Source organism: Nannobrachium achirus (assembly GCF_963921795.1).
Source record: "Nannobrachium achirus genome assembly, chromosome: 22".
NCBI lineage: Eukaryota > Metazoa > Chordata > Actinopteri > Myctophiformes > Myctophidae > Nannobrachium > Nannobrachium achirus.
The window spans coordinates 52,153,432-52,225,520 of NC_137829.1; the positions used below are offsets into that span (position 1 = coordinate 52,153,432).

At 44.0% G+C, this 72,089-nt stretch overlaps 1 protein-coding gene across 1 annotated transcript; it reads right to left on the bottom strand.

Moving 5' to 3' along the window:
- Window positions 1-9,311: 9,311 nt before the first annotated feature.
- On the bottom strand, window positions 9,312-47,558 carry LOC308307683 (zinc finger protein 654-like; the record flags this gene model as incomplete). The annotated part of the gene is made up of 12 exons (XM_080752949.1): window positions 9,312-10,247; window positions 12,285-13,315; window positions 14,918-15,747; window positions 19,554-20,765; window positions 22,653-22,943; window positions 27,803-27,944; window positions 31,515-31,651; window positions 34,074-34,276; window positions 40,092-40,227; window positions 41,240-41,321; window positions 44,503-44,648; window positions 47,433-47,558. The coding sequence occupies 12 exons, from the start codon at window positions 47,556-47,558 to the stop codon at window positions 10,243-10,245; spliced, it is 4,341 nt and encodes a 1,446-aa protein (XP_080609075.1). The 3' UTR covers window positions 9,312-10,242.
- Window positions 47,559-72,089: the final 24,531 nt, after the last annotated feature.

The following is a 72,089-nucleotide window of genomic DNA, read 5'->3' on the forward strand; positions in this document are numbered from 1 at the left end:
CCTGGTCTGCGAATCGGTCTGCATCTGTTAGGAGAGACTGGCATACATCTTCGACAGATTTCTTTCTTTTTTTTAGCTCATCAAGCTTTTCTTCAACATTCTTTCTCTTTAACTTTTGCTCATCCCTTTCTCTTTTTGCTTTTTCATCATCAAGGTGAACTCTGTACCTGGTGCGTGCAGTAGCACAGTGGTTCAACAGCTCTTTTGTAAGAGGCACTTTGGTCACACCCTCAAACACCCTGACATGGTCACACACAAGTCTCTGTGCAATAACCGTGTCCTCTGACATGTTGCATGTTTCCACCTCTTTGTTGACAGAGAAGCCCCTCTCGACCTCTGCTTGCCCATGGGACAAGAGCAGCAACTTCTTGCAGAGACTCCACAGTTCAGGATAAGAAGTGCTGATGTGTTGATGTAGAAACACATCAACTCTGGAGCCTGGGTCTTGTGGACTGAAGGACTTGAAGTCAGCAGATCTGGCCTCTTTGAAGAGGAAGTTTTCAAACTGCTGTGAAATCTCATCACCTGCAAATGGATAAAGAAAATGTGTAAATATTCAGCCACACAATATCAATAGCAAAATAACCACTCCCTGGAACCCAATTTGAGAACCACCGTTTACTCTATTCTTATTCCTATATTAATTTACCAGCAGATATTCCACCGGGCAGCTGATTATCCTCCACAAACTTCTGGATGAGACACTTCATTTTGCGCAGGCATTCATCTGGCTCCGAGTACATTGTGCTTGGGTCCAAACACATCATGTTGCGAACTATGGTGTACTTCAGTGGACACTTATCCAGGGCCTTCTTGCAGATGCTTGAGAGGGAAATCTCACAGTCTTTCTTGAACTGCAAGACACCCAGCTCGCTTACACTGCTTTGGGCCCCTGACCGTGCCTAACAGAAATAAATGATTTGTCAGATCTTCAGATCTACAGCCTGTAATCAATTGGTTAACATGAACTCCTATCACACTACAGATAAAACATTCCAAAATAGTTGTACATCTTTAAATTTACCACATTGCCTAGAAATTCTTGAGCATGTAAACATTGAATTACTATACTAAAAGGCATGAATATGCTAGATGTCTCACCTTGAGGGCAGCTTCTGCACCCATACCAATGTCGACATCCTTGGGACTGACCCAAAGCTTCTGGTCTGTGACGTCAAGCCTCACAAGCTTGTATGGCGTAACAGCCAGGGCATCTCGCTTAATGAACCTTTTCAGGAGACTCTGAAAAGACAATGGAAATATAAATAATGGTAGAGTATAAAATGTAGGTTTCTGTACAAGGGGGATAAGTATGCTTTTACTGTCAAATTTACATTTTAAATTTATTTTTAGGTAAATAAGTGTACTGTATGTGCCCAACTTAAAAGGAAAAATAAATATGAACTCCTAAACCACAAGTGCTTGTCAACAAAGTTATTAACAAAGTTGGCAAAACAGGGCTACAACTGGAATTACATAATAAGATTCTTAATAATTACCCTGATCAAAGACTCCAGGTCTTTCCAGAGGAAAGGGATCATTGGAACATCGGTCTGATATTTCGTCAGAAAAGGCTGGAATACTCTTGAAATGGCCATGAAGAAATGGAACTTGGCGAGAATAAGGGGATCTGAGCTGGCCTGTGCAATTGTGTCATAGGCTGATGACCCTGGGTTGGGAAGCTTCTTTGTTTTGATATGGTCCACGTACTTTACAATGGATGGCCATATTTCTATTGCTCTTTGAACTGCTGGCAAATTTTCAAGCCACCGATGGCCACAGAAAGGTACAGGGAACGTGGAGGATTCAGTTGCTTTACTGTAGTCTTCTCTTCTTGCTGGTGCACTGTTGAAGAGAGAGTGCAGGGCTCTGAGGACCTTCTCCATCTGCCACACTCCAAAACCACCCTTGAAGGCATTGTGGAGGGTGTGGATGCCACAACTTCCCACGATAATTAAGTGAGCGCCTGCAAACTCCTCGCCATGCTGCACTTGTAGGAGTTCCACAAACTTCCAGTTAACATTGGGTCCATCCATGGACAAGGAGATCATGTTCCTCAGCTTGAGTTCCTTTGTACACTCCTGCAAATGTGGATAAATGCAAATATAACAAACAAATTACAACTGGTGATTGAAAACAAGCAATAACATTTGCACTCCGTTTTTCACCAGGAGCAAGACATGGCACTGAGTATTAATTTAGGTTTGAGTGAAAAGTTAAATGAACACTCAAGATTTTACTGTAAACAGTCATGATTTAGTTATTGTATCACTTTGTTACCTTTTGCATTTTAGTACTTTACTTAAGTACTGTACTTAAGTACAATTTTGCAGTATTTGTATTTTACTTATATATCCAGTATTTGTATTTTACTGGTATATCCAGTTTCCAGTACTTTTACTTCTACTCCTTTAAATCTCAGAGTCAAATATTGTACTTTTACTCCACTACACATATTTGAAAACTTTAGTTATATTGTAAAACATTTTTCCACTATTTCTCTATTTTATACCTAGGCTATTTGAAAATAGCAGATCTACAAGCTCACAACGGCGTCGCGATTGTTGTGAGCTTGTAGATCTATTTTCAAACATTTTGTACTTTTACTTTTGGTACTTTAAGTATATTTTGATGCCAATACTTTCTTACTTTTACTCAAGTAGGATATATTTTGAATTCCACACTTTTACTTGTTACGGAGTATTTCTATATTGCAGTATTGACACTTTTACTCAAGTAAAACATCAAGTACGACGTTGGTGATCGCCGAAAAAAGCGCATCTTTCAGCTCAATGTCAACTCTATCATTTTCAATGTGCAACACCATTGTACGACTAAAAACATTACCTAACGTTGCGCTTACCTTAAAATGCTCCACCATGTCCTCAGCTGTGGAATGGCCCATAAACTCGGACCCAAAGTAGCGAGACTGGACGTGGGTACCAGTTGAGTCTGTAGTCCAGTGTCGTGCATGTAGGTCAAGCTGCTTATTCTTCGTAGCATGGTTCAAACTCTCATCGAACATTATGATGAATGAGTCCTCGTTCAACCTAGAGACGAGCTGCTTTTTCATATAAGGAGCTAGACCAAAACGCACAAGATATGCAGTTTTGTCCCTTCCACACGTAAATGTCTTCACCAACTCAGAGTCTGGAAACATTTCTCCGAACACCGTGTGTATGTCCTCATTTGAGGTATAAGAGTGGTGTTTACTTGCTGTTTGCAAGGCCCAGATTACTTCTGATCTTAAAGTCTGTGTAGGACTGAAGCTTCTGAAAGCCGAGGATGTTGTCTGTTTTGCCACAGGCTCAGTAGTAGTAGTAGTAGTACCATCTCCAACGCACACTGAACTAGTACTAGTAGCAGCAGCAGAAACAAATGACTCGATTGGAAGGGTACTTTTTTTTGTACCTGCGTAGCTCTTGTGCTTCTCTGATTTCAAGTGGGAATCTAGGGACTTCATTCCCATGTTGCCAATTTTGAATGTTTTTCTGCATAATTCGCAACGGACCTCAAACGGGTCCTTGGTTTGTTTTACCCAGTCTTTGTAGCGTTTGTCCTCCAGCCACTTTTCGTTGAATTTGCACTTCCCCATTGTTCGTCCAGCGTCAACACATTTTGTTTTTTTCCCTCTCCGTTTTCTCTGTCGTCTCTGTCTGTACGCCCGTCGCCATGCTGCGTTGTTTTCCCACTCCGTTTTCTCTGTTGTCCCTGTCTGTACGCCCGTCGCCATGCTGCGTTGTTCGTGTTCGTGGCAGAAAGGACCAGGCCGGAAGGAAGCCAAGCCGCTTCTTGTTGGCACGGTGTGGCCGGCCAGCCCATGGGGCAGCCACACAAGTCATACCGCCACCTACCGAAGCAGTATGTCCCACCTGGAATCATTACATTACTATGCTTTTTTTCTCCCATCTTTTTTTTATTGCGTCGCCCGGCCGTCCGAGAACAAAAAAGAAAGAAAAACCGAATGAAACAAACGTCTGTTTGCGACACGTTTATTAATTCTGCCCCATATAAAATTCAATACCAACACTTACACAATTCCATACTTTTTAAGACATTTTAAGGCCTTGAATTTGCTAAACTAAATTCAATACTTTTCAATGCTTTTCCAGATCCGCGGGTACCCTGAATGTGTAACTCAGGGATGTGCTGGCCATTGGGAAAAGTGGGCCAACTCCCGAACGGCCGGTTCATTCCCGGCCGGCCATCTATACTATAATTTTGCGAATGTCTGAGTGAGTGTCTGAGTGTCTGTCACAGCGTTTCTCCTCGGTGGCTGGAGCAATTGATCTGAAATCGCATCACCATAAGCATATGAACACACCTGACATAACTGTGAAGCCCGTTTGTCACTTTCACAAATCGTATGCTGTATATTAGCATTTTTATGGTGTATCTATTATCTATTCTGCATCTAGCTTGAGGCAAAATGTTTAACCAGCTGTGTGTGTGTGTGTGTGTGTGTGTGTGTGTGTGTGTGTGTGTGTGTGTGTGTGTGTGCGCGCAGGCAGGCGGGTGTGTGTGCAGGCGGGTGGGCGGCCTTCGTTCCATTTTGGTGGCTGGGCGGCCAACAAAGTAAATTGTCACTGTCGGGTAGAAACCTCTTATCTCCAAGTTTCAAATGTATAAATTTTTTCGCAAAGCAAAGCCCTGCTTCATCATACAAGGCCATTACACAAAATTAGTGAAAACTGCAGATCTACAAGCACACGCCTCGCGGTGCGAGCACACAACGTTGTGTGCTTGTAGATTGGCTGTTTTCACTAGTTTAAATCATTTTTAAAATGATAAATACAAAACAAACAGTTTTGGACATACAAGGTTTCCACCCGACAACGACAAAATATAACTCAACTATGTACAATAACTGGCCCACTGGCTTGTCACTTGACATGATCCTAAATGGCAAATCTTTGAGTAGCAGCAGCGCTATAGACTAGAGAGAGATCTCTCTCTATAGCGCGCAATGAGGGCCTCTCCAACTCTTTTTCCCGGGCTGAATCAGGGACCCAGCACGTCCCTGGTGTAACTAAATCTACAGGTAGGAAAAAAAAAACTAGGATAAGCAGGCTGCATGTCACATACTGTACAACTGACTGTACAATAATTCCAAATAGTAGGCTTTGTTTGTTTGTTTATTCATTGTTTATTCAAACAAAATTCAGATTTTCTTTAAGAAAAATAGAGGGGGCGGTAAGGGCATCACTTTCAGTACAAATTCATCCTATTAACATTTTGTACAAATAAATAAGCATGTGTGTAAGTGCATAATCTCAAACAAATGTCAAACAGAGCTGTATGTACAGCATGTACTTAACTTATGTGACTAATGCTTCACAGACAGACACAAACAAACTTGAAAATAGTAAAAGTAAAATGAACCATTTATAGTAGGAGGACTTTTGAAATACCGTAGTTGCAGTTACATTGTTACTTCTAAGGGTGAAACAATCGAACAATCGATTGACAGACAATGTATCAAATTACATTTTTATTCATTATGATCAGTTTGGTTATGCATCACGAAAATATTCCTAATGTGTACTATTTACAACTTCACAAAAATGTGAAAACTTGTCTGTGTTCCACTTCCATATCATCACACAGTGAAAAGTTTTACATTTGTCTGCTGGGTGAATACATTAAATAATATCAATATTGGGATCAGAACTTGCTGAGCACTCACCATTATCTTGGACAGTCTTATTTTACTGGTCTCATTCGGGATTACCCGCAGAAATCAACAGAAGTTATTAACTAGAAGCAGTGCTCTTCCGAGCACAGGTCTCCACCAGGTCAGGTATTAATTATTGTGGCCTCCTGGTGGCGCTAAATGTGAAAAGGGTGCCATGTCTTCTTTGGCCTTTAACGGTGACGATCACATGACTGTTCAGATACTGCCAATTTCTTTACAATTGCACGTTCATGATTTGAGGCATTTTGTTCGAAACGGATCAATCCTGCAAAGTTTGGAGGCCAATCTTAGCCAATCAGGATGGAATATTTAATATGGGACAGATCCGTCTTGATCATATGACTGTAGAGATACTGTGTACTGATTTTAGTTAATTTTGGGTAAATTCTGAAGGATCCAAAAATGTGTCTTACATAAGTCGGCCTCCTGGTGGCACTATAAAAGGCTGATGTGAAAAATGCAAGGAAAGGATTTTTCCTTGGCCTCTAGGGAGTGCGCTTACAAAGTTTGCAACTGATCGGTGGAGTTATAGGTAAAACCACCATGAGGCCGATTTCAGTGGCATTTCTTCCTCGGCCTAGTGGGAACGTGTGTGCGCGATTTCATGATAATTGCACTTTGCGTTTGGGATTTGAGGCATTTTGTTCAAAACGGCTCAATCCTACAAACTGTGGAAGCCAATCTTAGCCAACCAGGATGGAATATGCAAAATCGGACAGATCCGCTGTACACCACTCTCTAAGAGTAGTGTACAGAAATGTGTTTTGCAAACATCGGCCCCATGGTGGCGCTAGAACAGGCCTATTTGAAAAATGTGGGGCAGAGGTTCTGAATTGGCATCCAGGGAGTGTGTGCTCATTTTGGCAGCGACCGGGCCAACGGCGACTGAGATTAGGTGGTAACAAACTGCGAGGAAGCACGCACACACACACACATGCACGCACGCACGCACGCACACACACACACACGCACGGACGGACAGACGGAGGGGAAAACATACTCTCCCCCATGCCTTCGGCTGGTGGAGACAATAACTGAAATGAATCATTAGTAGGAGGCCCAGTAACATCAGTGCACAGGAATTAACTCTTAGTTTTGGATCAGTACATAATGGTGGGATATCGCCTACATCTTGAGAGACTTGTGTTTTTTTACTTCTCAGTATTGCTTCCAGGGTCATGACCCTCAAATGACCACGACTTGGTTCTTAGCTGTGGTGTACAAAATAAGTTTGAGATTAATATTTCAGGCGGAGTGCGGGGAGGGGGGGGGGGGGGCTCCCGCTTGGATCAGTGGGGACCATGCCACGGTCTCTCACGTGGAGACAGAAACAAAATCGCTCCTGCGAGTAAACGCCGGTCGATATTACGCCTAGCAGCGCCTTGTTGTTGTCCTCCTGCGAGCCAGCCGCCAAGCGTGGAGAAGAAGGCGGACCGCAATCCAGCTCTCGCCGCCCGCGAGCGCACGCACACACGAGCACGCAGGAATTTCTCGCCTCTTCTCCGCCATAGACTGTAAAAATATATGGACAAAGCGAAGTCATTGGTTTCTAAGCAGTTGGGTCCTTGGCATGGGTGTTGCCATCATAGATTGTAAAAGCACCAGAGGATGCTATTGATCAGTTTAGTTGGCCACGCCCCCCCCCCCAAACTTTATCATCAATTTTAACATAAATGGGACCTTATTTTCACAAAACGCATATCCTCGTGATTGAAAGGCAATTTTTAACTAGCGATAGGAACCATAAAGTATTTATGCAAATGTTAATTAAGGTTAGAAAACGAAAGGGGAAAATGAATTGGGTCCAATGGAGAACAATTCTTTTTGCGATCGACCGGGGGAGAAAACAGCGCAACTAGCGGCCAATCAAAGGAAGTTTTAGTTCCGTATTGGAGTCATTATAAATCGGCGGAACGATGCCCCTGTTCTCCGCGCGGCCAAAATAACCGCCCGGCGCTCCGTCTGAAAGGTGCTTTACACATGACGATAAAAGTCAAGAGTTCAACAGTTCACAGGTTTGATTGATTTGTAAATGTATGAGGAGCAGAGATCACTGAAAAGTTGTTTTGCAACTTGTACTATGGCTGTGGTTACACTTGTCTGTTCAACGCGCGATTTGTGACGTGTCCGCAAATACTGTACTGCAGGGTTCCCCAATTAGTTTTCCCCAAGGGCCGAATCATGTCTAGGGTACCAAGCCGAGGGCCACAACATTGAATCATGTCTAGGGTACCAAGCCGAGGGCCACAACATTGAATTATCTCTAGGGTACCAAGCCGAGGGCCACGACATTGCAGGGGGCGGCGGTGGCGTTCCCGCTACTCCAGCGACAGTTTTCGGCGTTGTCGGGTGAACATCTTGTAACCGTTCGTTTTGAATTTATCATTAATTTTAAAAATGATTTAAACTAGTGAAAACAGCCGATCTACAAGCACACAACGCCTCGCACTTTTCACTACTTTTGTGCGACGGCCCTGTATGATTTGCGAAAGAACATACACATTTGGAGATACGAGATTTCCACCCGACAACGACGATATACTAGTGTTGTTGCTGCTCTTATACCACCATTATTACTGGGGTTGGTGGGGGCCAGACAGCGGGCCGCCTATAACAGTACTTTATATGTTGATACTGCTGTACAGCACTTCGGTTCAGATTAGTTTTTGTTTCTATAAATAGGCAAAACATGACATTGTGATGGGATTTAATGTCCCCATAAAATGGCACTGCAACAGAGAGCCTTGTTTTCTAATTCTCCTCACAACATCTGGTGCGGCTCCTGCTTCTCGTTCAAGTCTATGAGATACATTTCCTATGAGAAGTCACCAATAAAAAGGTAGGGATTAAAATTTAGAATGATATCAAAACGTTGAACAAATCTGAAACATCTACTGTATATTTAGGTCTAAAGGCAATACAATTAAATGCTAAGAAGGCCACTTCAGTATAGGGCGTTGGCTCATCATGGGCATTAATGGACGTAAAAATCAACAGATTAAAGTTAAAAACTACATTTTATTGTTTGTAGTCGATATACTCAGTTATTACGCGGCTTGTTTCAATGCTTGATTCTGATTGGTCAAGCGCTGAAATCAGAGGTCCGATATTCTCCGATAACAGACCGCTCTGCTCTATAACAGACCGCTGCCTAATCAAAGGCTCAGAGCACCTTCTGCAGTCAAGCTGCACTGCGTGAACCTTGTGCTGTATCCAACATGTCAGCCATGAAAACACACAGCGACATTTACAACTAAACGTTGCTCTGAAGAATGTTTTTAAAAATATTTTTAAGCGAGAAATAGACAACGTAGTACCAGAAAATGGACCTTATCTAATCAGCACTTCCTTGTTTTCCAAGGCGACACTTGTGGAACACTTCCAGCCGTCTGTAAACAAGGAAATACTTTGTTTTGTTTTTAGTTTTGAGTCAAATTATTAATTTGATTTAGTAGCCGGGTAATAAGCGGGATAATGAATGGCTCCTTGGGGATTGACGGTACATAACAGCCCTTCGTCTCCCCGTATCTCGCCTCGGGGAGATACCAGGCCGTCGGTCTGTTATGTACCGTCAATCCCCGCGGAGCCATTCATTATCCCTTACTTAACCCTTTCCAAGCCACGGGGAGCCCCTTAATATTAAAACCGGAATATACCGGACATCTGACCAAGGGTGTCTCAGCCGCGCCGTCTTTTACCGTACTGGGTCATTAAAACCGAAATAAATGATTTTTATCCGAAAATCGACGATCGTCTAACCTTCCCTAGTCACCGCTCGTCCATCGATAGCTCATGGCTGCTTTGACATGAAGCAGAAGTGACGTCAGTTCCATTCCTTCTTTAAGCTTCCTTGCTGTCGTCCGTTTACTGTTTATACACCAGTGCTTCTACAGCAGCAGTGCTGCGGGCTATGCGAGCGAAACTTTTTATTTCTACTCTTGAGTCACACGTGGATTATTTGAGCCGACATTTACGTGAACGGATCGCGCACGCGAAACGCACGGGGACATGATGCGTTGGCCGAATCCCCCTCTCTAAGCCAATGCAGATTGAGAATTTCACAGGGAACTGTGGTGAGTAAAACAACGGGGGATCTCGGTATGATAATGGGGGATGAAGACCACGTGAAATAGCGCTGGATGTCTGGTAAAAATGAATGCGGTTCAGTTCATAATATAATAATAGAAATTTTCACGGCTAATCTACCAACAACCATTCTATTTCGGCTGGCAAACTGTTAAGGGATCCCTGAGGAATTGGTCAATTTGGGAGAAGGTCAGGGAGCGGACAAGTCACCGTGAAAAGACAAGCGTAAGCCTGGTCTATGAAAACATCTAAATGGGATTTGCATGAACTCTTCCACTGCTACAGTCTTTCCCAACATGAACTCTTCCACTGCTACAGTCTTTCCCAACATGAACTGATCATTGAGTTGACCTTTAAGAATGGAAATGATAAGACGCTGTTCAACTGGAGGAATATCCTCCGCCAGCGTCTCTCTGACCGTCCTTCAGCTCAGCTGGCAGACGTCCAACGCCTCTTCACCGCTAACCTAGGAATGAAAGTAGGGGAGGGCCAGATGGAAAAATACAATGTCACCATATGTTCCCAAACTGTATCACGATACACGATTTTATCACAATTCTTTTTCACCTTGGTTTTTATGGTTATTTTTCAAGTTACTCGACTAAAACTAGACTCTCTGGGTTCCTTTTGGGAGGTCTAATTTGAACTTTACAAGTATGTAACTCGGACAGTATACAAATGAAACCAAATGGACCCATACGCATACGGGTCCATTTGGTTTCATTTGTATACTGTCAGAGTTAAGTGGAGACCTTTGATATTTTAAAGTTTGAGAACTACTGATTTAGACGAAAATGCAGGTTTAAATTGAATTCTGCAATGAATCTCTGTATTAACGATTCAACAGGATTTCTTACAAGTCTCCCTCAATTGTATCACGATATATACGATACCTCTGAAAAGGCATATCGTGGAGACATTGTATCGTCTCAACGATAATTATCACCATATCGCCCACCCCTACATGAAAGGAAACAAAAGCATGTTGAACTAAGAGTTTGAACCAGGCATACCTATTATATATATATATATATATATATATGTATATATTATACCTATTATTGGCAGGAGCAAAACAAAGATTAGAAAGAATTAGATTTTAAAATGAGAGATCCGTCTTAAGCCCCCTTTCCACTGACATGGCCCAACACCACACCACTCCACACCACACCGCCCACTTGTGCCAGGTTTTCACTCAAAGGACCTAGGTAGGCAGAGTGGTGTGAAAGTGGTACTAAACGTGGTACTAAAAAGTATCCAATCCAGAGTAGGACTGAGCTTGGCCAAACAGGGCCAAATCATTCATAATGACACTCACTGACTTTTCATTTAAACCACCAGGACATAGTTGTAATACATGATAATAGATTATATTGTGTTATAATCACTATTATAATCTATTATAGTGTATTATACATTATCATAGTAATACATTAATACTTTATAGTGTATTATAATCACAGTTATAATCTGTGTATTATAATTAGGATAGTTGTAATACGAATTTATATTGTATTATAATCACAGTTAAAAGGGTACATTTGTTTCTTACTGATAGGGGTACTTTTGTGTAATGGAAAATGTAGATATTTTTATGTGGTGTGGTGTGGTGTGGTGCTAAAGCTGCAGTCGAAAAGGGGCTTTTAAGCGTTAAGAGCTTGTAGATGGGCCGTGCTTAATATAATTCTGGTTATTATTAATGGTTAACTGATAAATAATATTCTTCAGTGCTGCAATGTAATGGAACAGTTCTTCATCACCACGTCCACTAAAGCTATTGTTTGCATTGTTTTATTGTGATGCTCAAGGTTGTGCATGAATTTAACACTACTTGAGATTATAGTATTGGGTTGTTCGAGCTTGTTGTTGTCCATGGGACTATTGTGTTATTGTGCACAGGTGTGTAATGGCGCACAAACCGGTCAGATACATTTCTGATAGCTAATTATTGAATGCTTTAACTATTGAAGAATAGCAGATATACAAGCTCACAGCGCGGCATCGAGTGCCGCACTGCGAGCTTGTAGATCTGCTATTTTTGGAAAAAGTCGTGAAAATGTGTGCAAATCTTTGAATGTGTATTTTCAAAGCGAACGTTTGTAACTCAAATTTTTCTTCTGGGTGGTCCCTGGAAATAAATATTTTGAGATGGGGGTCGTGGCCAAATAAATATAATTTTGGGGGTCTTTCACATGAAAAGGTTTGAGAACCACTGACATAGTGGTCTCTCAAGAACAGACTAACTGAGCTCCATTTAAGTGAAAAACACCTTTTCTTTGAAATCTGGATTCAAAAGACACTTATAGAATCGGGTCAAAATTAGAATTTTCATGATTTCTTTCAAAAATAGCAGATCTACAAGCTTGCTGTGAGCGTGTATATCTGCTATTATTCAATAGTTAAAGCATAAAATAATGATACACAATAATCTTCCATTAATTGTTCAAATATAGCTATAATATTGGCTATACTTTCAAGCCCTAAAGTAAGACAGTATGCTTACTTTCATCGTCTGAATCAAAGCCAAAGAGTGCAGAGCAGGAGTTGAGGTCTTGGTGCTTCTTCATTTCCTCCAGGCTGTTGAAGAAAGACAAACACTTGTTGCAGCGACTTCTGGTCTTGACCTCGGGGGCCTCCTCTTTGAGCTTCTTGACTTCCACCTTCTTGTACCCCCAGTATCTATAATTGTTCTTTGGTGGGTCCTCCTCCACGGTCCTCCTCTTGCGCATGCTGAGCTCCTTCTCGTTCATGTAAGAGGAGGGGGGCGGGCGGACCAAGGGGGTTTTGACAAACAGCGTGTTGACGGGATCTTCCGGTTTGAAGGCTGTGAGCTTCTTCCTCCGCAGCGCCTCCAGACCGTCGATGACAGTGACCGACTCCGGGTCCGACAATTTGATGTCCAAGACGGATTCCGGGGGATTCTTCTGCTTTGGAGCTGCTTGGACAACCTCTGTCTCGGTCGTTTGGTGGTCTCCCTCTCCCTTCACGTGTCCGTTGAGGACGGTCGCTTCGGTGTCGCTGGTTTTGGAAATGTCAACCGTCTCGGGAGAAGTGGGCAAATTGAGCACGCCTTGATCACCACCGGCGGGGTCCGACGCCGTGGCGCCCTGCGCTGGAGGTTCACTTTCATCCGTCTCCGTAAGCATTTCAGATCCATGGATTTCTCTAGATCTGTCCTTCTGTCCCTTCCCACCTTGCATCCAAATCTCCTCGATCTTCACCCTCTGCTTCCACGGAGCCTCGGCGCTCTGCGTCTTGTGCCTGTTGGGTCCCTTCTTTTCCATCTCTTCTCTCTGAGGAGCGGGGATGTAGTGTCTCCACTCGTGATCGTAGAGACTCTGGATGAAGGAGAACTGCTGCTGACAGCCTGCGTAGGAGCACTGTGGTCTGAAGGGCTCGTGGATCTCTATGTGGTCCTTGAGCTCCTGCGAGGTCAAGAAGCGCATGTTGCACTCCACGTGGTAGCAGAAGTGGCGGAGAGGACCGTCGTGGAGCTTCATGTGGTCCTTGTATTGCTGGAAGAACTGCATCAACCTGCCGTCGGGAAAACAAAAACATGTTTTTTTTTTAATAGTCAGTCGACAGGTTTTCTTACAAAACCTTGACAGACGGCCTCATTACATTTAGGCCTAGAATTATTGAATGCTTTAGCAATTGAAAAATAGCAGATCTACAAGCTCACAGCGTGCGCTGCGAGCTTGTAGATCTGCCATTTTTGAAAAATAAAAAAATGGCAATAATGTGTAACCGTTCTAAATGGGTTAAAAGGTTTGTGTACTATTCATACGGACTAACATATTCCATTAAAGTTGGTTGGCAAGCTGAAAGGAACCAAATCCAAAATCCCAAGTACTTCCTCCCAACTAAGGAAGTGACAGGGAATTGTCTGTTGCCAGATGTTGCCAAAGAACTAAGCCCAACAGAAGCAACTGCAAGAAGCAATTTACATTAATAGCAGATCAGCAAGCTCACAATGTGTCACATTGCGACACATTGTGAGCTTGTATATTTGCTATTTAAAAAATATTGAGGAAAAAAAAACTAAAACATTTTGAATATTTTTGAAACATTTTAACAACATAAATCTGTGTGGAGGTCCCTGGCACCACATATTTTCACGGTCTGCGACTGTGGACAAATATGTTAATCCGGGGTCCTCGATATGAAAGGATTTGGGAACCACTGGTTTAAAAAATATTAGAAAGTAAGGCAGCACAATAAGCAACGACACTATTCTTTTAAAAGACACAAATTGCTTATTATGAGTAGACAGGGCAACACAGGTTAATTCAGAGCCCAGAACGCCAACTACTGACACTTTAATGCAAGGACAACAGGAAACCAAATGATGTTTTTCAGCCTCCGCCTCTTTCAGGATATGAACAGGAAGTGGGGGGCGGGGCCAGGAATATTGTGAATACATTTGGCCTCATTGTTTCCTTTCTTTTTTGGGGGGCCATTTTGGATGGAACCAAACTGGGAATGGATAAGAACTGGAATGTGGAATGGCAGTGATATGATAGTTATGATGCAGGGACGTGCTGGCCATTGGGAAAAGCGGGACAACTCCCGAACGGCCGGTTCATTCCCAGCCTGGACCAGGCCGGCCATTAGGAAAAAATTACAAATAAAATGTCTGCCTTCGTTCCATTTTGGGGGCTGGGCGGCCAACAAAGTAAATCGTCACTGTCGGGCAGAAACCTCGCATCTCCAAGTTTCAAATTTGTACATTTCTTCGCAAAGCAAAGCCCTGCTTCACCATACAAGGCCGTCGCACAAAAGTAGTGAAAACAGCAGATCTACAAGCACACAATGCCTCGCGGTGCGAGGCGTTGTGTGCTTGTAGATCGGCTGTTTTCACTAGTTTAAATGATTTTTAAAATGATAAACACAAAACAAACGGTTTTGGACATACAAGGTTTCCACACGACAACGACGAAATATAACTCATGTACAGTAATTGGCCCACTGGCTTGTCACTTGTCATGATCTGAAATGGCAAATCTTTGAGTAGCAGCAGCGCTATAGAGAGAGATCTCTCTCTATAGCGCGCAATGAGGGCCTCTCCAACTCGTTTTCACGGGCTGAATCAGGGGCCCAGCATGTCCCTGTTATGGTCAGAGAAACATCATTTACCTTTGACAGGTCAAGCATCTGCACTTGGACCACTCGAATGTCTTCTTCAGCACCCGGTCCTCGTTGGCATGGCATTTGAGGGCGTGTCTCAGTGCGGGGCCAACCTTGGAGAACACTTTGTCACAGAGCTCCGAGGGGCACAAGTAGTACGTCGTGCAAAAACCACCGTATCCGTTTCCCCCCGCTGGCCTCTCCTTCACCTCCTCTTCTCCTGGCTGCTCGGTCACCGACGCAGCGCGTCTCACCATCACAACGTCCTCCTTGAAGACCACCTGTTCGTCCGTGAAGTCTTCCAGCTCGGCGCCGTTGCCATTTTTGTGATTCTTTTTTAAGTTGAGGCGTAGATTTCTGATGATTCTGCTCTCCCTGCTGAGGCTCGGTTTAGCTTTGACGACGTTGTTCTTCTTGCTCTTCTGCGGCCGAGAGGGTGACGAAGGTCCATTCTCACCTCCGTCCCGGTTCACGTTCTCCGAGACCGCTTCCGCTCCGTTGACCGCGGCGACCTCGAGGTCCTCGCCACCCGGTTTGCCCTTGCCCTTTTTGCCGGGTTTTCCCTTCTTGTTCTTTTTGCCGGACTTGTCCTTGCTGCTGGGTTTCTCCTTGCACATGGTGTCGATGTGATCCATGATGTGTTTCTCTGCGAACGGAAGCGTCCGGAACCATTTCCCACAGAGGATGCATTGGAGCTTGTTCTTCTTCAGGTGGGAGAGGGCGTGTCTCATCACGTTCAGACCCTTGAAGTCTTTCTGGCAGAGGCTGCAGTGGTGCCGCAGGTGGCCGTATCGCTGCGTCTGGAGAATCTTCTCCTTCCATGTCTTCTTGACTTTCACCTGAGAAAGAAAAGAGAAAACATTCTCAACATTGGTGTAAAGTAACTAAGTACTTTTACTTAAGTACTGTACTTAAGTACAATTTTGAGGTATCTGCACTTTACTTGAGTATTTCCAATTTCTAATACTTTTATTTCTACTCCACTACATTTCGAATCCAACTTCGCTACATTTTTTGAAAACCTTAGCTACTAGTTACTTTGCAGTTATACATTATAATATATATTTAAAAAAAACATATTAACCACTTTGTCTTTAGCCTTATTTTATCCCTTGGCTATTTGAAAATAGCCGATCTACAAGCTCACAATGCGTCGCGATGCGACGCGTTGTGAGCTTGTAGATCTGCTATTTCCAAACATTTTGTACTTTTACTTTTGGCACTTTAAGTACATTTTGATGCCAATACTTTCATACTTTTACTCAAGTACATTTTGAATTCTGGACTTTTACTTGTAACGAAGTATTTCTATATTGCTGTATTGATACTTTTACTTAAGTCTAAAATGTGAGTACTTTTTACAACACATTTATAATACAACAACACCAATTCTTATCACCTTTGAATTGAATCCATGGCGAACAGAAGTAACAATTTCTGTACTTAGGCGTGTTGCAGTCGCTTGTTAGCAAAAGAACTTGAGAAAGTCCGGTAAAGGTTACAAATACAATCAAGGTCAAAATGAAGAGTGGAAGGGGCAGAAATGTCCTCACACTTAGAAAATATCAGCGGCCGACGCTGAATTGACCCTCATTAACTGAAATATAGTTTACATTTGCAGATGTATGCACGCATGGTAGCCTAAAGCAGGGGTTTTCAAAGTGGGTGACGGACGGGGCACCCCGGGGTGCCGCGACGGCAGTCCAGGGGTGCCGCGAGATCATTTGATAATATTTGGAATTTATTTGGACACTTGAATTTTTTCAGTGTCCAAAGTACAAAGTTATTTTCAGTCAGTTCTAACCAAAATGGCTATTATCTCAATGTTTTCCTCGCAACATAATCACTAAGATATCGTCACTGTCGGGCAGAAACCTCGTATCTCCAAGTTTTAAATGTGTACGTCTTTTGCCCTGCTTCGTCATACAAGTCTGTCGCACAAAACTAGTGAAAACAGCCAATCTACAAGTACACAGATGCGAGGCGTTGTGTGCTTGTAGATCTGCTGTTTTCACTAGTTTAGTACATTTTATAGATGATAAATACAAAAGGAACGGTTTTGGACAAACAAGGTTTCCACCCGACAACGACCATATGCTATAAATATAAGGTGCTGGGAGTGAAAATTATAATGTAGGGGTGCCTCGGATCGGATTAAAACAATATTCATGGGGTGCCCTGAGACAAGACAGTTTGGGAACCCCTGGCCTAAAGGCTCACCCCAAAACATCCTGGTCCCCATCTGTTCCGCAGACCGCCCGCCCCCAGCGGTTCTTCTGAGGTCAAGGTTAGGAATAAGGTTAGATTTAACCCATTTAGGCCTAGAATTATTGAATGCTTTAACCAGTGAAAAATAGCAGATATACAAGCTCACAGCGCGCGCTGCGAGCTTGTAGATCTGCTATTTTTGAAAAAGTCGTGAAAATGTGTGCAAATCTTTGAATATATGTATTTTCAAAGCGAATGGTTGTAACTCAAATTTTGCTTCGGGGTGGTCACTGGAACTAGATATTTTGAAATGGGGGTCCGTGGCAAAATAAATATCATTTTGGGGGTCCTTCACATGAAAAGGTTTGAGAACTTCTGACATAGTAGTCTCTCAAGAACAGACTAACTGAGCTCCAGTTAAGTGAAAAGGACCTTTTCTTTGACGATGGCTGGCCAGATTGCTGACATAGAAACATAGGTTTTTTCCAAAAACCTTGGAAGGATTCAAAAGACACTTATAGAATCTTGTCGAAACTTTGACCTAAACAAAACTTTTCGGTCAAAAGGCCCGGAAATTTGCACGTCGGAAAGTCCAACTCACCGAACATTTCGGAGAACTATGGACATGCCTTTAGGCATAGTTTTACTGAGGTTACATTTAAAGGGCCAGTTCACCTCTGGGACAACCAGATCTTATTTTATTGTTGTTTGGGACACGATCAACACAGTCCTGAGTTATTTTTTGTGTTCAATCTGTGTTTTTAGATATTTTAGTGTTTCAGCATGAATGATGATGCATTTTGCTATGAGTCATCATGCTGCATCATATGATGCAAAATGCATCATCATTTATGCTGAAATGCTAAAATATCTCAAAACACAGAGACAAAAAATAACTCAGGATTGTGTTGATCGTGTCCCAAACAACAATAAAATAAGATCTGGTTGTCCCAGAGGTGAACTGGCCCTTTAACCCATTTAGGCCTGAACACATTATGACGCAATATTTTATGCTTTAAATATAAAAAATAGCAGATATACAAGCTCACAGCTTGTAGATCTGCTATTTTTGAAAAATCGTGAAAATTAGAATTTTGACCCGATTCTATAAGTCTTCTAAGGTTTTTTGAAAAACGTATGTTTTTTTATGTCAGCAATCTGGCCAGCCATCGCCAAAGAAAAGGTCCTTTTCACTTAACTGGAGCTCAGTTAACCTGTTCTTGAGAGACTACTACGTCAGTGGTGCTCAAACCTTTTCATGTGAAGGACCCCCAAAATGACATTTATTTGGCCACGGACCCCCCATTTCAAAATATCTAGTTCCAGGGACCACCCAGAAGCAAAATTTGAGTTACAAACGTTCGCTTTGAAAATACATACATTCAAAGATTTGCACACATTTTCACAACTTTTTCAAAAATAGCAGATCTAGAAGCTCGCAGCGCGGCACTCGGTGCCGCGCTGTGAGCTGTAGATCTGCTATTTTTCACTGGTTAAAGCATTCAATAATTCTAGGCCTAAGGATACCCGGTGGCAACCAGATTTGACGCGGCGCGATCGTGTTTAGGGGCGAGGGTTCTTGTATCGTGTTTAGGGGCGAGGGTTCGTGTATCCCTCAGCATGATGTCTATTTTTCACACAACTAACAACATAATATTGGACCAGTTTCTAAAAGGGCATTCTTTTAAATTTGCTAGAACATTAGTTACAGTCTCAGTGATGTTGCTGGGTTTTCAGTGTAATGGGTCATAAAGTGGGTCCCAGAAAGAAATGTATGGGTCCCCAATAAAATGTTTTTGAGCGTTGTGAGCTCAGGAGAGCGACGCGATAGAAGAACGTTCAGTGACAGAGACGCTTGGTACGGCGGTTGTAAATCACAGATGATTCGATTCTCTGCTTTGAAAACTAGTCTTTTTTACTTTTTATTACACCACTCAGTCTGATGAGCATGTATGCTCAAAACGTACAGCAGGGGTCTTCAACGTTTTCAGGCCAAGGACCCCTTAGTTGAGAGAGAGATGAAGCAGGGACCCCCACAACCTGTTCATAGATTCCATATAGTTTCATTGTTTGACAGCACAATCATCAGTGTATTTTGGATTCATGTCAATTTGTGTTTTCAGATATTTAACCACTCGAACCGTCAATACTTTATAAAGTCGACCTTTCACTCTGTACTTTTCCCCTCTTCACCAAAGCTCTTTGCCAAAAATAGCCGATCTAGATCGGCTATTTTTGGCTAAAGTTCTCAGAATATGGACGCTAGGATTCAAGTGGTTAATATAAAAAAGGAGAAACAAAAGTTTCCATCACTCAAACATTTGGAGGACCCCCTGTGCTAGTAACTCTGGGGACCCCCTGTTGAAGACCCCGGACGTGGAGTTTTCTTCCTGTAAACATTAGTTACCGAGCGGCCATAACATCATCTTTCACCAACCTGAGGATGCGAGGCCGTTATCGTTTCCACCAGTGGTTTCTCCTCCGGCTGTGGGTCACCGTTGTGTGTGTGCGCCTCGGCTGTGGCCGGCGGGGGTTGGGGGGTCCCATCGTCCGTGTGTTTAGAGTGAAGGGAGTAGTTATGGAACAGTTCTACGGGACAACCTATCGGCTCAAAGGCAGGCTCGCCGAGCTCGGGACCGCCTTCAGGAAGCTCACCACCGGGAGGATGGCCTTCACAACACTTCAAGTTCACCTCTGTGTGAACCACCGGCTGGTCCACTTCTCGTCCTCCAGGAACGCCCTCGTCCACCACATCAGCAACATCGTTCCCGGTGTTTTCTCTTTTCTCCTCGAGTTCTTGGATCTTCTCATGTGCAACATCTCCGAGTGCAAGTTCATTTTCCTTCTGAGATTCATCGTCCCGCCCTCCTCCACGCTCCTCTGTATCATCCATGATCCCACGATCCTCCTCCTCCTCTTCAAGAGACACTTCGTTGTCCGGGTAAGAGAGTTCCAATCTCTGTGACGTCTTCCTTTTCTTCCCCTTCACCTTCACCTTCCCCTTGACCTTCCCCTTGACCCTACCTTTAGTCTCTGAGCGTCCCTGTGGCGGCTCTGACAGGGGAAGAAGCCCCTGCAACCACCTCTTCTTGCGACCTTTCCTCTTCAGAATATTGTTCTTGACGCATCGCGACAGGTACTCCCGCTGGCGGTTGGCGGGGAATTTGCCAGGAGGAGCAGCAGAGATTTCTATCCTGGCGTATTTGCGTCTAAGCGAGTACTGGGAGTCGTTGGCCGCGAACGACGGCCCGTAGAATTTGATCTCCGGGTCGTCGCCGAAGTCCGCCTCGTCGTCAGACGGATGAAGGATTCTCTTCTGCCTCCTCCTCCTCTTCCATTTCCTCCTCTTCACTCCAGCAGCGCCCGAATCAGACAGCTGTCCTCCCGTCCAACGCTCCGCGGACGGAGCAGGCTCCGGAGCAGAGGAGCTCTGACGGTGCAATGAGTTTGTTGTGTGTGTCGAGTGCAAAGGGCACAACTGATCTGCCGTCAGCACCTGCTGGTATTCCTTCTCCTTCTCCGCCTCCATCTCCATCTCACTCAGCACGGCGGCCTTCAGGGCCGCGTCGCTGAACAGCTCCAAGCAGTGGGTTCTGAGGGTCAGGAGGTTCCAGAACTCTGGATCAAAACACAGGCCCTCTTTCAGGATCTGGGGGAGAAATAGGAGTACAAACACTATGTTAACCCATTTAGGGCCTAGAATTATTCAATGCTTTAACCAGTGAAAAATAGCAGATATACAAGCTCACAGCGAGCTTGTAGATCTGCTATTTTTGGAAAAGAACGTGAAAATGTGTGCAAATCTTTGACAAACTTTGCTTCTGGGTGGTCCCTGGAACTAGATATTTTGAGATGGGGGTCTGTGGCCAAATGCATATCATTTTGGGGGTCCTTCACATGAAAAAGGTTTGAGAACCACTGACACAGTAGTCTCTCAAGAACAGACTAACTGAGCTCCAGCACCTTTTCTTTGACGATGGCTGGCCAGATTGCCGACATAGAAACATAGGTTTTCAAAAAATCTTAGGATTCAAAAGACACTCGGGTCAAAAATAGCAGATCTACATGCTCACAACGCCTCGCGTTAGCAAGGCGTTGTGAGCATGTAGATCGGCTATTTTCACAATTTCTGCCTCTAATATTTGACAATTTGGCCCATGTTTAATTTGTCATTTCAGAGGTATTAACAAAATCAATAACCAAAGACAATGCATAGCTATTTCTTTTTTCCAGGACCTTCCAGGACCCTTGATAAATTCCAAAACTTTTCCAGTACTGGAAAAAATATTTTTTCTAATTTCAAAATATTTCCAGGAATTTCATGACCGTGGGAGCCCTCCCTCTCCAACACCTACACCTCCAAGATACCCATGTACCTGGCAAACTACTTCTTAAAGGTCAAGGATGTTCACGATCACAACACCAGAGGCAGCTCCACTAATCATCATCAACGTAGATTTAACACTAAACAAGGCGCTAACTCGTTCTCCTGCTATACCATCAACATGTGGAACGCCCTTCCACAAGCCTTAAAGGAGAGCAAATCCCTAGCCTCCTTCAAAATTGGTATGAAAAGTCACCTTCAGACAGCTGCTACCCGTGACTTGTAAATAGACTAAGCCCCCCCCCCCCTTTTTCTTTTTTTTCTGCCTTTGTATTTGATGTTATGCTTTTGAAACTGATATTATCCTAGATAAAGTACTATGTTCTATCCGTCTGTCTTTCAATGTTATATGAGATGCTTAAAGTGTGGTTCCTGTGGAAATAAGCCTTGGCTTTCTAGGATCTCCTTTTAGTTGACCTTGTACCAGTGATTTGTACTGTCATGATACTGTACTTTTTTCTATTGCAAACTTCTAATAGTGGGAGAAATATGTGAAAAAGGTGTTCACTTCCGGCAGAAAGCGTGAGAATTTGCACCTAGGGGTATTTTTGTGCGCTGAATTAAAAAATTGCCGGTCCCAAGCACTTTTCTCAAATTCACTTTTCTCTAATTCACTTACCATAGGGTTAGGGTTAGGAAAAAAAGACCCCCCAAAAATCTTCTTTAAGTAGCATGTGAGGGGTCTATCTAGGGGGTTTTCATGATTCTGAATCCATTCCAAGCATTTGTTTTGCACAAAAACATTCCTTGGGCAAGAAATGGACCCCACAAAACTATGGTTTAGTGATGAGTCATCACTTTTCACAGTTGTGTAGGGTCCATTTCTTGCCCAAGGAATGTTTTTCGTGCAAAACAAATGCTTACAATGGATTCAGAATCATGAAAACCCCCTATAGATAAGACCCCTCAGATGCTATTTAAAGAAGATTTTTTGGAGGGTCTTTTTTCCCTAGTATGGTAAGTGAATTAGAGCCACCAGATCCCATGGGAAAAGTGCTTGGGACCATCAATTTTTGAATTCGGCGCACAAAAATACCCCTAGGTGCAAATGTTCACGCTTTCTGCCGGAAGTGAACACATTAGCCTATTTTTGTTACATATTTCTTCCACTAAATAAATTCTTCAATCAATCAATCAATCAATCAATCCAACCTGCAGCATGTGGAAGCGCACGTTGGTGGGGACGGGGCTGCTGCAGGGGTGCAGCTCCTCGTCAGGGTGCGTGTAGAGCCGGCACACGGACCGGTAGGCCTCCAGGCTGCGCTCCAGGCAGAAGACGCGCAGGGCGCAGGCGCGGCACACCTCCAGGTCCCCGGGCAGCAGGAAGGCGATGGTCTTGCACACCAGGGAGAAGGTGACGGGGTCGGCCCGCCGCGGGTCGCACAGCTGCTGCAGGGCCCGGCCGCACAGCTCCACGGAGAAACGCACGCCTTCGTTACCCAGCTGTCCGTGCAAAAAAACACACATCATATTTCACTGATTATAAGTAGATAAGTACCTTAGCCTGTATTTAATTAGGCCTATAATTATTGAATGCTTTAACCGGTGGAAAAATAGCAGATATACAAGCTCACAGCGCGGCACCAAGTGCCGCGCTGCGAGCTTGTAGATCTGCTATTTTTAGAAAAAGTCGTGAAAATGTGTGCAAATCTTTGAATACAGGTATTTTCAAAGCGAACGTTTGTAACTCAAATTTTGCTTCTGGGTGGTCCCTGGAACTAAATATTTTGAGATGGGGGTCCGTGGCCAAATAAATATCATTTCGGGGTCCTTTACATGAAAAAGTTTGAGAACCGCTGACATAGTACGTAGTCTCTCAAGCACAGACTAACTGAGCTCCAGTTAAGTGCACAAAAAACACACATCATATTTCATTGATTTTTTTTTTTTTTTATAATTTTTATCCCACAATTTTGTAACCCATTTTTTCACCCAGTGCTAATTGCCTATGTAATCCTGGGCTCTGCTCTCCCTCTGCCGCGCCTGGGGAGACAACGTACTGACCTCCTCATGCTTCATTCTATGCATGAGGAGTCCAAGTTGCTTCTTTTCACCTGACAGTGGCGATTTCCCTGGTTTGGACGTAGCGTGTGGAAGGAACACGTTATTCCAACCAGTTCCTTTCCCCTCCATCAGGCGCTGTGAGCTTGTATATCTGCTATTTTTCAATAGTTAAAGCTATACTGTGTAAGTTGCTCAACTGGTGGTCTGTAGCAGTATAGCAAACCGCGGTCGCGTTTGCTTTTTTCGTCCGTTTTTCGCTCGCGGACCGGGCCGTCAGACCACCGCGTCCGCCTCGCCTCGCCGAGACGCTTTCAATGAGGTCTCCCGTGTCCTTCTACGAGCAGCGGTTGGAGAGTTACATGCTAGACTCCTCCAGTGTAAACACTGCAGTGTACTTCCTGAAGGCGTGTTTCCTAAACCCACCAGAGAGCCCGGCAGTGTATGTTCTGCGCTGTGATTGGCCGGCAGTGTATAACCCTCGCTGTGATTGGCCGGTAGTGTGATGACGCAATTTTTCCGCGAAAACCGGTCCCGGGCAGGGATCATAGAAAACATATAAAGAGAAGGCTTTAGAAGCTGAAAATAACGGAGTGGGGGTTCTAAAACTTTAGCGATTTAACAGCTAGGACCATTTTAAGATTTGTTTTATAAAAAAAGTTACATGGTACAACTTTAAAGCATAAAATAATGATACACATTAGTGTACCCGTTCTGAACGGGTTATACTTGGTTGGGGTCGTTCAGTGAAAATAGACACTCAACAAAATCACAACGCGTCGCGTTGTAGATCAGCTATTTTGGTGCTCGACACCTGCGTGCAACAAAGCACTAATCACGCTTCATAGCATTTAGCAGTGGTTCTCAACCTGTGGGTCGGGGCCCCCAGGGGGGTCCTCACATTATTTTGGGGGGTCCCCAGATGATTAACAATGTGCAACATTGTTTTCTCACTCAACAGTAAATAAACCAACTAGGGATGGCCAAATGGAGAGTTTTTCTTACGTAAGGCCTTATCGGTTAAATAACCGTTAAAGGGGCACTCCACCACTTTTCAACCTATGTTCATATAATTGGTCCTCACTCAAAAATAGCTTCTTTTTTTTTGGGGGGGGGGGGGGGGGGATGATGATGTCACAAGACGATGGATTTCTGAACTTCCCACAGCTCTCCTAGGAGACTTGGACTGAGTAGAAAAAAATTGTGATATTTTATCATGAACATTAGTGAGGACCTATTATATGAAGACAGGTTGAAAAGTGGTGAACTACTCCTTTAAGGATATGTGTTCAAAAAGGCGCTATTTTAGAGATTTAAACAATGGAAAATACACCAGTTTTTCCCCATAATAAAGTGCCATATTTACACACTAAAAACAATACAACTTGGAGAAACAAGAATAGAAACGTTTTCTATAAGAAATGTGTTTTTGCAAAGAAACTTGAAAGGATTGAAATAATCAGTCTGTAATGTGACATGGCTGTCGTTAACAGCAGCAGCAGCGATGGCTCGCACGTCGCTTCAAGTAGATCGACTCTTTCCCCCGCTCCCGAGTTTGTTGTGTAGAGCAATAACTTCCAATCGTATGACTTTTGGGATGGTTGAAACACCGGCTTAAGAAACGTGATGTCCATTTCATTCATTTCCTTCTCTCTCGCCCGTGTTTTGTGTGTGCTGATGTCTGATGAAGCGATCATTGCGTCTCTGTCTGTGAGCTTGGTGTTATTTTCGCACAGCCTACTCTGTAAGACGGCTGATTTAATGTTCCACTCGTCATCAACATGTAAATATTAGAAAGTTGTTTTTTTTTGTGGCTTTTTATGCTTTTATTTGATAGGATAGTAGACTGACAGGAAATGGGGAGAGAGATGGGGAATGACATGTGGCAAAGGTCGTCCGGGAATCAAACCGGCGACGCCAGCAGGCATCATAACCTAGTATGTGGTATGCACCTTGACCACTAGGCCAGCGGGCGCCCCTAGAAAGTTGTTTTAAGCTCTTCCTGAACGGGATTCAATGTGACGGGGTCTGTTTCGGAAAATCCAATCGGAGCATGCGTTTCCTGATGAACAGAGTGTACGATTCCAAATCAAGCGTCGCAGACTCGCAGTTGCATGCATGCATGGATGTTACACAGACAATGGTGTCCAGGATATACACAGAAATGTGTGACTGCAGTGTGTATAGTTGCATGGTTGATGACTCGATGTTGCATAGATATTGGTGTACAGGGCTTTTGGTGTGACACATGGGTTGCTTTTCTTTTCTTTTTTATCGGTCACCATTAACCGTTAGTGCTTACTAGTGATGCGCGGGTCAGGTTTTTTTCATAACCCGCACCGCCCACAGCCCGCACGGAACGTAACCCGCCCGCCCGCGCCGCAGAACAATATGTGTCCCAATTTGGCTGGGAGCCAGTCATTGGATTTTTATTCATTTTCATTTTTTCATTTCATTTGAAAGCTGGGGATCATAGCTACAAAATGATATATTGGTTGTGGAGATTGACCCAACAGTTTTGAAGATATGGCTTATAGAATGATGCCATGCTGAAATACTACTTTTGAGATATTCAAGTTCTAAATAAATTTCTAACCTGCAAATGACCTGACGATCTCTCACATTAATTAAAAAAAGTCTTATTTACATGCAGAGTTAAGCTCTGGCGTTTAAGTGAAATGTAGCCTGAAATTTATGAAATGCTTTAGTGGCTTTATCACATTTTAGTGAAAAAAAAAAAAGGTATTTTCAGTCCCTGTCTAAAGCTGTACTTTCCGAGATGACTGGCTCTCAGTGAGATTGGGACACATATATAAGGACACATATATAAATCAACTTATCTGCCCGCCCCGCAACCCGCATTTAAAAAAAGATGGTATATCATCTCCACAATAGCTCATCTTTATATACAGCTCTTCTAAGTACCCAAAGTCGCTTTACAGAAAGGTTTACAGTAGCACAATATTGTCATGGGCTAAATAAGCAAACGTGTTGTTCAAATTGGGGTTTAGCCTAAAAGACATTCATTAAAAGACGTTCATTCTCTCTGGGGCATCGTCGGGGTAAGAATGGCGTCTCAGGTTTTATGTCAATCATATTTAAACAGTGCCTCGCACTTTAAACAGACAGCAAAAGACGGACAATATTAAATCCTGTTGGTTATTGATTAATCACCAGATAATCCAGATTGGAGAGATGGGAGCAACTCGAGTCTCGAGGTGAGTGTGGTTGGTTCATTCAGTCAAAAAATCGTGGCTGGTTATATAACTCAACCGACACAAAGTATTTATAAACGGACTTGTGTGGATGACAGAGACATATAAGTGAAATCCTGATCAGCAACACGCGCTGAAGAATTGTTTGTGCATCTTCTCTGCTGTGCTCACGTTGTGTCAAATGTTGGCAAAATGTGGTTCGCGGGCCCAACAGGAGCGGAATTGGGACGGTCCTTGCACCAAGGAGCGGAGGAGAAACCTCGCTCCTCTCTGGCGCATTTTAAAACTCGCTCGCTCGTGCTCGTATTCAAACGGTCTATTCTTATTCTTATATGCCTACTCTTATTAAGAATAAAAGGCAAATAAGAACAGGTTATTCTCATTTATTTTTTGCACATGAGTGTGGTGATAACCTGCTTACCGGTAACCAATTTCTCCGTTGGCCATCCCTAAAACCAACATAATGTTTAAGTGTATAGAGAGTATCTACACGTTTCTAAAGTGACAATTTAAAGGTGATACACCATGCATTTAAAAAGTTTATGTCCCAAAAACGTTTTTCAAAAGGTTTGAGGCTAAATTACCACTCCTGAATAGAAAAAAATGTTCGCATTTTTTCTTTTTTTTTTTTAAAACAGCCGTCGATGACATCAGCGACGGCAGCAAATCTGGACAGCCTGTTTTGAGAACCCGTGGGATGCTTTTAACCTCCGCCTTCCCAAAACCAGAGAAAGACACAACGGTCCGAAATGGGACTTTGTGAGGATAGAAGGTGCTAGTGGGACCCCAAAAAAAGGTTTTAAAATAGGAAAAGTGAAATTTCATGGTGTATCACCTTTAAGGACTTTTTAATACCTCTAAAAATGTTAACATTGGCCAATTACAGAAATTGCTCACAATGCCTCGCAACGCGAGGCATTGTGACTCAACTCTTAGTGCTCGTCAGGGTGTGTGTGTGTGTGTGGGGGGGGTCCCCCAGTTCAAATATGATTATTTGGGGGGGTCGCGGCCACTGCTATAAAGTAGGACACACAGGCCTTGGGGGGTGGGGGGGCTGCACCGTGATGATGATGATCTTGGACCCACCTCTGCAGTGAGCACCTTGATGAAGGGGAAGACGGCTCTGACGTTGGAAGCTGAGGAGGCCATCTGGAGGCACTCCTCCAGGAAGCCCTGCCTTGAGGGATGAGCCCTGAGATGTAGTCTACTCCAGATGAACACCAGGTCCCTGGAAGGAGGAGGAGTCAGGGGAACGGGTACACATTTTGTGTATCATTATTTTATGCTTTAACTATTGAAAAATAGCAGATCTACAAGCTCACAGCGCGGCACCGAGTGCCGCGCTGCGAGCTTGTAGATCTGCTATTTTTGAAAAATCGTGACAATTAGAATTTTGACCCGATTCTATAAGTGTCTTTTGAATCCTTCTAAGATTTTTGGAAAAATCACACCCGTGTGAAGTGGAGCTGTGTGTGTGTGTGTGTGTGTGTGTGTGTGTGTGTGTGTGGGTGTGTGGATCATGTGTACCGATTTTTGTGACATTTGAAGAAAATATGTAGGAAAAGGAGCAAAAAGTGTGTTTTGGAGAAAATTCAAGATGGCGGAAAATCTATCATGGCGCAAATGGGCGTGGCCTATATGGGGAGATGCGTCATGACCCATGAAAAATATTTTTAATTTTCCGACCTACGGTTCAAGAGTTACAGGCCAAAACGTAAAGTGGGGTGTTATGGCGCCACCATGCGGCCAAATGACACAATTCTTTTTTATTTAATCCTTGAAGTCATTATGAACCTCCTCTCCAAGTCTTGAAACTCTAGCCCCTATGGTTTGCGAGAGACAAATAATTGAATGTGAGTTTTTGCGATTCCCATTATAAGTCAATGGGGAAAATTAATTCACTAATAAATTAATATCAATTAAACTATTGAACCTTTCTCTTAGCAAGTTACTAGCCCACGATTCCCGAGTAAGCCGGTCGATTTGACATATGGCGCGAGTGTGTGGTGGCAAAACTGTGGGACTAGTAGCGTGCCGAAGTTTAGGAAGTTCAGGCTACATACAGACACACACACACACAGACCCACACGGCCACGTATAGGGAGCCTGTGCTTCACACAGCTCCAAAAACCTATGTTTCTATGTCAGCAATCTGGCTAAGCCATCGTCAAAGAAAAGGTCCTTTTCACTCAACTGGAGCTCAGTTAGTTTGTTCTTGAGAGACTACTATGTCAGTGGTTCTCAAACCTTTTCATGTGAAGGACCCCAAAAAGATATTTATTTGGCCACGGACCCCCATTTCAAAATATCTAGTTCCAGGGACCACCCAGAAGCAAAATTTGAGTTACAAACGTTCGCTTTGAAAATGCATATATTCAAAGATTTGCACACATTTTCACGACTTTTTCAAAAATAGCAGATCTACAAGCTCGCAGCGCGGCACTCGGTGCCGCGCTGTGAGCTTGTATATCTGCTATTTTTCACTGGTTAAAGCAATGCTTGCAATGGATTCAGAATCATGAAAAACCCCTTGTTTGACCCCTCACATGCTACTTAAAGCATATTTATTTTGGTGTGTTTTATCCTGTATAGTTAATTTAATGGGACCCCAACTTTCAGCAGCTGTCAAGGATTCTCCTAGGGAAACTGAATGTCAGTCTTTGTGAGATGTGTTACTAGACACCTTTACAAACACATTGGTGGAGAAATCTTTTGGTAAGGAATTTATTCCAGGATTTGACACTGTGCTGATTAGCCAGACTGGTTAGAAATCAAAGTTTAAAAAGGTATAAATATTCCTGTCATTTAAGTTAATATGTCAAGTCAAGGTAGTTCATTGTATCAGTTCATATGGTTTGTACTGCCATCTAGTGGTTAGGCTAAAAAGGTAGTGAAACCTAAGTCAGTAGAGCCAGTATTTCTCCAGTAAACAAGTGAGCTGCATGTACACGTGGTCTGCTGAGAATATTCTTAAAACGTTTTTGCCTTGGACATTATTTGTCTGCAAGTACATTTAAGTTGTAGTTAATTGGTGTAACAACTGAATTTCATGTAAAACCTGATGTTTGAATCTTTTCTGTGCAAGCTGGTAAGTGTGTAAGAACTTGTGTTCTGCATTTCATGCTAGCCAGCATTGTGTTCAAATGCAAATACCATGTTCTGTATACTATTCCTTACACTACAGTGTGTATTTGTACCTAATCACTAATTCATTGTACGTATGTTTCTATTTTCTGTACCGTTTCAGTTTTACAAACTCCAAAGGAGACTTCAGTAAATTTGCAAGAAAAGTCAAGCCTTGTGTTTTTATTGGAGGATCCCAGGAACTGTTAACTAGCTGTCTAGTCTGACCATCTGAATAATCTCCAAGAACAAATCAATAGTTGCAGCCCTGAAGGGCAAATATCATCCTGATGATGTCTGAGGCAGGGCTTTTCAAAGTGGGTGACGGGGCACCCTGGGGTGACGGGGCACCCTGGGGTGCCGCGACGGCAGTCCAGGGGTCATTAGATAATATTTGGAATTTATTTGGACAGTTGAAAAAATATTCAGTATCATTTTAAACTTGAAGTACAAAGTTATTTTCAGTCAGTTCTAACCAAAATGGCTGTTATCTTAACGTTTTCCTCACAACATAATCACTAAAATATCGTCACTGTCAGAAACCTTGTATCTCCAAGTTTCAAATGTGTACGTCTTTTGTTAAAGTAAAGCCCTGCTTCGTCATACAAGACTGTCGCACAAAACTAGTGAAAACAGCCGATCCACAAGCACACAACGCCTCACGATGCGAGGCGTTGTGTGCTTGTAGATCGGCCGTTGTCTCTAGTTTAGTACATTTTATAGATGATAAATACAAAACGAACGGTTTTGAACATACAAGGTTTCCACCCGACAACGACGATATGCTATAAATATAACGTGCCTGGGAGTGAAAATTACAATGTAGGGGTGCCTCGGATTAAAGAAATATTCATGGGGTGACCTGAGACAAAAACAGTTTGAAAATAAGACTAACCAGATGTAGTACATATACAATAAGACTAACCAGATGTAGTACATATAAAATAAGACTAACCAGATGTAGTACATATAAAATAAGACTAACCAGATGTAGTACATATAAAATAAGACTAACCAGATGTAGTACATATAAAATATGACTAACCAGATGTAGTACATATAAAATAAGACTAACCAGATGTAGTACATATAAAATAAGACTAACCAGATGTAGTAAATATAAAATAAGACTAACCAGATGTAGTAAATATAAAATAAGACTAACCAGATGTAGTACATATAAAATAAGACTAACCAGATGTAGTACATATAAAATATGACTAACCAGATGTAGTAAATATAAAATAAGACTAACCAGATGTAGTACATATAAAATAAGACTAACCAGATGTAGTACATATACAATAAGACTAACCAGATGTAGTACATATAAAATAAGACTAACCAGATGTAGTACATATAAAATAAGACTAACCAGATGTAGTACATATAAAATAAGACTAACCAGATGTAGTAGATATACAATAAGACTAACCAGATGTAGTACATATAAAATAAGACTAACCAGATGTAGTACATATAAAATAAGACTAACCAGATGTAGTACATATAAAATAAGACTAACCAGATGTAGTACATATACAATAAGACTAACCAGATGTAGTACATATAAAATAAGACTAACCAGATGTAGTACATATAAAATAAGACTAACCAGATGTAGTACATATAAAATAAGACTAACCAGATGTAGTACATATAAAATAAGACTAACCAGATGTAGTACATGTCTCCGTTGTGAAGCTGCTGGGAGAGGAAAGCCTTGCACAGAGACAGCAGCACCTCGCTTTTCTCCACACTCTCCGTGTTGCAGATGATCTCCACGGCGTCTCGGCCATCCAGCTCCGCCATCTGAGAAGACAGACATGCGTGATATTTAGGGTGGATTCACACTGCAATCCGATTGATTAGAACCGTTTCTGGAAACAGTTGCCTGGTCCCCGCTGACCAGCATTCACATTGGCCAACATTATCCTGTGCCTGGCCTCCCTGGAGTACACTTCATTCAACCGGGGGCGCTTGTTGACCATGGGGCTTTGGGAGATATAAAATGTCATGTCACAGAAGAAGAGTATCTTGTCAGAATTTAGAGCGAATATAAAGTTTTACAGTGTTCCTGACGTTATCTTGAGTTGTAACAATAACAGAACAACAGTGTTTCCAAATGGCCTCATTCTCGTACATTTAGTACATCTTTATGTTACTACTGTATATTGTTCTATGCTAAGCCACAGTATTGTTTGGTTTACTAACCTTTCAGATTGCAGTCTTGGTAGCTACTTTGAATTACATTGATTGTACAGGGTTCCCACACATTTTTACCAATTCATTTCCAAAACTTTTCCAGAATATTTAACCCGATTTCCAGGACTATATAACAATAATTCAGCTCAATAACAGGTTGCTTACTCCTATGTGCAATGCCCAAAGACAGGTAGTGTATGCCAGTGGTTCTCAACATTTTCAGGCCGTGACCCCCGAAATAATCATGTTTTAACTGGGGACCCCCCACCCTGACGAGCACTAAGAGTTGAGGAATTTTGTATAACACTGTTCTATTGTGAAAATAGCAGATCTACATGCTCACGCCTCGCAACGCGAGGCGTTGTGAGCATAGCATCTGCTATTTTCACAATTTCTGTCTCTAATATTTGACAATTTGGCCAATGTTTAATTTGTCATTTCAGAGGTATTAACAAAATAAATAACCAAAAACAATGCATAGCTATTTTTTCCAGGACCTTCCAGGACCCTTGATCAATTCCAAAACTTTTCCAGTACTGGAATTTTTTGTTTCGAATTTCAAAATATTTCCAGGAATTCCATGACCGTGGGAACCCTGATTGTAACACACCTCATTTCCTGTTGTCTTGTCACAAACGCTGAGGAAGACTAAGGTGGAAACGCATACGTTTGCTCCTGTCCATAGAGGTAAATAAAACATGTGAAAAGGAAATTCCTTGAGTGCTGGCAACTTCTTCCGTCTCTCATGTTATGTTGAGCCGTGCACCAAAAAGATTTCATCTAATTAGGAGTAGGGTTGGGTATCGTCAACGATACTTTTAATGGTATCGATCGCATGACTTCGATACTATCGAGTATCGGTTCACGTAAAAACGAACGATACCTTGTTTCGATACTCTTGAACACACCCCTGGCCGGTCGCATCTGTAACAGTTGGGCTACTGAAAGTTTAATGACTGCTTTAGTAGGCTACTCTCGTTACTGTGAAAATAGCTGACCATAGCCTATAATGTTTATTATTATGATGATTATCAAACGTCTATACTCTCCGCTCCGCCACACTGTGTGATCATCATCATCGTAGAGTAGACCCTATCAATAGCCTAGCTGTAAAAAGTATGTGTGTATTCTATTGTAGACAAACACTATAATTATACATAGCCAATTACTCAACTACTAGGCCTACTTAACATGAAAATGGCTGAATAACTGACTTAATAACCTATTGTGGTGTGTAAAATAGCCCATAGAAAAAGGCAAATAATAATTATAATAATAATAATAAATAAAAAGTATCGAAAATGGTATCGATTCCCAGGTATCGAAAAAGGTATCGTATCGATTTAAAGGTGAACGATACTCATCCCTAATTAGGAGTGTTGCTGGCTTTCTGCTCCATTGCAGATATCTCTCTCTACTCGTTCAACCATGTATAAATCTAGCCCTGAATACATGACTATCATAGTCATGTTTCCCCGTTAACATGAGGAGCAGTGGGGAATCGAGCCCTCAACGGTTTGAGCTTGGAACGTCAGATTTCAAAAATAAAGTGCTTACCCAAGCCAACTTTGACAACGATTTGACGCCGCGCAACGTTCATTACACGCCGCTCGCGGATTGTTGAATAAAAAGCATTTTTATCCGAAATTATTTTTGCTTAACATTGTACTTCCGGCTCTAGTTGACAGTCGCGTCATCTCCGGTTGCTCATTGTAGTGAACGGAGATGATGCGATGACACGACTGTCCACTAGAGTGGGAAAATCCAGGAAATACAAGGATAAAAATGCTTTTTATTCAACAATCCGCAATCGGCGTGTAATGAACGTTGCGCGGCGTCAAATCGTTGTCAAAGTTGGCTTGGGTAAGCCCTTTATTTTTGAAATCTGACGTTCCAAGCTCAAACCGTTGAGGGCTCGATTCCCCACTGCTCCTCATGTTAACGGGGAAACATGACTATCATGTATATGATAGTCATGTATTCAGGGCTAGTATAAGTCATACATAGAGAGGAATGGTGCACTACTCACCTCCTTGTGAGCGTGCTCATGCAGCGAGGCCCTGTAGAGGCAGGTGAGGTAAGCCTGGTGGAAGTAGTGGTGTTTGCCCGTCTCGCTGTGCTCCAGACACGCCTTGGTCAGCGCCATGGCCTCCTGCACGCGCTCACACGCCTGCAGGTAGCGCACGCGCAGCTCAAGGAACACCGGCGCCTCGGAGCGTAAGAACTCATCCACTGTACAGACAGAGAGAGAGGAACAACAGGAACCATGATGAGTCTTAACCCATTTAAGGCCTAGAATTATTGAATGCTTTAACCAGTGAAAAATAGCAGATCTACAAGCTCACAGCGCGCGCTGCGAGCTTGTAGATCTGCTATTTTTTGAAAAAGTCGTGAAAATGTGTGCAAATCTTTGAATATATGTATTTTCAAAGCGAACGTTTGTAACTCAAATTTTGCTTCTGGGTGGTCCCTGGAACTAGATATTTTGAGATGGGGGTCCGTGGCCAAATACATATAATTCTGGGGGTCCTTCACATGAAAAGGTTTGAGAACCACTGACATAGTAGTCTCTCAAGAACAGACTAACTGAGCTCCAGTTAAAGGACCTACACCATGAATTTTCACTTTTTCTATTTTAAAACCTTTTTTGGGGGTCCCACTGGCACCTTCTATCCTCATAAAGTCCTATTTCTGACCGTTGTGTCTTTCTCTGGTTTTGGGCAGACAGAGATGAAAAGCTTTCCACGGGTTCTCAGAACAGTGCTGTTCTGAGAGTTGACGAGAGTGACGTCACTCTCGTTTCCCGTTTTTTTTTCAGAGTAAAAAAAAAAAATGTTTCAAAAAAAAATTTTTTTTCAATTTTTTTTTTATTCAAAACTTTTTTTTTTCAAAAAAATGCAATGCAGAGTCAAAAAATTAAAAAAAAAAAAAAAAAAAAAATTTTTTTTTTCAAAACTTAAAAAAAAATGTTTTCAAAAACTTTTTTTTTCAAAAAAACTTTTTTTCAAAAAACTTTTTTTTCAAAAAACTTTTTTTTTCAAAAACTTTTTTTTTTTCAAAAAACTTTTTTTTCTTCAAAAAACTTTTTCTTTTTCAAAAAACTTCTTTTTTTTCTGGAAAAACCCCACTAGATGCGCCCCTGAGCAAACAGAGGCCGTTTTGGTATTGCAGCTGGAGAGCCTCATTATAGTAGAGCTAGAACAAACAAAAAGAATGGTCAGAGTGTTTTTTGAGGGTTAAAACCTGTCTAAGACTCAATTTTGAGCATATATTTATACAAAAAATATAGTTTTAAAAGCATGGTGTAGGCCCTTTAAGGGAAAAGGACCTTTTCTTTGACGATGGCTGGCCAGATTGCTGACATAGAAACATAGGTTTTTCAAAAAACTAACACTAACCCTAACCCAAAGGATTCAAAAGACACTTATAGAATCGGCTCAAAATTCAAATTTTCACCATTTTTCAAAAATAGCATATCTACAAGCGCTGCGAGCTTGTATATCTGCTGTTTTTCAATAGTTAAATCATAAAATAATAATACACTATAATGTGTACTCGTTCTAAATGGATTAAAGGAACTTTATTACTCTGTAGTAGTGTTTATGCGCAGGGTTCCCCAATAGGCGGCCTACCGTCTGGCCCCCACCAACCCCAGTAAAGGCCCATTCCCACTGGGCCAGTTAACAGATAAAAAAAATCTCTTTCTCCAGATATTTTTGAGCGGTGGTCACACCGTCTCCATAGCGTGGCCGTGTGTGTATCCGTGTGTGTGTGTCTGTCTGTCTGTCTGTCTGTCTGTCTGTCTGTCTGTATGTAGCCTGTGGTGTATGTAGCCTGGCTGCTATACCTTTTCTGACCACACATGTTAAGGGAGGGGCGCTGTTGTTCAGGCCAGCTAGGCACACTCACACACACGCGCACACGCACACACACACACACACACACACACACACACACACACACGCAGCCTCCACCACTCAGTTCACACAAGTGTGATTTTTCCATTCAAAGTGGATGGTAGATACAGATAAAAAAAAAGAATTTGCCATAGATAAAAGTATCTGTGGCAAATATCTGTGGTAGATATTTTTGGAGCTGTGTGGAACACAAGCTCCCCTATACGTGGCCGTGTGTGTAGGTATGTGGGTGGGTATGTGGGTATGTGGGTCTGTATGTAGCCTGTATGTAGTAACCCTGGGTGACCAGAGAGGTGCTGTTGAGTCTAGCCTGCCCTGAGCATCAACTGCAATACACACACACACACACACACACACACACACACACACACACACACACACACACACACACACACACACACACACACACACACACACACACACACACACACACACACACACACACACACAGCTCCACTTCGAACAGAGGTTCGATTTTTTTATCTACCGTCCACTTTGAATGGAAAAATATCTGGAGGATGATTTTTTTTTTATCTGTTATCTGGCCCAGTGGGAATGGGCCTTAATATTGGTGGTATAAGAGCAGCAACCAAACTAGTATATCGTCGTTGTCGGGTGGAAAACCTGTATCTCAAAATGTGTACGTTCTTTCGCAAAGTAAAGCTCCGCTTCATCAAACAAGGCTGTTGCACAAAAGTAGTGAAAACAGCAGATCTACAAGCACACAACTTTTTTTTTTTCAAAAAACTTTTTTTTTTCAAAAAACTTTTTCTTTTTCAAAAAACTTCTTTTTTTTCTGGAAAAACCCCACTAGATGCGCCCCTGAGCAAACAGAGGCCGTTTTGGTATTGCAGCTGGAGAGCCTCATTATAGTAGAGCTAGAACAAACAAAAAGAATGGTCAGAGTGTTTTTTGAGGGTTAAAACCTGTCTAAGACTCAATTTTGAGCATATATTTATACAAAAAATATAGTTTTAAAAGCATGGTGTAGGCCCTTTAAGGGAAAAGGACCTTTTCTTTGACGATGGCTGGCCAGATTGCTGACATAGAAACATAGGTTTTTCAAAAAACTAACACTAACCCTAACCCAAAGGATTCAAAAGACACTTATAGAATCGGCTCAAAATTCAAATTTTCACCATTTTTCAAAAATAGCATATCTACAAGCGCTGCGAGCTTGTATATCTGCTGTTTTTCAATAGTTAAATCATAAAATAATAATACACTATAATGTGTACTCGTTCTAAATGGATTAAAGGAACTTTATTACTCTGTAGTAGTGTTTATGCGCAGGGTTCCCCAATAGGCGGCCTACCGTCTGGCCCCCACCAACCCCAGTAAAGGCCCATTCCCACTGGGCCAGTTAACAGATAAAAAAAATCTCTTTCTCCAGATATTTTTGAGCGGTGGTCACACCGTCTCCATAGCGTGGCCGTGTGTGTATCCGTGTGTGTGTGTCTGTCTGTCTGTCTGTCTGTCTGTCTGTCTGTCTGTATGTAGCCTGTGGTGTATGTAGCCTGGCTGCTATACCTTTTCTGACCACACATGTTAAGGGAGGGGCGCTGTTGTTCAGGCCAGCTAGGCACACTCACACACACGCGCACACGCACACACACACACACACACACACACACACACACACACACGCAGCCTCCACCACTCAGTTCACACAAGTGTGATTTTTCCATTCAAAGTGGATGGTAGATACAGATAAAAAAAAAGAATTTGCCATAGATAAAAGTATCTGTGGCAAATATCTGTGGTAGATATTTTTGGAGCTGTGTGGAACACAAGCTCCCCTATACGTGGCCGTGTGTGTAGGTATGTGGGTGGGTATGTGGGTATGTGGGTCTGTATGTAGCCTGTATGTAGTAACCCTGGGTGACCAGAGAGGTGCTGTTGAGTCTAGCCTGCCCTGAGCATCAACTGCAATACACACACACACACACACACACACACACACACACACACACACACACACACACACACACACACACACACACACACACACACACACACAGCTCCACTTCGAACAGAGGTTCGATTTTTTTATCTACCGTCCACTTTGAATGGAAAAATATCTGGAGGATGATTTTTTTTTTATCTGTTATCTGGCCCAGTGGGAATGGGCCTTAATATTGGTGGTATAAGAGCAGCAACCAAACTAGTATATCGTCGTTGTCGGGTGGAAAACCTGTATCTCAAAATGTGTACGTTCTTTCGCAAAGTAAAGCTCCGCTTCATCAAACAAGGCTGTTGCACAAAAGTAGTGAAAACAGCAGATCTACAAGCACACAACTTTTTTTTTTTCAAAAAACTTTTTTTTTTCAAAAAACTTTTTCTTTTTCAAAAAACTTCTTTTTTTTCTGGAAAAACCCCACTAGATGCGCCCCTGAGCAAACAGAGGCCGTTTTGGTATTGCAGCTGGAGAGCCTCATTATAGTAGAGCTAGAACAAACAAAAAGAATGGTCAGAGTGTTTTTTGAGGGTTAAAACCTGTCTAAGACTCAATTTTGAGCATATATTTATACAAAAAATATAGTTTTAAAAGCATGGTGTAGGCCCTTTAAGGGAAAAGGACCTTTTCTTTGACGATGGCTGGCCAGATTGCTGACATAGAAACATAGGTTTTTCAAAAAACTAACACTAACCCTAACCCAAAGGATTCAAAAGACACTTATAGAATCGGCTCAAAATTCAAATTTTCACCATTTTTCAAAAATAGCATATCTACAAGCGCTGCGAGCTTGTATATCTGCTGTTTTTCAATAGTTAAATCATAAAATAATAATACACTATAATGTGTACTCGTTCTAAATGGATTAAAGGAACTTTATTACTCTGTAGTAGTGTTTATGCGCAGGGTTCCCCAATAGGCGGCCTACCGTCTGGCCCCCACCAACCCCAGTAAAGGCCCATTCCCACTGGGCCAGTTAACAGATAAAAAAAATCTCTTTCTCCAGATATTTTTGAGCGGTGGTCACACCGTCTCCATAGCGTGGCCGTGTGTGTATCCGTGTGTGTGTGTCTGTCTGTCTGTCTGTCTGTCTGTCTGTATGTAGCCTGTGGTGTATGTAGCCTGGCTGCTATACCTTTTCTGACCACACATGTTAAGGGAGGGGCGCTGTTGTTCAGGCCAGCTAGGCACACTCACACACACGCGCACACGCACGCACACACACACACACACACACACACACACACGCAGCCTCCACCGCTCAGTTCACACAAGTGTGATTTTTCCATTCAAAGTGGATGGTAGATACAGATAAAAAAAAAGAATTTGCCATAGATAAAAGTATCTGTGGCAAATATCTGTGGTAGATATTTTTGGAGCTGTGTGGAACACAAGCTCCCCTATACGTGGCCGTGTGTGTAGGTATGTGGGTGGGTATGTGGGTATGTGGGTGGGTGGGTCTGTATGTAGCCTGTATGTAGTAACCCTGGGTGACCAGAGAGGTGCTGTTGAGTCTAGCCTGCCCTGAGCATCAACTGCAATACACACACACACACACACACACACACACACACACACACACACACACACACACACACACACACACACACACACACACACACAGCTCCACTTCGAACAGAGGTTTGATTTTTTTATCTACCGTCCACTTTGAATGGAAAAATATCTGGAGGATGATTTTTTTTTTATCTGTTATCTGGCCCAGTGGGAATGGGCCTTAATATTGGTGGTATAAGAGCAGCAACCAAACTAGTATATCGTCGTTGTCGGGTGGAAAACCTGTATCTCAAAATGTGTACGTTCTTTCGCAAAGTAAAGCTCCGCTTCATCAAACAAGGCTGTTGCACAAAAGTAGTGAAAACAGCAGATCTACAAGCACACAACGCCTCGCGGTGCGAGGCGTTGTGTGCTTGTAGATCGGCTGTTTTCACTAGTTTAAGTCATTTTTAAAATGATAAATGCAAAACGAACGGTTTTAGACCTACAAGACTTTCACCCCGACAACGACGATATCTGAACTGTCGCTGGAGTAGCGGGAACGCCACCGTCGCCACCCCTGCAATGCTGTGGCCCTCGGCTTGGTACCCGAGACATGATTTGGCCCTCGGGGGAAAACTAATTGGGGACCCCTGGTGTGTGAGTTGATGAGCGTTACCCTCTGTCCGTGTCAGGGAGGTGTCTCTCATGATGCTCTGGAGGACTGGACTCTCCCAGGGCCCACCGGCCTTGATGCTCTGCCTCACCTGCACCAAGTAGACGTTCCTGTGCCTCATGAGCTGCAAGTGGCATTCCTGCAGAAGGCCACGCAAAAACACTCGTTTCACTGACGGCCTCCAGAGACGGCAAGAGTTTACTTTGTGCACGACCAGATTTCATAATTATTTAATCGGATCGTGTGAGCATTTACACTACACGATCCTCAGTCTGAGAAGATATTTGGTTGTGTGTCCTCCTGCTGTGCGAGAGACCCGTTCACACAACAAGACGTCTTCCCCGACACCCCTGTGGTTATATCTGATTCAAGAGACAAATAAAAAATAAATCACGCCTCCCTCAAAGCGCAGCCTACGCAGCGCTGAAGAGCAGCAGCTGTGAGAGCTTCGCCGCATCACCGCATTGCGATGTTGTTGCGTGTCGAAAATAGCAGACATACACGATCACAACGCCGCACGTTGTGACGTGTTGTGAGCTTGTAGCGCTGATATTTCAACCCAGAAACAACACCATACGACGACATGGCTATGCAGCAGCTGCAGCATGTGGGGAGACGGACTTTATGACTTTATGTCCCCAGCCAGCAGCAGCTGTCGGGGAATTAAACCAGTGACATTTAAAGTCAGATCATGATACAAACTTTAAATGGTAGGTTCTAATAGATGTTTATGAAAATAATATTATTAATAACTAGTGACGGGAGTGAGTGGGAGGACGGAGGGGGAGAGAGAGAGAGACGAGAGAGGGAAGGAAGGAGGGGTTTCCACTACAGGATCACAGCTGGATCTCTACCCCGCTGTGCGCTCATTTTCAAACAAGGCTGATATTTTCTACTGTCGGGTGGGTTGTAAAAAGGGTCGTAAAAAAGCATATTAACATATCGGCAGGCCCTTTCACACTACGCGATAAAAACTGTGCGTCGTGAGCAATCTTGGGCTATTCCTCGTCACGGTCATAAATTCCTCAAATGCCACAACATTGCGCACAAACTCTTGCCGTCTGTGGAGGCCCTTTACTTTCCCCCACAACCTCTCTCCCTCTCGTCTCTTTGATGAGACCACACGGAGACAACGTTATGTTTGTCCTCACCTGGAAGGAGTCTAGGATATTCTTCATGGGATCTTCCACAAACTCCTCTTTGCTGAAGAAAAGCATCAGCTCAAAGTAGCTCCTACAAAAACACAACAAACATTAAATTAACAGAAACAAATAACAAGTTATTATGTGTAATTCACTCAGTAACAACACATCTGACTGACTTCAGGGTTCCCACACATTTTTACCAATTTATTTCCAAAACTTTTCCAGAATATTTAACCTTATTTCCAGGAGCTCAATAACAGGTCTCTTACTCCTATGTGCAATGCCTAAAGTCAGGTAGTGTATGCCCGTGGTTCTCAACCTTTTCAGGCCGTGACCCCCGAAATAATCATGTTTTAACTGGGGAACCTGGCACCCTGACAAGCACTAAGAGTTAAGGAATTTGGTCTAACACGGTTCTAATGCGAAAATAGCAGATCTACATGCGAGGCGTGGTGAGCATGTAGATCGGCTATTTTCACAATTTCTGCCTCTAATATTTGACAATTTGGCCCATGTTTAATTTGTCATTTCAGAGGTAATACCAAAATCAAACCAAAGACAATGCATAGCTATTTCTTCCAGGACCTTCGAGAACCCTTGATAAATTCCAAAACTTTTCCAGTACTGGAAAAATATTTTTCTAATTTCAAAATATTTCCAGGAATTTCATGACCGTGGGAACCCTGTGACTTACTTTTTTTTTTTTTTTTTAAGTACTTCTTATCTATTGGCCATTAAGTCTGGCAACTTACTGTGTGTTCAGCCTACTAAGCATCACTGTGCTGTTGTTCAATGGCAGATTACTAGCTGTGGCACCGGTGTCATGATCATAGCAGAGGCATAGTACGTGACGGGGACAGGCCTCCATTCCGAAACCCCACCATTCCGAAACACCACCATTCCGAAACCCCACCATTCCGAAACACCACCATTCCGAAACACCACCATTCCGAAATTAAAATTATCTTCAATTTCACCCACTTTCACCCACCTCCACCCACTTTACCTCACCCACATTCACCCCCCCCCCCCCCCCACCCACCTCCAACCACTTTCCCCCTCCTCCACTCACTTCCTCCCACCTCCACCCACTTTCACTCACCTCCACCCACCCACCCACCTCCACCAACTTTAACCTCTACCCAATTTCACACACCTCCACCCACTTTCACCCCCCCCCCCCCCCACCCACCTCTACCCACTTTCACCCAACTCCACCCACTTTCTTCCACCTCCACCCACTTTCACCTGACTCCAAGGGGCAGGAAAGTGGGTGGAGTTGGGTAAAAGTGGGTGGGCCTGGGTGAAAGTGGGTGGAGGTTGGGGGAAAGGGAATAGAGCTGGGTGAAAGTAGGTGGAGGTTGATGGAGTGGATGGAGGTGGGTGAAATTGAGCGGAGGTAGGTGGGGGTGGCTGAAACTGGTTGGATGTGGGTGAAAATGTGTGGAGGTGGGTGGGGATGGGTGGAGGTGTGTGGAGGTGGGTGAAAGCGGGTGGAGATGGGTGGGGTGGGTGGAGGGATTTGGATGGAGGTAGGTGAAAGTTAGTGGAGGTGGGTGGGGCTGGGTGAAACTTGGTGGATGTGGGTACAGGTGGGGGTGGAGGTTGGTGGGGTGGATGGAGGTGGGTGGGTGGGGTAGGTGAAAGTGGGTAGAGGTGGGTGGAAGTGGGTGGAGATGGGTGGAGTTGTGTGAAATTGGGTGGAGGTTGAGAGAGTGGGTGGGGGTGGGTGGAGGTGGGTGAAAATGAAACTGCATATTCGGAATGGTGGTGTTTCTGATTTTCGGAATGGTGGGGTCTTATAGAACAATGGGAAACCCCACCATTCTGAATAATGGAAGTCAATCTTCGGAATGGTGGGGTTTCGGAATGGAGGTGTGTACCCGTATGTGACTATTGGCTGTTGTGCCAAATGGCCTGTAGTGACAGGAGGATGTAGAGCGCTCCCTGCCAACAGGTGCTGCCCCCGGCCGTAGGAGTACAATACATACCATACCCATTTCCTCCCGCAAGGGAAATTCAGTATAAGCCTTATTCACGGCCCGCCCACTCAGCATCCCCCGGGTGCTGAGGTCACGTTTTGAAGGGGAAAATCCTACTATAGCCTATAGAGTTAACACAGAAATCGCAAATCTAATGCAATTTCCGAATAGTAAAGTATAAAATACGGCTAGCATGATCAAGAACACAAGATAGTAAAAGGCACAAAGCATTATCATTTACTTTACCGTTCGAAATAATGATTTGTTGGCTTTAAGTCCAGCTATTTCGGTTATAGTTTCCCCTTCTAAATTGATGTCAGCAGCACCCGGGGGATGCTGAGAAATTTGCTGAGTGGGCGGGCCGTGAATAAGGCTTATTTTCAGCTGATTTGCTGCCCACAAGGAGCGAGTACAGTACGTGCAATGACCAATATCAGCGGCCAGCTGATCGGGGAGGCTTCCCTCCCGCGAACACGGAACAATTGTGTTTTTGTAGACGCTCGAAAAAGCCAGATGCACCACGGTGGATTGGAACCCACAACCTCTGTGATGGTGGGCAGGGACTTTACCACTGAGCCACCCGAACGCCCGAAAGACAGCAACACGGTCTTACTGAAAACCTATTTGACAGCAGAACACATCACCCCTTGCTTCAGTCAGTGTGAGACGCTGCCTTACAGTCCTAATTAGTCCTTTACAGAACTAATGTACAAGACATGCATGATATGGCTGAGATGTAGAGATGCGACGTTCGCGTACAAATCTAATCTTTTGAACGTCTCTTTGAAGTGAACGATGGGATCCGGTTCGCGGAGTAGGGAACCGTTCATTTGGGTCGCCGGCGCCGCGATGCGCGGTGCGGCACGGCAATGTGCAGCTATCTAGGACGCAAATTAAGACACTACAGTTTGATTTGATCATAGCTTAGACAATTATTAAGCGATTTCTATAATTAAAACGTCTCCATATTGCTTGGGAAGTCCACTTCCATTGCAAATGACTGTATTATGTCCCTGTAACCCTAACCCTATTTAAATGTTTGCTATTTTAAAATAGCGATGTACAAGCTCACATTGTGCCAGGCCTAGCCAGTTGGTAAATCCAGCGATGTACAAGCTCATGCAACGCGTTGTGAGCTTGTAGATCTGCTATTTCGGACATTTTACAACATTCACGATTATGACGATTATGACAAAATAATTGCGATATAATGTAAAAAAATCATGATTCGACGATTACTGTATGTAGTAATTGTGACAGCCCTAGTCAGTGTGAGATGCTGCTTACAGAGCCAGACTGCTGAGGGCATATCGCACGTGCTGGCAGTCGTCAGGGAAGGCAGCGGTGGCTCTGGTGAAGCAGCGGAGGGCTGTCTGCAGCACCTTCAGCTGGGGGAGAGGCACCTGCCATCTGCCTGTGTGCTCCTCAACCAACTGCATGGGAGAGAGCAGGGCAACAACACATCGTTTGATTAATAATAATAATAATAATGCATTTTATTTATAACGCACTTTACATTCAAAAATAATCTCAAAGTGCTACAGTACAGGGTTAAAATCAAGGCATAAAAACAGCAATAGGCAGACAATCAAAATCTTATATTCTAAAACGGGTCAAGACTAAAACTAACAACACAGGGCAAGGACAATAAAAGGACAAGGCCCTGAACAAATTAGGAGAACGCTTTCTGAAATAGGTAGGTTTTTAGTCCGTTTTTAAAAAACGTCAGTGGACTGTGGTGCTCTCAAATGTTCGGGGAGGGCGTTCCACAGCCTTGGAGCTGTGAAACTGAAGGCCTGGTCTCCCATTAGTCGGGGATCCACATGCCCAAAAGCTCAAGGAATAGGGTTGAACCTGTGATTTTCTGCCGCACTTTTTATTTCTGTTTTATCTATTAGTTTGGTCATTAAGGTCCACAGAATGAGAGGCCTGCTCTGCCGGAAACATCGCGAAAAAAAGTTACGGCCATTTGTATATTCACTGTCCCATTGACTCTTCATCATTCTGAATCCATTACAAGCATTTGTTTTGCATGAAAAACATTCCTTGGGCAAAATATTGGCCCCCAAACACTGTGAAAACACTGTGAAAAGTGATGAGTCATCACTTTTTTTCCACTTTTCACAGTTTTGGATGGCCAAAATTTTGCCCAAGGAATGTTTTTCATGCAAAACAAATGCTTGCAATGGATTCAGAATGATGAAGAACCCCTAGTTTGACCCCTCACATGCTACTTAAAGCAGATTTATTTTCTTTTTTAAATATTTCTAGTGGAGTCAATGGGACAGTGAATATACAAATGGCCATAACTTTTTTTCGCGAAGTTTCCGGCAGAGCAGGCCTCTCATTCTGTGGACCTTAATGACCAAACTAATAGATAAAACAGAAATCAAAAGTGCGGCAGAACATCACAGGTCCTCTCCCATTATGAGGGACTGGATCCCCGGCTACATGGTCTCCCATGGTCTCCCATGGTGCGAAGGTTGGCGTCGGGGATGAGGAGAAGGTTAGTGTTGGAGGAGCGGAGGCTTCGGGTGACCGGTTTTGGTGTGATCAGTTCTTTGAGGTGGGGGGGGGGGGGGGGGCATTTCCATAGATGCACTGGTGGGTGAGGAGGGAAATGTGAGCCAGTGATGTGAACGGAGGATGGGTGGGTGTAATGTGGTCGTATTTTCGCACTCGATTCACACACTCGATTCACACACACAAATGCACGCAGCCAGCAGCTATTGCTATATATATACATTTAGGTACAAACTAGGGCTGGGCGATATGGTGATAATTATCGTTGAGACGATACAATGTCTCCACGATATGCCCTTTCAGAGATACCGTACATATTGTGATACAACTGAGGGAGCCTTGTAAAAAGTAGTTCTCAAACTTTAAAATGTCAAGGTCTCCACTTAACTCTGACAGTATACAAATGTAACCAAATGGACCTGTAAAGCACTTAGAAAAAACAATCACCTGAAGCCAATTTCTTGACAAAGTAGCTCCTAACATGTCTACGGTGGATTTTTATGAAAGAAACTCTTTGCAGATAGAAAGAGGATACTCCGAGCTTTCCATAGAGCCCCAATATAGGTGAACTTGAAGTTGTTTATTACAATCAGATAGCAAAAAAACTGTTTTGATGCATTGGCTGCCTATGGGAGGTATTGCAACCCTAGATTCATCCGATTAAAATAAAACCTAGACACCTAGTGTTGCAATTTGCAGCTAGCACTGTCCAGCAACTGAAATCTTACATCAGCATTTGGTGGATCTACGCACCCCAGATCACCACCGAATGGTTGTGTGACTGTCAGACTGTCAAGTGTTCACTGTTGTTGTTGTTGTTGTTGTTGTTGTTGTTGTTGTTGCTGTGTGTTCACTGTGTAGCTTTGGGGTCCTCTCTATCTATGTTCCCCACCTCAAAGCATTAGTTTTAGTGAGGGTAGGGGTAGGTTAGGTGGTAAGAAAGTGGGGAACATAGAACCTGGGGAAATAGGACCTGGGGAACATAGAACCTGGGGAACACACACAGCTATGGTCCCGTAGCTTTTAGCTAACAGCATGCTAAGCTAGTGCTAGAGGTGTGACGTTCGCGAACGAATCGGAACTTCTGAACGGCTCTTTTGAAATGAACGATCTGATCCGGTTCGCAGCAGGGAGCCGTTATGAGCCGTTTGAGTTCTGGAAAAAATTACTCAAATTCTTACTTTTAGGTAAAAGTATCAATACTGTCTGCAATGTGGAAATACCACAATTAGGAGTTCGGAATTAAAAAGTACTTGAGTAAAAGTACAAAAGTATCGGGATCAAAATGCACTTAAAATACCAACAATAGTAGAACATAGTAATTATGCAGAATGTCCAATTCACAGTTTTTCCAATGTAGAAAATGTAGAAAAATAATTTGAAAATAGCAGATCTACAAGCTCACAATGCATCACAACGCAACCCATTGTGAGCTTGTAGATCGACTATGTTCAAATGGCAGACAATTTATATACATGGCAGAACATTATATATGGTTTACGTAGCCTAATTTGTAATCATAATACATCTTGAGCCAGCCTCCTTTTTGAACGGCTCTTTGAAAAGGAACGGATCCCAGAGATCCGGGCTCACTTCAAAGAGCCATCAATCCCACCTCTAGCTAGTGGTTTAGCATGGCAGCCAAACAAAGAGCTTTGTGTTCCTCCGTGTGCTTCAGAACAAACCGGTCGTACCGTGCAGAAGTCGCTGCAGTAGTCCTTGCTGTTCGGGGAGGATTGGTCGCCGCAGTGTCTGACAAACAAGGCGTCCAGAGCCGACTGGAAGCTGTCTGTTTCCAAGTCACTGTCGCTGTCCGCCATACCGCTCACTTTACCCAGCGCATAGACTGTTAGGTTGCCAGGTCTGTGAGGTGACATCCCCCCATACTGCTCACTTTACCCAGCACATACTGTCAGTCAGGTTGCCAGGTCTGTGAGGTGACATCCCCCCATACTGCTCACTTTACCCAGCGCATAGACTGTCAGCCAGGTTGCCAGGTCTGTGAGGTGACATCCCCCCATACTGCTCACTTTACCCAGCGCATAGACTGTCAGCAGGTTGCCAGGTCCGTGAGGTGACATCCCCCCATACTGCTCACTTTACCCAGCACATAGACTGTCAGCAGGTTGCCAGGTCCGTGAGGTGACATCCCCCCATACTGCTCACTTTACCCAGCGCATAGACTGTCAGTCTGTCAGCCAGGTTGCCAGGTCCGTGAGGTGACATCCCCCCATACTGCTCACTTTACCCAGCGCATAGACTGTCAGTCTGTCAGCCAGGTTGCCAGGTCCGGGAGGTGACATCCCCCCATACTGCTCACTTTACCCAGCGCATAGACTGTCAGCCAGGTTGCCAGGTCCGTGAGGTGACATCCCCCCATACTGCTCACTTTACCCAGCGCATAGACTGTCAGCAGGTTGCCAGGTCCGTGAGGTGACATCCCCCCATACTGCTCACTTTACCCAGCGCATAGACTGTCTGCCAGGTTGCCAGGTCTGTGAGGTGACATCCCCCCATACTGCTCACTTTACCCAGCGCATAGACTGTCAGCAGGTTGCCAGGTCTGTGAGGTGACATCCCCCCATACTGCTCACTTTACCCAGCACATACTGTCAGTCAGGTTGCCAGGTCTGTGAGGTGACATCCCCCCATACTGCTCACTTTACCCAGCGCATAGACTGTCAGCAGGTTGCCAGGTCCGTGAGGTGACATCCCCCCATACAGCTCACTTTACCCAGCGCATAGACTGTCAGCAGGTTGCCAGGTCCGTGAGGTGACATCCCCCCATACTGCTCACTTTACCCAGCGCATAGACTGTCAGCCAGGTTGCCAGGTCTGTGAGGTGACATCCCCCCATACTGCTCACTTTACCCAGCGCATAGACTGTCTGCCAGGTTGCCAGGTCCGCCAGGTGACATCCCCCCATACTGCTCACTTTATCCAGCACATAGAATAGACTGTCAGCCAGGTTGCCAGGTCCGGGAGGTGACATCCCCCCTTTCCTCAGTGCTATAAAGTAACTATAGTACATTTACTCGAGTACTGTGCATATAAGTATGTTTTTGAGGTATCTTCTACTTTACTTGAGCGATACTTCTATTCCTCCACTACACATGAAAACTTTTGTTAGTTACTTGGTAGATTTTAAACATGCATTGACCACTTCAGCTCTATAATAGACTTTGGCTATTTAAAAATAGCAGATCTCACGACACGTTGTGAGCTTGTAGATCTGCTATTTTCAAATCATTTCATTCATTTTGAAAATAATCAATGGAAGATTTCTGTTTCACAAGTACTTTTACTTTTGATAGATTTTGAAGCCAATACTTTTGTACATTTACTCAAGTACACTTTGAATTCCGGACTTTTCTACATTGCAGTAGGCCTATTGATACTTTTACTAGGCCTACATGTAAAAGTAAAACATTTGAGTACTTTTGCCACCACTGCCCTTTCCTAAAGAGGCAACCCTTTGCCCAGTGTTGAAGGGTAACAGGAATACTGGGCACTAAGGAAGAGTGGTCATTGGGTGTGTCATGAAATGAAAAATTGAGAAATCAGGGTTTTACCTATGGTTTCAAGTTGTATTATGATATAATGAACCATAATCAAAAGCAAAAAAGTGAGTTTGACTTTATTTACCTACCCCCTTTTTTGATTGAAAAATTGCATTTTTAGGCGTTTTTGGTGGATTTTAACCATTTCCGCCTAAATCAAAATTGTTCTTATTTGTAATTTTTTTGGCAATTTTTAACCAAATAAACCAAATATTTACAGCACTTGGAAATGGTCCTTTTAAAAATAAAACCTTTATTTACTTTCCAATAAAGCCTTTAATCTTCTGACCTGCAAAGACGACAGCCAACAAGTTGCTACCAGCCATCACAACTGATTGAGAGTACACTCTGTACACTGGACTGGTTTCTCACCTTCGAGGCAACTCACATTAGGATGGGTCCCAAGACCAGGCATGAGGCTGGGACTAGCCTTGCTGATGTGTCAGGTCCAGGAGAACCCATGGCACAGACCGAGCTACCTACCCTCTGAGGCACGGCATCTACCTGCAGGAGAAGAAGCTGTTGGAGGAAGGGGTGGATAGGAGGAACTACAGCATCAAGCAGCTGAGTATGGATGTCATGATGGAGGTGGTGAGCTGCTGGCAGAGGGCCAATGCTCAGTTCAGACCCCCAGTCATATTCAAAGACAGGTCCATAGAACAGTGGCCTGGACTGCTCTGGAGAACTTCGCCTGGAACAGAGGGGGCATGAAGAGAGAGGAGGACAGGAAGAACTTCCTAGACAATCTGGACTCCCTCTTCAACATCGCCTCCTGTAGTCATGAGATCCTCCCCTGCTCAGAGTCAGGGTGTGAGCACTCTAACCTAACGCGGACAGTTTAGTGTAGGCAGATGGGCGGGCGCGGTGAGTCTCTCCGCAAGTCTCCAGCCAATAGCATGTGTTCTCCTCCCCCCACCCCCCTCTGCTCCTCTGCTCAGCACAGAGAACGCTGGTGCGTCATGACGTCAACACATTTGGTGCGACGCTCTCTGCACTCTGATTGGTTAGGGAAATTCTACACTTCCTACAACAGTGATCATAACGCGATCGCCCAGGCTTCTTTTTCTTCCGATCGCCTAAAGAAGTCTGGGTTTCCGAGGCTAGGGTGTGAGGGATGTCAGGAGGGGGCACACCTGCTGGACTGTAACTGTAGGAGAGAGAAGAGGATTCCGAAGCTGGAGCTGGCTTTCATGATGTCCATGATTCCTGGCCAGAAGGCTTCCATGATGATGGTGGGACCTGATATAAAGGAGACTAAGAGGCAAAATGAACGGAAAGAAAAGGCTGACAAGATAAAGAAGGCTACTGCAGAGAAGGAAAAGGAACACCAGAAGGAGTTAGATGACAGGAGGGGTGCTGAGGCAGAGCTCTTGCTGCAGGAACAGAACACTGAAGCTACAGCTGAGACCATGGCTGAGGAGAATGTGATGAAGAGAAACACCCTGAAGATTCCAAACACTGCTCTAGCCACCATCAGGACTGAAGCCTTCTGGCCAGGAGGCCGCCTGGTCTTCATGGACATCATGAAAGCCAGCTCCAGCTTCGGAATCCTCTTCTCTCTCCTACAGTTACAGTCCAGCAGGTGTGCCCCCTCCTGACATCCCTCACACCCTGACTCTGAGCAGGGGAGGATCTCATGACTACAGGAGGCGATGTTGAAGAGGGAGTCCAGATTGTCTAGGAAGTTCTTCCTGTCCTCCTCTCTCTTCATGCCCCCTCTGTTCCAGGCGAAGTTCTCCAGAGCAGTCCAGGCCACTGTTCTATGGACCTGTCTTTGAATATGACTGGGTGTCTGAACTGAGCATTGGCCCTCTGCCAGCAGCTCACCACCTCCATCATGACATCCATACTCAGCTGCTTGATGCTGTAGTTCCTCCTATCCACCCCTTCCTCCAACAGCTTCTTCTCCTGCAGGTAGATGCCGTGCCTCAGAGGGTAGGTAGCTCGGTCTGTGCCATGGGTTCTCCTGGACCTGACACATCAGCAAGGCTAGTCCCAGCCTCATGCCTGGTCTTGGGACCCATCCTAATGTGAGTTGCCTCAATTTAATTCAAATAACAGGTTGTGAAAGGTGAGAAACCAGTCCAGTGTACAGAGTGTACTCTCAATCAGTTGTGATGGCTGGTAGCAACTTGTTGGCTGTCGTCTTTGCAGGTCAGAAGATTAAAGGCTTTATTGGAAAGTTAATAAAGGTTTTATTTTTAAAAGGACCATTTCCAAGTGCTGTAAATATTTGGTTTTGAATGGTGATGATAAAAATTGCCAAAAAAAATACAAATAAGAACAATTTAGATTTAGGCGGAAATGGTTAAAATCCACCAAAAATGTGTTTTGCAAAAATGTGAGCAAAGTTTGGCATGGATAGGGGCAACGGTGAAGGAGATAATAGTAGGGCTAAAAGTGTGATGTGACAGACGGACAAATAATGTAGGCTACTATGGCCAACGCAGGGTAGGCCTATATGTAATCAGTGGCGTCAGTTCAGCAAAAGCTAGGGTATGGAGACCGCATGCGCATGCCCGCAGGGCGGAAACAATCAGGTTTTGTCTGTTTCTTCCCCAGATTTCTACGGTTTCTTGGGCTGGATCTGGCAGCCTGGAACGGTTGTTCAAGTGCAGCTAAACTTGTCATGTTAGTAAACGTGCCACAATTAACAATAATGCATTGCACCTGTGCAGCTGACCTGCGGAACCTGGGAATATACCATTTTGTCAAGATGGGGAGAATACAGTGTGGAGAATATAATATAATATCGTTGTTAAAGTGACCATTTGTAAAATGTCGCATTTGTAGTTATTTTACTGTAATTTAACGACATAATAACCAGAACAGATAGACAAAGAGATATTCATGGATTCATATTAAAAAGAAACTTTTATTTCCCCCCCTGGACCCAGGGTATGGCAGCTGCATACCCCTGCCATACACAATTGACACCCCTGTATGTAATGAATAATGTAGGCTACTACTAACACAGGGTATATTTAATGTTTTTAAGAAAAGAGTGGAAACAGCTGATCAAGCTCACAAAGTGTTGCCTTGCGAGCTTGTAGATCTGCTTTATTTATTTATTTATTTATGTATTTATTTATTTATTTATATGTATTTATTTATATTTCTTTTTAGCTTGTAGATCTGCTATGTTTGAAAATGGATGAACATTTTGGAACAGATTAATTCATGCAGATGAATGTAAATGATTCTGATGATTATGCAAAGTAATTGCAATTATCTCAAATAATTGCGACCAGGAGATGCTGTCATAATTGTGACAGCCGTAGACATCATCCCCACTGGCAGAGTAGAACTGGATCATCTGTTTGGAGGCTTTGGTTTAGGTTTATTTGTCATCTCTATGGACCGCTTCCAGGGACGTGCTCGGCCCCTGATTCAGCCCGGGAAAAAGAGTTGGAGAGGCCCTCATCTTTTTTTTTTTTTTTGTTATATTTCGTCGTTGTCGGGTGGAAACCTTGTATGTCCAAAACCGTTTGTTTTGTATTTATCATTTTAAAAATGATTTAAACTAGTGAAAACAGCCGATCTACAAGCGCACAATGCCTCGCACCGCTTGTAGATCTGCTGTTTTCACTACTTTTGTGCAACGGCCTTGTATGATGAAGCAGGGCTTTGCTTTGCGAAAAAATCTATACATTTGAAACTTGGAGATACGAGGTTTCTGCCCGACAGTGACGATTTACTTTGTTGGTCGCCCAGCCCCCAAAATGGAACGAAGGCCGACATTTTTTCTTTTTTTTTTCCTAATGGCCGGCCTGGACCGGGCCGGGAATGAACCAGCCGTTCGGGAGTTGTCCCGCTTTTCCCAATGGCCAGCACGTCCCTGACCGGTTCACATGGAAACTAAATTGTGTTTCAAACGTCCACAGCAAGAATATCAGTGCACAAAAAAACTGCTTATAAAACAGTTGAAAAATCAACCTTTTAACGTTTTTTTTTTTTTTTTTTTTAATTTATTGTAAGGCTCAAACTTTCTGATTCAGAAATCTAATTGCTGTGGGGAAAAAAACGTAGTAGTTCTGGATTCCATTCCATGTCTGACCTACGCATAACATTTAATTCACTTAATATGAAAGGGTGAGAGCTTTACTCACATTCAAAATGTACCAACATTGTCCACCATATTGAGTCTGGTCAATTTAACATAAGCATGCATACTGTATGTTATTATGGGCCTCTCAATAACATTGAAGTGATTTGCTAATTAATCATGACAGGCAGGCCTGGTAAATTAAGTAAAATTAAAATGTCAATCATTATTAAATACCCTTTTAAGCAGCAAATTTAGTCTGCTGACACATTTGGGAAATCTAAAGGGCCTTGTAATCTCTTGTGTTCGTGGATCTGATGAGAAAATGACTTGCAAATCCTTTTGTAGTCGAACTGGACATTTTGACCGAAAAGTTTGGTTTCGGTCAAAGTATGGACATTGATTGATTGATTGAAGACTTCATTAAAAGTTTGCATAGAAAAAGGTACAGTTTCATGGCGGTACAGTTCAAGGTCAACTAAAAGGAGATCCTAGGAAAGCACTTGGCTTATTTACACAGGAAACCATCATTGAAGTATCTCATATAACATTGAATGACAGACGGATAGAACACAGTACTATGCAGTAGATATAGTCACACAAAAAAAGTAAATACAAATAAAATAAACAGTGCAAAAAACATATACAGTAGGTAAATACAAAGAGGGGTCAGGGGAGGCTGGGCTAGGTTTGTTATTGCCAGTTGCAAAGTGGTTTTTCAGGGCGATTTTAAAGGATGCTAGGGAACCACACTCCTTTAAGGCCTTTGGTAGGGCGTTCCACATTTTGGTTGTATAGCAGAAGAACGAGTTTGACCCTTTGTTTGAGTTGACTTTGGGTTGAACGTGATCTGTGGCGCTGCCTCTGGTGTTGTAATTGTGGACGTCCTTAACCTTTATAAAGTATTTTGCTAGGTACATGGGTATCTTAGTGGTTTAGTGTATCTTGTACACCAGGCCCATTGCAAGTTGCTGTACTCTGTCATCTACTCTGAGCCACCCCACTCTTAACTGGTGAGTAGCGGTGAGGTGAGTCTGATAGGGAAGGTTACGCAGGACCCTAAAGCCCGTATCAGAGTGTACGGTGGAGAGCTATCCACCGCAAATTTGAGGTGGAAAGCTTTCCACCTCAAGTCAGAAAATAAGTGCAGGCCATCATAGTCACGGCCCAGCGGGCCACGGTGAAGTCCTTTACCCCGTCTAGACCGGTTCAGGTCGACCAATCAGTGAACGGGGTGTAGAGCCTGTCTGTCTGATAGTAAAAACAGAGAGATGTGTCGGTACTCGCGGTGGAAAGCTCTCCACCGTGAGGAATGATGTAACGTTGTAGTTTCATGACTCAAAAAGACTCGAAAAGACTACACCGTGGTGTAAAGCCTTCCACCGCCCAGGCGACTATGATGCCGGCTTTATTAGATTGTTTTGGGCTGTTTGGAGCTTAGTTTTCAGGGTGGCCTTCACACTGTTGATCAGTATACAGTAGGCTTGGTATAATGTTTATTAGGCAATGAACATTTTGCAAGCATACAAACTGAAATCCATAATATTGTATTCCTAAATGTTTCATCTACTGTATATATAGCTACTGACCACCACAATGGAAACATATCCCAATGGACCTTTTTGTGTTAATCCTTTTAGCCTTAATGTCTTACTGTACCACACACTGTTTACATTTCTGAACAATAAAGTATTCAATCAATCAAAATTAAATGCATAATGTGTATTGCATTTGTGGAATAAAGGTGTGCTGTTGGTGTTGAATTTGCTAATACCTTAGCAACAAAGTGAAACGTGTAGCTTGTATTTGGAAAACTGAATTGTCAGTGGATTATTGTGAAGTCATACAGTATGCTTGCCTGAATGTGACAACAACACCATAAAGCGTTCCTGTCCACAGTCACAGGTATTACTGTACAGGACGTGCTGGGCCCCTGATTCAGCCCGGGAAAAAAGGGTTGGAGAGGCTCTCATTGCACGCTATGTAAGGGATAAATACTGGCTCCGCGGGGGTTGTCCATATATAACATCCCGACGGACTGATAACTAGTATCAGTTCGAAGGGATGTTATATATGGACAACCCCCAAGGAGCCAGTATTTATCCCGCTTATTACCCGGCTACTAAATAAAATTAATAATTTTTACTCAAAACTAAAAACAAAACAAAGTATTTCCTTGTTTACAGACGGCTGGAAGTGTTGCGCTGGGCGTCCTCCCAGCGCGACACGGTCGCCTTGGAAAACAAGGAAGTGCTGATTAGATAGAATCCATTTTCTGATACTAGGTCGTCTATTTCTCGCTTAAAATAATTTTAAAAACATTCTTGAGATCAACGTTTAGTTCTAAATGTCGCTGTGTGGTTGTTTACATGGCTGACGTGTTGGATACGGCACTAAATTCATGCATCGCATGCTGCGCAGTTTGACTGCAGCAGGTGCTCTGAGTCTTTGATTAGCCATCGGTCTGTTATTGAGCCGAGCGGTCTGCTATCCAGAAATAACAGACCGCTGATTTCAGCAACTGACCAATCAGATTCAAGCATTCAAATGAGCCGGGTAATAAAGAGAGAGATCTCTCTCTATAGTGCTGCTGCTACTCAAAGATTTGCCATTTCAGATCATGACAAGTGACAAGCCAATGGGCCAATTACAGGAGTTATATTTCGTTGTTGTCGGGTGGAAACCTTTTATGTCCAAAACCGTTTGTTTTGTATATAAATTATTTAAACTAGTGAAAACAGCCGATCTACAAGCACACAACGCCTCGCACCGCGAGGCGTTGTGTGCTTGTAGATCTGCTGTTTTCACTACTTTTGTGCAACGGCCTTGTCTGATGAAGCAGGGCTTTGCTTTGCGAAAAAATGTACACATTTTAAACTTGGAGATACAAGGTTTCTGCCCGACAGTGACGATTTACTTTGTTGGCCGCCCAGCCCCCAAAATGGAACGAAGGCCGACATTTTATTTAATTTTTTTTCCTAATGGCCGGCCTGTACCGGCCGGGAATGAACCGGCCGTTCGGGAGTTGTCCCGCTTTTCCCAATGGCCAGCACGTCCCTGTTAGTGTATACGGTACCTGGTTGTTGTGGACCGAAACATTTATGGGCTTGTCAGTTCAAATTGAGCAGTCAAGTATATGGCTGCACATCTGGGGAGACTGTGTGATTTCTCACTGAATGCTGCAGTTCTCACGCTCAGGGCTTAGGGCTGCGATGCTCCAGGCTGGCTATTCCTGCCCCTGAACAGACTGATCCAGTTCCAGTTAAACGTGGAAAAAGCGCCCAATACACTGTAGGCGTGATTAGAAGAATAATCACACTCGTGTGAACTGAGCGGTGGTGTGTGTGTGTGTGTGTGTGTGTGTGTGTGTGTGTGTGTGTGTGTGTGTGTGTGTGTGTGTGCAACAGCGCCCCTTCCTTAACATGTGTGGTCAGAAAAGGTTACTGCAGGCTACAGACAGACAGACACGGAGACAGACAGACAGACAGACAGACAGACAGACAGACAGCCTGTGGGCAATTTAAAGAGGGTGGTAGTGGTCGGAGGGTGACACTGTAGCAAGAGCTCATTAGGAGCTTCCCAGGTCCAAAGTTCTCTTAAGCCTCTCTGTGGTGCTGGAGGGAAGGGGAGTACGGTAGGCTAGAGAGGCCATCAGTGGTGCTGGAGGGAAGGGGAGTACGGTAGGCTAGAGAGGCCATCAGTGGTGCAGAACCACAGCTTTGTGGATGGAACTGCTCCTCCCCAGTGGCTCCTGCAGCAGCCTTCTCCTTCTTCTCTAATGAACCTGACATGGAACAGGAGAAGGTAAGAACAAGTCATCACTGAACACATGTCAGGCCTGGCCAACGTTTTCACAACATTTCATAGAAATTTCACATCAATTCATAGCACAGCGATTCCATTCACATTCAAGGCTGTGCATATCTGTCAAACATCAAAGAGGACACTTATATTCAAAAATCTGCTTTTTTATATACCCCCAAACAGAAGTCCAAACAAACTGGAAACTAGCTGAGCTGCTGGGGAATGTGGAGGAACCATGTGTAACAGAGGTGATCCAGACCTCCCCGCCCGGTTTCAAACCCGGGTCTCCCGCGTGAAAGTCCAATATCTTAACCATCACACCAAAGGAATATCCCTATGGAACGAGGGCAGATACTAGACTTTTGAGGCTTCAGGCTGGGGCTGCGACTCTCTCCGCCACACTCACCCCCTTTGACCTCCTCCTACAGGGAAGCCCGGATCCGGGTCACGGCACCAATGTAACGGAGGTGATCCGAACCTCCCCACCCTGGGTCTCCCGCGTGAAAGTCCAATATCTTAACCATTACTCCAAAGGGATCTGTATCTGTCAGTCCTTGCACACTTTCCCACATGTCCCTAGTGCCCAGTTGTCCAGGTGCCCACCTCTCCAAATGCCCACATGTCCCTAGTGCCCAGTTGTCCAGGTGCCCACATGTCCCTAGTGCCCAGTTGTCCAGGTGCCCACCTCTCCAAGTGCCCACATGTCCCAAGTGCCCAGTTGTCCAGGTGCCCACCTCTCCAAGTGCCCACATGTCCCTAGTGCCCAGTTGTCCAGGTGCCCACCTCTACAAGTGCCCACATGTCCCTAGTGCCCAGTTGTCCAGGTGCCCACCTCTCCAAGTGCCCACATGTCTCTAGTGGCCATTTGTCCAGGTGCCCACCTCTCCAAGTGCCCACATGTCTCTAGTGGCCAGTTGTCCAGGTGCCCACCTCTCCAAGTGCCCCAGTGATGTTACTAGGTTTTCAATGTAATGGGTCCCGGGACCCACAGGTGGTCATTCAAATGGGTCCCAGAAAAGTTTTATGTGTCCTCAATACAATGTTTTCGAGCGCTGTGAGCTTGTAGATCGGCTTTTTTCAAAATGTTTGCCTATTTCTTATATTTATTTAACAATTTGGCTAATGTTTGAACTTAGAACTAGGATTTCTAAATACACTAGGCTACAGACACCCATTTAATTATATTTATATCACTGGGACCCCAATTTATATTAAATGTTAAAATACTAGAGTACAAATGGAACAGGTCCATTTGGTTCCATTTGTTCACAGAGTTACAGACCCATAAAGTTCTATTTGGTTCCTAACTATCATTTAGGGGACCCCCACCTCAAGGACCCAGGACCCCACTTTGAGAACCACTAGTGAAAATAGTTTTTAGCTGTTCCAGGTTTAACTGATAATAAATCTTTACAGTGTTTATCTTACACAATACATTAAAAAACAAATTAAACTATCTAAACTACTATAGCAACTTAAGTAGAAGAAGTAAATTATTTTAACATGGACTCCAATGGAGGCGCATCCCCGGGACCCCAGGACCATGACATGAATGAGTCCCTGGGCGACTTGAATGAGTTTTTGATGCGGGATGCGCACGTAATGACATCACTGGTGCCCACATGTCCCAAGTGCCCAGTTGTCCAGGTGCCCACCTCTACAAGTGCCCACATGTCCCAAGTGCCCAGTTGTCCAGGTGTCCACCTCTCCAAGTGCCCAGTTGTCCAGGTGCCCACCTCTCCAAGTGCCCACATGTCCGTAGTGCCCAGTTGTCCAGGTGCCCACCTCTCCAAGTGCCCACATGTCCCTAGTGCCCAGTTGTCAAGGTGCCCACCTCTCCAAGTGACCACATGTCCCTAGTGCCCAGTTATCCAGGTGCCCACATGTCCCTAGTGCCCAGTTATCCAGGTGCCCACCTCTCCAAGTGCCCACATGTCCCTAGTTCCCAGTTATCCAGGTGCCCACCTATCCAAGTGCCCACATGTCCCAAGTGCCCAGTTGTCCAGGTGTCCACCTCTCCAAGTGCCCACATGTCCCAAGTGCCCAGTTGTCCTGGTTCCCACCTGTCCAAGTGTCCACATGTCTCAAGTGTCCACCTCTCCTAGTGCCCAGTTGTCCAGGTGCCCACTTCTCCAAGTGCCCACACGTCCCTAGTGCCCAGTTGTCTAGGTGCCCACCTGTCCAAGTGGCCACCAAGTGCCCAGTTGTCCAGGTGGCCACCTCTCCAAGTGTCCACATGTCTCAAGTGCCCAGTTGTCCAGGTGCCTACCACTCCAAGTGCCCACATGTCCCTAGTGCCCAGTTGTCTGTCTGTCTGTCTGTCTGTCTGTCTGTCTGTCTGTCTGTCTGTCTGTCTGTCTGTCTGTCTGTCTGTCTGTCTGTCTGTATGTCCATCCATCCATCCACCCATCATGCAGGACCCCAGTCCAGCCCTGCACTGTGTGTGTGTGTGTGTGTGTGTGTGTGTGTGTGTGTGTGTGTGTGTGTGTGTGTGTGTGTGTGTGTGTGTGTGTGTGTGCGCGCGCGCGCGCATGCGTGCGCGCGTGTGTGTGTGTGTGTGTGTGTGTGTGTGTGTGTGTGTCTCTGTGCCCCTTAAGTGGTTACTTTTCCGCCCTGTAATTTCTAAAATCATATGCCTCTTCTGGGGTTATGTTTTATCATTTCTCCTGGTGAAATATTGTCTTTTGGAAAATGTACATTGTTTGATATATTTGATATTAATGTTTGATAACATAATTTGGCTCCAGCCAAATGGACCCGGGCCGGGTTCCATTTGGTCACACTCAGAGTTACACACCTGTAAAGGTACCGGTAATTTAAGGCTATAACTCTTGATATGTTTCGGGTAATATTATTGTCTGCTCATTTAAGTCAAAAATGTAATTTTGACAAATGTTCACCACATTGTTGTACAAATGGAACGTGTGCTTTCCAGCCTGTGAATACTGTTTACGGGCCTTGGAGACGGCAGAGGAGAATGCAAGGAGACGCAGTGGTAATCCAGCTCTCATCTTACCCTACCCTGAACTGTGTTCAGTACGGCCCGAGCTGCACCAAGCCTAGCCTGGGGCCAGCCTAGATACTAATGCATCTAGCTAACTAACTGCAGTATCCCTACCTTGTTTTAACATGGCTGGGATGTCTAGCTCAGCTAGGCTACACCAAGCCTGTCCTCAATGTCAGGTGAGTCACTGACTATTCACATCAAAGGAGCTTCATTGGCATGAGAAAACATCCATTTACATCGCCAATTTTAGGGCTGTCACGATTATGACATTTTACATGATGATTAATTGTCACTCAAATAATTGTGATTAACGATTTAATTGTGTTTTTGTATGACTCACAACCTAAATATACAAGAAATGAAGGACATATTTGACAACTTTACACTTTAAAAAGAACATTCATAGTGGAAATAGCCGATCTACAAGCTGATCGCGACTCATTGCGAGCTTGTAGATCTGCTATTTCCACTACTTTTTGAAAGTGTTTGTAACTATATTATCATTTCTCAACATGGAAACGATTATCACGATTATGCCAAATAATTGCAATTAGACGATTATGTAATAATTGTAACGGCCCTATTGGCATGAGAAAACATCCATTTACATTGCCAAAGCAAGTTTCAAAATATAATAAAAACTGTTGAAAATGGGGAACATAATTGCGACCAAAGGTTGCATTATACCCTGAGAAATATCGTAGCTTCTCTGACAGTACAGGAAGTGATGTCACGTGATGTCCGTGGGTCACAGTGATGTGGTCACGCCCCCAGACACCAGGGGGAGGCCTGGCCTGAAGCCAAATTGACATGGTGGCCGTTTGAGGCACTGCAGCTTTTTAACGGATGGGGCCAGAAGCATGAACGCGCATCTAGGCTTCTTTGTATAGACAGCGCGTCCATGAACACAAACGATGGCGCAAAACGCGTCACTTAGGCCCCACTACGTCACGTTTCAAACCCGGAAGAAGGTGTTGAAATTTTGCTTCATGCGCTGGGTGAGCAACCCGGGGATATCCAGTGTCCTCTCTATATAACTCTATGGATGTGGTACAGAATGACTCATATATGGGCATAAAAAGGATGTCACGTGACACTGGTCCCAGATACATCACTGGCCAGATGCCCAAGAATTGGCGCGGCGAGGTTGCATGTCACCCTGAGGTCGCAAGTCACCCTGAGGTGTCTTACTAGTTAGTATACAGTTGGAGGCGGTACAGCATTGTGTAAACAGAGCTATATATACTGTATGTACATTATCACATTGTGTCGTTATACTGTATCTACAGGGTACAAAGCTTTTTGAGATTAATGGCAGCATTATTTTCTCAAAACCATTTAAATAGTATACAAACAGTTTTAAAGAGTGTTTAAAGGTAGCTCTGTTTCAGAGTCCTGCACAGGTCAAATTTTGACAACCTGTGCCCGCTCCGCCCGTTAATAATCAGTTCCACAGACCGACCTGCAACCCTTGATTAGATAAAAATCCAAACCAGACCCGCCCCGCCTGCTTGTAAATCTGCTATTTTCCAAAGATTGTTTTAATATTTGAAATGGGGCATTCTGCATAATGAGTACTTGTACATTTTTATACCAATACTTTTGTACTTTAACTCTCAAGTACATTTTGAAATCCGGACGTTTACTTGTAACATAGCATTTCTACATTGCTTTTGACTACTTTTTCCACCACTGCCTATAGGTGATGTACTGCAGCAGTGAGTGCAGTAGAGATGGGATTTATGGCTCTTTGAAGTGAGCCGGATCTCTGGGATCCGTTTCCTTTCAAAGAGCTGTTCAAAAGACTGGTTCATTTTAGTACTAGTTACTTTGTAGATTTTGATTATAATTACAAATAACTTCAACACTACATACATTTATTTCGGACATATATAGGTTCAAACTTGCATGCCATTTGAAAATAGCCGATCTACAAGCTCACAATGCGTCGTGTTTTGTGAGCTTGTAGATCTGCTATTTTCAAATGATTTTTCTATATTTTACTCATTGGAAAACCTGTGAAACAAGACATTCTGCATAATGAGTAGGCCTACGTTCTAATATTGGTACTTTAAGTACATTTTGATACGAATCCTTTTTTTACTTTTAGCCTACTCAAGTACATTAACATTCCAAACTTCTACTTGATTGCAGTATTGATATTTTTACTTAAGTAAAGAAATTGACTACTTTCCCCACCTGTTCATTAGAAAGGAACGGCTCCCTACTGTGAACCGAATCCCATCGTTCATTTCAAAGAGCCGTTCAAAAGACTCGATTCGTTCACGAACGTCCCACCTCTAGAGTGCAGACAAGCTGCACTGGACCAGTACCACAGGGCTCTGTGTTTGGGACCCTCCCAGGAAGACCCGGACCACCCTGTCAACAAACTGCAGGACGCCTGGAGGTGAGGGACCACTTCACTGGTAGGTCAGTCGTGGAACGCTACTCAAGTTCTGCACTTGATTGGTTTTCACTCATTATAATATGGCACCATGTTCGTTGACTCAGGCCACGTTTTTACACGGCAACGATCAGAATAGAAAAACGACAAAGTGCCGTTGCCTTCTCACTTTTTATTCTGCGTTTAGGGCATGTACTGCCTCACGTGAGCCAGCCAGTTGTTATGTTGCCTGCTTGCAACGCACCCAGACACAGCCTGAGTCTTGACTCTTTATTATGCCCCTACTTCCATAACATGGTGACTCATACATGGAGATAACTGACGTACCCGAGTCTGACATCAGACACTCCCTCCTGGAATTCCATATATGGATCAGAACAGAAACATCCAAGCCAATATTTGGGCATGACCGACATTGGGACTCCATATATGGATATGACTCACAGCGACATCACAGGTTAACATCAGCTGTCAGCGAACAATATAAAAGGCCACCAATTCCACTTATCTGTCTCTCTGAGTTAAACAGTCAACTGGAGAACCATCTTTTGCAAGACCTTCGAGACATTGACCAGCTCCCTTCCGACAACCAACCAACCAACCAACCAACCAACCAACCTACCTTCAGTTCCTGCCCGGACACCATCACAGACACCATCACAGACACCATCACAGCCTGCCTTGACTTGGCCTTTACAAACTCTGTTTGTGCCAAGATGGCTGCCATCATGAACCTCATCCTGGCCCTGGTCGTCACCATGCTTGTGAGTGTGGCGGCCGCTCCAAACGCTACGAGCAGCCCATGTGACGAGACTGTCTCCAATTTCATAATTGGAGGAAATCCAGCGAAAGTTCCATGGGTCGTTAGCATTCACTACATGGGAGGAAAACGATATAAATGTGTAGGAACAATTTTGGACGAAGAACATATTCTGACGGCCGCGCAATGCTTAAAGAACACGAGGCCAGACTCCTTGACCGTGCTGTATGGACGACCCAACCTGAATGAAGAGGGCGGTTTGAAGAGAACCGTTGTTGAATTCAAGGTCAACCCAGAATATAGTGGCGGTAATAAGTGGGCTCACGACGAGGCTGTGTTGAAAGTGTACCCTCCTGTCACTTTCACTGAAGGAATCCAACCTGTTTGCTTGGCAGACGTCGGAAGTGTGTTGGCGACTGGGAAGAAAGCCTCTGTCTACGGATGGGGCCGGATCGGACAACAAGAACCACTACCTCCTCCCAAAGCTCTTCAGGGACTCAACGTTACGGTAACCGACCATCAATCTTGCAGACGGCTCTATCCACAATTGACCGACGACATGGCGTGTGCAGGAAGCTTGGAAGATGACAAGGGCACGTGCACGGGCGATGCGGGAGGACCCCTAATGGTCCAACAAGGCGATGGCGATTGGATCCAGGCCGCACTACTCATCAGAGGCCGTCGAATATGTGGCGAAAAAGGCTTCCCCGATATTTTCTGGAAACCAAGCAAGACGTTCATAAAATCTGCCATTAAGGAGATGAGAGGGTGTGGGATTCAGAATCTTCCAGATGGACTCCGTATCCACCACGGAGCAGTGGCCGCACCACATTCGTGGCCTTGGACGGCATATATCCAGAGAGCTGATGGAAGTTTTCTTCAGGGCGCCGTCCTCCTCAACAGATACGTTGTGGCGACTTCACACACCTTCAGTCCTTATGCTAAGTTTGTGGTGCTGGGAGCCCACAATCTGACGGCCACCAGTGAAGGTCAACAGAAAATCCAGATTGAACAGGTGATCAAGTACCCCATTGATTCGCCTCCCTATGGCATCAAGTTGCTCCTACTGTCAACCCCGGCCGAGCTGAACAAGAATGTTGCACCGGTGTGTCTCCCAGAGACAGGCGTCTTTCCCCCTGCTGGCACAAAGTGCAAGATAACTGGATGGGGGCCGGCTGATGAAGGGCATCTCAATGACCTGCTCCGTGAGGGTTCTGCCACCGTCATAACCAACGATCAGTGCAGACGTGACTCGCTTGTTAACCCCAACCCCTGGATCAGCGACACTACTTTCTGCACTGCAGACTCGGAGAACTTTCTCGACGCGGATGATATGGGAGGCCCTTTGGTCTGTGAGAGCGACGTCTCGTCCTGGACGCTGTACGGCATACCATTCTACGCTACCGGTGAAAGCACACATCCTTCTTTTCACCACAGCGTCACCGCCCAGCTGCCCTGGATCAACGAGGTCCTTGCAAAGTTCCCTGGCTTCACCAGACCGGTCTGCTTCAAGAGATTGGAGGGACAATGATTCTGTTTGCAGGACAGGGTGCACCTCTTAAACCCTGGTGCACTTTGTTCTCCTTTAATTAACCCCTGTTTTCATTTAACACTACAGGGGGGTTTGTTTGTGTTTGTAGAGAGACGTGTGTTATTTCAGCCTTGGATTAAAAATAATAAAAAATAATAAAAGAAATGTAAAAAATAAATAAAAGGGAGATGTACAAGCTCACAGTGCCTCACTTTGTGCAGAATTGTGAGCTTGTACATCTGCTATTAAAAAAAGAGGGAAAATGGAAAAATATTTTAAAAACATGTTTGGATTGATAGACAAATCTTCTATTCGGTGGGGTGGGGGGGGGGGGCATTTATATATTGGGTTAAACCCTGGTCTTTGTGATTTTTTTTCTTATTATTCTTTTCCCCTACTGTACCTTTATCATTATTAATTGTACTTTTTTTCTTTTTCATTTTAAAAACATCTTTAAAGCATTGAAACTAAAACAATATAATAAAACCATTAGTGATTATTCCCGGGGGAAAGGTTATCCTTTCAATAAGGGTATACAGTATGTGTAATTGTCATTATTTATGACCATTTTCCAAAGTATACAGGTATTCTTTATTGGATGTATTTGAATTAAACATAGACCAGTGTGTACCAGTATCTGTCCTGAATTTGTACTGAATGTCAATAAATACCTCTCTCTTTGTACTTTGCACTTGTGTTTTTTACTGTCAATGTACTTGATGTGGGTCCTTTTTGTACAAAAATAAATAAATACAAAACCTAATCTAACAGATCCCAACTACACAAGCTAAACACAAATAAAACAGATAGAACTACCAGTAAGACTCCCTAATCGGGAGATAAGCGACCGTTGGTCGCTTATCTCCACAAATAGGCCAAAAGTTTGTTTTACCAATTATTACACTCTATGTGAACATTTACATCAACAAATCCCAAGTACTGGTTTTTAGGGGTGTAACGAAGGCTCTCAATTGCGCTCAAGACATACGGGCAGTTGACAGTTTGCCATGGTTACTCATTGAAGTTGAATCTCCATATATGGAGATAACCTACGCATCACACTAAGTCTGACCTCACCAGCCCATATTTGGGCATGAGCAACTTATGTCTCCATATATGGAGATATGATGACATCACACAGTCCTCAGCCGATGATGTGGAGAACATAATCCCTTTCATGCCCATATATGGAGATCCCTAACAGAATCCCTTTTATGCCCATATATGGAGATCCCTAACAGCATCCCTTTTATGCCCATATATGGAGATCACTAACAGCTAACAGAATCCCTTTTATGCCCATATATGGAGATCCCTAACAGAATCCCTTTTATGCCCATATATGGAGATCCCTAACAGAATCCCTTTTATGCCCATATATGGAGATCCCTAACAGAATCCCTTTTATGCCCAGTTGGTTGCTAGGGTAAAAAAACATGGTTGCTATGGTAAACAGTTGGTTGCTAGGGTAAACAGGTGGTTGCTAGGGTAAAACCATGGTTGCTAAGGTGGTTGCTAACGTACACTAACAGACCAGCAACAACAGACTGTTGCAACAGCAACGTACACAAAGGTTTGTGTACACATGTGGTATGATGTCATACTGAAGATATATGACATCACACCGTACACAAACAAAGGTGTGACGTGTGACGTGTGACGGACGGACGGACGGACGGCCGGTGGAGGTTTTGGTAGTAAACTGCTCCCTAACGGTCGCAAAAAGCAGTGCTCTTCCGAGCACAGGTCTCCACCACGTCAGGAAGGTTATTCTGGCCTCCTGGTGGCGTGACAATGGTGCCAGGTCTTTTTCACGGCCGTTTCACGGACGCTGCATGCATGATTTTGTTTAAAAAAAAATGTTTTTCAAAGGTCGACCTGATGGTGGAGCAATAACAGGCCAATGTGAAAGGGTGGCATTTGTTCCTCTACCTAGTGGGAATGTGCGTGCAAAGTTTCACGGTAAGCGCAAGCTGCGTTAATGATTTGAGGCATTTTGTTCAAAACGAACCAATCCAGCAGTGAGGTTTGGAGGCCAATCTTAGCCAATAAGGATGGAATATGAAATATCGGACAGATCTGTCTTGATCACATGACTGTAGAGATTGTGTGTACTGATTTGTGTTATTTTTGGATAAAATCCGAAGGAGTAATATCCAAAAATATGTTTGACATAAGTCGGCCTCCAGGTGGCGCTATAAAAGAATGATGTGAAAAATGCAGGGCAAAGGTTTTTCTTTGGCCTCTAGGGAGTGCGCGTAAAAAGTTTGGCAGCGACCGGGCCAACGGCGCCGGAGATTAGCTGGTAACAAACTGGATGGACGGACACACGCACGCACGGACACAATGACGGACAGACGGAGGGGAAAACATACTCTCGCCATTAGTCGGGGGACTTAAGGATATCTCGCGCTAATCAGTCTAAAAGCGCGACATTTTGCACAGATGTAGCTCAGGGCATGCTCTAATGATTTAGCTAGGGCGCCCGAGTCGGCCACCTTCGGGTCGCCACAGCGGCCAAATCAAGTTGGGCTCCCATTGACTTTCTATACAGGAGGAAAATACCCAGAAAAACATATTTTTTCTGGGTATTTAAGTAGGATCTGAGGGGTCTAACTAGGGGTTTGTAATGATGCTGAATCCATTGCAAGCATTTGTTTTGCACAAAAAACATTCCTTGGGCTAGAAATGGCCTCAGAAAACGATGCATGTATGGGTGAGCATTCATGTTAGTCGGAGGCCTTAGGGTTTTTTTTTTTTCTCGTGCTAATCAGTCTAAAAGCGCCAAATTTTGCACAGATGTAGCCCAGGGCATGCTCTAATGATTTAGCTAGGGCGCCCGAGTCGGCGACTTTCGGGGTCGCCACAGCTCCAGAAAACACTAGAAAAACTCTGAAAAGTCATCACTTTTCATCACTAAACCATCGTTTTCTTGGGCCATTTGTAGCCCAAGGAATGTTTTGTGTGCAAAACAAATGCTTGCAATGGATTCAGCATCATGAAAAACCCCTAGTTAAACCCCTCAAATCCAACTTGAATACCCAGAAAAAAAGTGTTTTTCTGGGTATTTTCCTCCTGTATAGAAAGTCGATGGAAGCCCAACTTGATTTGGCCGCTGTGGCGACCTCGAAGGTCGCCGACTCGGGCGCCCTAGCTAAATCATTAGAGCATACCCTGGGCTACATCTGTGCAAAATTTCACGCTTTTAGACTAATTAGCGCAAGATTACCATGTCATCTCCCATAGGCCCCCGACTACATGCCTTTCGGCTGGTGGAGACAATAACAGAACTGAAATACCTACAACTCAGTCAGCACAACTGACTGAGTTGTCAAGTCTTTCTCAAGGCTTCCAGCCAGAGTGAAGGTTTGGTTTGGGGTGAGAGGACGGAAGCATGTCGCTGTTACTACATGTCATCTTTTTGACTCCCGACTCTAACCCTCACCCTAACCTTAACCTCCGTGGAGTGAGTCACTAACCCTCACCCTAACCTTAACCTCCGTGGAGTGAGTCGCTAACCCTCTGGTCGAAATGATGGGCATTCGCAAAAGCGAGATTTCCCCGAGAGGACAGGGACCGAATCGCTACTGCTGTTAAACTAACAGTTCTCTGATCAGCAAAGTGTGTAAGTGCAAGCAAGCGTTATAGTATAGGTAGTCTAGCAGGATTCACATTGAAACGTGGGCTACAGGGGCGTTGCCACTGTTTTTTTTTCCAAATTAACAGCCAATAAAGAAAAGGAGGCGGCGTCCACAGTAGTGGGTGTACCTATGGTAAAAAATAAAATAAAAATCAAACCTCGGTTCGAAGTGAAGCGGTGAATCTTAGTATAGAATTGTCTGGAGAGCCGGTATGACAGCCGGTATAATAGGTTTTAAAAATATACATAAAAAATCCTGCTTGCTGTTTCATTTATCCGTTTCTTGCTGTTTCACAGATAGACCCTGAAGGCCAAATTATCATGTGAAGCTTGACCAATCCTCAAAGTATCCATTCATCTGACCGGGAGGGACACCGCACACATATTCTGGACATATAAAGCCTATTCATTCTGAACTGAAATGACCATATATGGACATGGGACACACATTTTGCTTTTTGAAAAAGACTATTCATTCTGGACTGATATTTTGCACGTACGGGACAGGAAAAACCTGTTCATTCTGGCCTGGAGTGACCATATATGGACATAAGGTAACATACATTGTGTTTTTGAAAAACCCTGTTCATTCTGGACTGAGATCACCATATATGGTAATTAAACGGACATTCTGTTTTTGAAAAAGCCTGTTCATTCTGGACTGATATTTTGCACGTACGGGACAGAAAAAACCTGTTAATTCTGGCCTGGAGTGACCATATATGGACATGAGGTAACATACATTGTGTTTTTGAAAAACCCTGTTCATTCTGGACTGACATCACCATATATGGTAATTAAACGGACATTCTGTTTTTGAAAAAGCCTGTTCATTCTGGACTGAAATGACCATATATGGGCGTGATACACACAAAGCCATTCATTGGAAGCGGTTTTCACCGCTTCAAAAAGCACACAGACAGAAAGACAGCAAGCATGTATAACAGGTAAACGGAGAGAAAGAGTGTTGGTCATGTCTTAGGTGAAGACAGAGACAAGTGTGGCTTACTAAGTGTTCATCACGGAGGCGCTATTTACCAGTTCCACAACACTGTAATAATGCTCCCTAATGAGTCTAGGCCTATATGTAGGCAAGGCAAACACCATGGCCAGTGTGTGCGTGTGTGCTTGCGCACTCTATCCAGAACATGCTTGTGAGTGTGCAGTGCTTAAGTAAATGTAGCCTACTAAATAGGTACTTTACAACACTGTGTTTACTGGCTGCTGTTGCCGTTGTGACGCCAGAATCTCTGTGTGGGGATTAAATGGTGCTTGTTTAAAAGAGGTGGTGCCATAGTTTTGTACTGTTTCTGTTGTTTATGTGTCTAGAGAGAGATTTGTGCCCACCATGGATCACATGGGACCCCTGGTGGTGGATAAGTGTAAGACAAGTGAAGCAATTCACAGCATCTGCCTGCATTAACCTGATTTAGTAAGTCGACAAGGTACATATTCATGCCGTGGCTTTATTGTCTCCTCATAGTGCTATAAATACATTGTAAGTTGTCCACCATAAGCCAAGATTTAATTCCATTTATTTTTTACTGTAATTGTATTTTTCAGGGTATTTCTTATTGCATTCTCATTTCGTTCACTTTAATAATTGTTTGTTAGTTTGTTTGTAATCTCAGTCGCCGTTGGCCCGGTCGCTGCCAAACTGAGCATACACATTCCCTGGATGCCAATTCAGAACCTCTGCCACACATTTTTCACATGGGCCTGTTCTTCTAGCCAATTTGTGCAAAACTACCTTTTGGCCAGATTTTGTCCAAAAATCACACAAATCGGTAGACAGTATCTCTACAGTCATGTGATCAACATGGATCTGTCTGATTGTCCATATTCCATCCTGATTGGCTGAGATTGGCTTTCAAAGTTTGTAAGATTGCTCCGTTTTGGACAAAATGCCTCAAATCACAAACGCAGAGTGCAATTAACATGAAATTGCGCACACACGTTCCCACTAGGCCGAGGATGAAATGCCACTTCAAATTTTTGAAATCAGCCTCATGGTGGCGCTATAACAGGCCAATTTGTGGTTTTACCTATAACTCCACCGATCAGTTTCAAACTTTGTAAGTGCACTCCCTAGAGGCCATCAGCCTTTTATAGCGCCACCAGGAGGCCGACTTATGTAAGACACATTTTTGGATATTACTCCTTCAGATTTTTTCCCAAAATTAACACAAATCAGTACACAGTATCTCTACAGTCATATGATCCATATTAAATATTCCATCCTGATTGGCCAAGATTGGCCTCTAAACTTTGCAGGATTGATCCGTTTTGAAGGGACCTTCTGCCGTAGTAGAGAGACGGCTGCGGCGACGGCAGGTTTATCTATCGAGCGCGGATCATTTCAGGTTACCGTCGTCATCTGCCGTTGCCGTAGCATTGCTTAAGGTCACTAATGTCACACGGGGCCAGCAAACTAAATGTGTCTTTTGTTGAAGGGACCGACAGATTAAGGGCTTGTTTCTTCAGAGCTTCCACATTCTGGGGGACTTCACGCGTTTCTGTGAGAGACTTTTACTCGGACTAATGTGGTGTTGTGAATTGACACTGTCGACTCACTGATGTTTGTGCTGCTGCTATCGACGGTCCTGTTCGTCATGGACGAAGCACTCTCGCAGGAGGAGGCTCCGCACAGCACGCTGGTGGGGACCTGGGGCTGGACCTCACCAAGCTGGCCGAGCGGCACTTCCAGGTGGTGCCCGGGTCGCACACGCCCCACCTGGAGGTGAAGCAGCGAGCAGATTTGCAAGCAGAGCGCCAGCTGCCAGCTCAACATGGAGGTGTTCCTGGAGAGCCCGCTGGAGCTGTTCCGCGTGGAGATCGAGGTGTCGGACATCAACGACAACCCGCCCGCCTTCCCGAGACCAACATCACGGTGGAGATCTCGGAGAGCGCCGTGCACTCGCTTCCCGCTGGATAGCGCCTTCGACCCGGACGTGGGCAACAACTACTGGATGGGCAGATGCAGACGGACAGCAAGAAGTTCGCAGAGCTGGTGTTGGAGAAGGTGTTGGACCACGAGCAGCAGGCGGCGCACCGCTACATGCTGACGGCCGTGGACGGCGGCCAGCCGCCACAGACGGACACCACGCTGCTGGTGGTCAAGGTGCTGGACTCCAGCCCGTGTTTGATCAGCCCGTGTTCGATCAGCCCGTGTTCGATCAGCCCGTGTTCGATCAGCCTGTGTTCGATCAGCCTGTGTTCGATCAGCCCGTGTTCGATCAGCCCCGATCAGCCCGTGTTCGATCAGCCCGTGTTCGATCAGCCCGTGTCGAACAGGTCAAACACCTTCAGCACCGTGACCGAGTCGGTGAGCGAGAAGGCGGCACCCGGCACTGTCTGCCATAGCGCTGAGGTGTGATGAGATGGAGACAGACAGGGGGGGTATCTGAGGTGTGATGAGATGGAGACAGACAGGGGGGGTATCTGAGGTGTGATGAGATGGAGACAGACAGGGGGGTATCTTGAGGATGTTGAGCTAGGAATGCATCATGTACAGTCATGTATGCCATATTATATGGACTATCAATTTTAAAGGAATACTTCACTGTTTTTCATCCTTGTCTGTCTATCAGTGTCACGTCC